Source organism: Papaver somniferum, chromosome 5 (genome assembly GCF_003573695.1).
Source record: "Papaver somniferum cultivar HN1 chromosome 5, ASM357369v1, whole genome shotgun sequence".
In the NCBI taxonomy this organism is placed as follows: domain Eukaryota; kingdom Viridiplantae; phylum Streptophyta; class Magnoliopsida; order Ranunculales; family Papaveraceae; genus Papaver; species Papaver somniferum.
Window position 1 is genome coordinate 188,359,888 of NC_039362.1, and position 72,089 is coordinate 188,431,976.

The 72,089-nt window shown below is 37.0% G+C and overlaps 2 protein-coding genes and 1 pseudogene across 2 annotated transcripts; 1 reads left to right on the forward strand and 2 right to left on the reverse strand.

Moving 5' to 3' along the window:
* The first annotated feature begins 18,127 nt into the window (after positions 1–18,127).
* On the forward strand, positions 18,128–19,026 carry LOC113280347. Its single transcript, XM_026528987.1, has 2 exons — positions 18,128–18,669; positions 18,717–19,026. The coding sequence occupies exons 1-2, from the start codon at positions 18,128–18,130 to the stop codon at positions 19,024–19,026; spliced, it is 852 nt and encodes a 283-aa protein (XP_026384772.1).
* A 21,310-nt stretch (positions 19,027–40,336) lies between these two features.
* LOC113284007 (transcription factor bHLH128-like) lies at positions 40,337–44,486 on the reverse strand. The gene is made up of 6 exons (XM_026533394.1): positions 43,864–44,486; positions 41,981–42,255; positions 41,773–41,865; positions 41,613–41,678; positions 41,045–41,113; positions 40,337–40,765 (listed from the first exon to the last, which is right to left on the reverse strand). Exons 1-6 carry the CDS (start codon positions 44,342–44,344, stop codon positions 40,712–40,714), a joined length of 1,038 nt encoding a protein of 345 aa, XP_026389179.1. The 5' UTR covers positions 44,345–44,486; the 3' UTR covers positions 40,337–40,711.
* A 14,631-nt stretch (positions 44,487–59,117) lies between these two features.
* On the reverse strand, positions 59,118–63,937 carry LOC113280348 (annotated as a pseudogene).
* Between the last annotated feature and the right edge of the window lie 8,152 nt (positions 63,938–72,089).

Genomic DNA, 72,089 nt, shown 5'->3' on the forward strand with positions numbered 1-72,089 from the left:
CGGTCGAACTCGCATGCTTTGCTATCTCAAGCATGTTTGTCAATATTAGTGATCAAAACTATATGTCTTGATTTCTAGTTTACTTATGACTAAGTCTCGGTCTAGGATAGTCAAGTGTAGTTGAAGCTCCAGACTCCATGGCGATCATCTTACGAAGACGAAGAACTACTCTAGTAACCGGTGGAACTTCATCCGACTAAAAGGTATGTGGAGACTTGAAATTATCTATCACTCAAAAGTCTATTCTATCTCCTACTCTTGAGACAAATTAGTTTAAGTATGATAGTTTTCATACATACACATTTGCTATTTCGATCCGAGTTTACTCACCTATCTTCTTCTCTAAATATGTATTGGTAAGCTTTCGCTTTAACCATTTTCATCTTTACCCATGACGAAAGTCATGATGACGTTTCAATCTTGAAAATAGCTTTGATGACGATAGTCGTGAATAACGATTGCTATAAAATTATAGAAGAATGTTTCAATGATTGAAATGTAGAGTTGAGATTACTATCATATATAGTGTATTCACACATTAGTGTATAAATCCATGTACCGGAAGCCAAGTGCGTGCATATGTGTGCATGCGGTATTGGTGAAGGAGACAGGTTGAGTACGCGTACCCACGAAAGTTTTCATACCGAAAATTTCTGCTGGAGTTTGTAAGTTTGCAAACTAGTAAACCAGTCACCTTAGGTACGTGTACCCATACGCGTACCCACGGAAGTTTTCGAACCGAAAATTTCTGCTGAGTTTATAAACTCAAATCCGGCAGCTAAGGTACGCATACCCGTACGCGCACTCAAGCTGGTGACTTCTCAAATCGGTAATTCATGAACTTAAAACAATAAATTATAAGGAATGCAATCTTTGCAAAACGTGGCTTTATTATTCATGAATTGATTCAAGTGGATTAAACCGATTTTGTTTCATTTGTGTCTATGAATAAAGACCTAAGCAGTTGAACAACCCTTCACCTAGTTCTTATGAGTCATTTGAACTAGTTATGAGAAAGATGAATATGGTTAACATGAAAGTGCTCATATGGATAACCATTGGTTAACTATTTGTGAACCAACTAAGTGTACACGTTTAGGCACGGTTACTCAAACCTAAATGAATGCATTTCATTTGTGTGTGTGACAAGCGAAGTTTCGATCTAACAGTTGAAAGATATTAGCTTGGTTGAACCAGGTTTTTCATCTAACGGTGAATATTGAATGCTTTGTTACCAAGGTAACTTAGATTGCAAACCCTAATTTGAAAACTATATAAAGGAGACATCTAGCATCTGGAAAAACTAATCCCCACACCTCCTGTGTGATACTAGTTGGTTTGCTAGAGTCGATTCTCCTTTAACCTTAGGTTTCTTCTCGAGACCCTATACGTTAACGACTGAAAAACTTCATTGGGATTGTGAAGCTAGACGAAACTACTTTTCTTGTAGTTATGCTATCTGATCTTCCATTATCTATCATACGAGTTCAATTGAATAATTTCCTTGAGATTATATTTCCGATAGGGCAAGATAAAAAGAAATCAGAAACATCTTCGTCTCATCGTTTGTGATTCCACAATATCTAGTTTCGCTACCATACAATTTAGATTATTGTGAGGTGATTGATAATACTAGGATGTTCTTCGGGAATATAAGACCGGTTTATCAATTAGTTCCTGTTCACCTTGATTTATCAAAAGACGAAACAAAAACTCTTGGGTATTTTTGTGGGAGACAGATTATTCAATTCTATATACTTTTCTGTGTGAGACAGATTTGTCTATCAAGTCTTCGACTTTGGGTCGTAGAAACTCTTAGTTGTGGGTGAGATCAGCTAAGGGAATCAAGTGCGTAGTATCCTGCTGGGATCAGAGATATAAGGAGCGCAACTGTACCTTGAATCAGTGTGAGATTGATTAGGGTTCAACTACAGTCCATACCGAAGTTAGTTTGTAGTAGGTTAGTGTCTGTAGCGGCTTAATACAATATGGTGTTCAATCTGTACTAGGTCTCAGGGTTTTTCTGCATTTGCGGTTTCCTCGTTAACAAAATTTCTGGTGTCTTTGTTATTTCTATCCGCTTTATATTTTTTATATAATTGAAATATCACAGGTTGTGCGTTGTATCGATCAATTGTGAAATCCAACATTTGGTTGTTGATTGGAAATTGATTGATCCTTGGATATTGGTCTTTGGTACTATCCAAGTTTATATCTCTTGTATTTAATCAATACTCGCAGATTTGCTCGAGTAAGAACTAAATCAAGAGATAGAGATATAAAATTCTTTGATATATTTTTCTATTGATTGAGTCTAACTGTCTAGTTGATTCTCATAAAAGTATACTAGAGTTTGTCCATACAGATTTCTAATCGAAATATTGGGTGAGGTTGTTAGACCCCCGCTTTTTCAACACCATTTGCCTGAGGTGTAATCGGAGCAGAGAATTGATGGTTAATTCCAAGCTCATTGCAGAATTCATATACTTTTGTATCCTTAAATTTTGTATCACGATCGCTCCTTATCCTCTTAAGTTTGTGACCCTGATCATTTTGAATACTATTCACAATAATTTTTAACTCCTCAAGAGTGTCATTCTTGTGATTCAGAAAAGCAACCCATGTGAAGCGTGTGTAGTCATCTCCAATACGAAAACATATTTATTTCCTCCAACAATTGCTTGTTGGATAGGACCAAATAGATCCATATGAATTAGATCGAGAGGAGCACGAGTTTATATGTCTCGAGAAAGCTTGTGTGGAATTTTTCCTTGCTTACCCTTTTGGAAGGTACCACAAACACCTTCAACTTTAGTATTTATCTTTGGAACGCCTCTGACAAGTTCACGATTGATGAGATTTCCTAGCATTCGGTAGTTGATATAACCAAAACGTTCATGCCACAAATGGGTTGACTCAACCTTAGTCAAGTTACAATACAAATTGGACTGTATATCAAGAAGATAACAATTATTCATACTTCTACGTCCTCGAAAAATTATTTTTCCGGACTTGTCTTCAATATCATAACCTTTCATATTGAAGATGACTTTGTTACCTTTATCACAAATTTGACTAACAGACAGAAGATTTGCTTTCGTTCCTTTAACATAAACAACATCATGAATTTCAGGAATACCTGGAAGTTTGATAGTACCTTTCTTGCTAATAAGACAGCTGCTTCCATCTCTGAATGTTACAGATCCTCCCTAGTAATCTTATGTCCTTGTGAACCAAGAGAGATCACCTGTCATATGTCTACTACATCCACTATCTAGAAACCACTGGAATGGTGAAGTTGTTTCAAGTGCAAATGCTCTCTGACATTGTTCACCAGGTTTAGGATGAATCGTTAAGCTCTTATAAAGATTCTTAACACGATTGATCAGATGTTTTGCAAGACAAATTTTCTGATTTAAATAACTCCATCCTTCTTGAAAAAAATTTCCTTGGATGTCTCTTCTTAGTGTGTTCACGACGTCTAGATGTTGGTATTGAACAACTTTGAGAATCCTTTAATTTAGAATCTTCCATAATTTTTACCAGCTTTTTATCACTTATGATATTACTGATTTCATCAATATATGATTGGTTTTGTTCAATCCATTTTTCTAACATCTTGACTAGAGTTGAGAAATATTCATCAGAATCTTGTTGAATATCTTTTAAGGATCTTCAAACGTTAATCTAATCGAACATGGATTCAATTTCTTATAGGTTGGATCGCACCAAACACAGATTATTAGATATTTTCGTGTTTGCCTGCTCTGATACCAATTGAAAAGATGAGGGTACCCAAATATACCTCAATCTAAAACTTTTTCCTACCTATAAGTCCTTTCTCCGAAAGTGATTGTCTATGGACTGAGTCGAGACAATACAACTACTCGGTTCACACTTCGTGTGATCATCTATGGATACGAGATCTAGACAATACAATAACGAAGTATGTTTACTTGATAAAAGGTTCGGACTTAACCAAACACAATAGGATTACTTATCAAGTAAATAAGAATTAATGTTTGTGTAATTTACTTTAAATTATAATAACAACAATTATAATTGCGAAAAATAAAAGTAAATGACACAACAAGATTTTTTTAACGAGGAAATTACAAATGCAGAAAAACCCCGGGACCTTGTCCAGAATTGAGTACTCTCAGGATTAAGCCGCTATACAAAATAATACCAACTTCGTATAGTTGATACCAAGTAACTAAACCTATAGTTCACCTAGTTCCGTCTGTATTCCCACGCCTCCGACCTGTAATGAGTCACGTACTTGGAAAAATTCATTTGGTTCGTACTCGAAACAGTAAAGGAACAACAAATCTGTTTGGTAGCAACTATCTTCAACCAAGTGATATGAGTTCGACAAAGGCTCTTCTGTTTATCTCAATAAACTCCTTCGTCAGGTCCTTAGATCTATCTTATTATCAATTACCAAAGTAATTGTTAAGATTTTGCAATCAATATTTTTAATCACACAGAATTATATTGTTGTCGATCTACACAACTAATCAATCTAATCTATCACAAGGATAAACCGATTATAGCTGGATCTTCTTTTACCGAAACAAGTAGTGTGCACACCAAAGATTATGAATCCCAAATCAGAAATCTTCAAAGTCTTCTCTGTCTTCAAATCTTCTTAGATCTTCAATAAACACCTGCACACAATCAACATGAATCTCTTGTGATCAATCATGCACAGAACGGAGTCTATTAACATGGATTATCATAAGACATCTTTAGATCTATAAACAGTCTAAAGATCCCCGTCAAAACTTCGATCTAGTTTGAGTGAATCTTATATCAGAAGAGAAGATTCTCAAGCATAAACAAACTAGGTGCAATCAAAATTCAACTACAGTTAGTAAATCAAATCAATAGAAAGCAAAAGATAAACCGCAATTATCTAGTTTCCCACCAACGGTACTAATAGAGCTTCTCAATTCCAAAGAAGACTTTAAACTGAGCGGACGTAAGAGATTTCGGCTAACTAGGTTACTCTCCTCTCCGAATAGGCGGTTTCACCAGTAACAACACAACTGAGATAATTCTTGCTGTACGAAGGATTAGTTTGCTCGAAATGCAAACTTTCATATTTATAGACCAAGGAAGTTTGGACACCAAGGAATTTCCAAAATCGAAAATATTCTCAAGATATGCATTAAAGCCCAGATTCGGTTTCCATAATTCCTGGAAATGCTATGTCCAAAATAATGATCGAAAATCTCTTGCAAAATCTCCAACTAGTAAATGCACATTACTAATTTTCATTTTCCTAAAATAAAATTAAGAACCTTAAATAAAAGATTCTCAATATTTTATTCGATCCGGGATTTTCTTCCTTTAGCTATTAAGGAATAAATTTGAATAATTAAAGATTAACATTTACTGCACGTGTTCAAAGTATGTCGACATCCTTACTTTGTAAGTCCTCTTTCATACTTACAACCTTGAAACCGATTTGCTACACTTCCAAACAAGTTTAGAATTGGTCCATCTAACTTTCAAGAACTATGTGATTGATCAAGAACATTCAATCCCAAATCATGGGTTTAACGGTTCTACCAAAACAAGTTTCGGTTCTACCTCCATGTGAGTATTGTGCATAGTCACACTAGTTTTGCAAAATTCGGTTGACTAGGTACTAGGATCGGTTCCCCCCATATATAAGGTATCTAACTTGTACTTGCTGCACATGTCCATAGGATCGGTCCCCCTTTGCTTAATAACATGTTGCACATGTCCATAGGATCGGTTCCCCTTTCTGCTATAAACTTGATGCACCTCATACAAGGATCGATTCCCCTTTTTGATGTGTTGCACCTCTTACTAGGATCGGTTCCCCTATATCCAGAGTCGGTCATACACAAAATCACAAACTCGATCATACCATCTCAGGTGATTACTTAAGATCGGTTTCACTAATAAAAGTCATACCAATACAAAAGTCAGGCCTTTGTGAATAGTTTTACCAAGAACATAAACAAGTCATGAACGTTTATACTAATCACACATATTGATTGTTCAAAAGATATGCAATGAATAACAATACCAATAACGCCTGACGATTTCCTTTTCGATTCGCAAAACAAGTTAATGAATTTACTTCCTTAAAATACATGTAAAACATTGTTTCCTAGGATGAAATCTTCACCTCATACCCATACATAATCACAATAGCATTCAAACTATTATGTCTATGTCTTATCTACAAAGTTTAATGGTAAAGAAATAAACCTCGTATTGTATTCCTTAATATTATGTCTAACTAGAGTGTCATTCATGCTTCGCAGTTTTGTTTTCAATATGCACGACTTGAAAGATATGTTAGCGAATGAAATAGTTCAAGTCAAATATCACTAACCTCAAGCGGAAGGATGATGTTGTCGTTGTATCCCCTTACTTCTTCACTTCTTCAAGTCTTCGCAATACTTGTAATATCTCATATCCTAGTACTTTCAAGCTAACCTATACGAAGTTGACTATAGTACATAATCAAACGACTCTTTAAATGAGTTTTGATTCACTAAAATATGACAACCAAACTTGACATACCAACGCTTGGTGGGTTCAACCGAGCTATGGTCTAACAATGTACACTATGTTGGCTCAACAATAGTTAACCGAAGTTAGCCATATGAACACTCTCATGTCAACCTTGTTTCTTAACCATAACTAGATCAAATGACTCAAATGAAGCTAGTTAAAGAGTTGTTCAATTGCTATATTCTCATAGAAGTATACAAGAACACAACTGAAGCAAAATCGGTTTGATTCACTCGAATCAATTCAGGAACATTATAGAAAGATTGCATTCCTTATTATATAAATGTATTAGTTCATGTACACAACCGATTTTATAACTTTAACCTTCAGGTATGAAAATGGGTACGCATACTTGAAATACCCGAATTGAGTTTACGTTTCGCCTGTACGGGAACGGGTACGCATACCTCCAATCCCAACAGAAAATCTCGGACATGAACCTCACGCCAGTACGCATACGGGTACGCATACTTAGGTTCCCGGACTTCTCAAACCAACAGGTACGAATACGGATATGCATACTATGGTTCCCGGACATGGATTACATATGTGCAAGATTGCACAACATGTCATAATCCAATAATGGTTAAGTTCTCTAAACTCTTATTTCAATCATTGAAACTTTCTTAGAGGATGACAATATCCGTTTTCACACGCTATTAGCATCAAAGAAATTTTCAAGTTATTTAAATAATCATAACGAAACATTCCAAGTCTACACCAAATGATTGTATCACACAAACCATGTAAGATGTTACTCGAAAATTTTCACATGATCATCTTTTGACTTTCGTCAAGAATATAAGATGAACTTGGTCGAAGCGAAAGGTCACCAACACATATTTCGAGAAATATGTAAGCGAGTTCAACCCAGCTCGAAATATCAAATGTTCATAGTAGAAAACTATATAACACTACGACTTATGTCTCAATATAGGAGATTGAGTAGAAATATACTTTCCAAGTGATAGATGAGTTACAGTTTCCACATACCTTTTGTTGATGAAGTTCCACAAGCTCTCCTTAGTAGTTTTTCGTCTTCAAATGATGAACGCCATGAAGTCTAATGCTCAACTACACAATCGATATCCTAGTCTGAGACATCTATAAGTAGACTAGAAATCAAGACTTATAGTTTTGATCACTAACATTGACAAACAAGCTTGAGATAGCAACACTTGCGAGTTCGACCGAGCAGTGCTCTAACGATCTCCCCCTTTGTCAATTTTAGTGACAAAACTATCAATACATATGGATTAAAAAATCAATAAAACTTTGTAGCTTCTCATACAAATGCTTGATGATCTCCTTGGTTCTTTAACATTATTCGAAATCTTCATCACTTCCAAGTACTCCGTGATTCTAAACGTGTTCAACTCAGCATCATAGTTGTTGAAGATCCGTATACAGTGTCATAGTATTATTACAGAACATCAAAGTTCAATTGTATCACAACTTTGACAACAATAGTATGTTGATATGTATCACTCCCCCTTATACAATACTTCATATCACAATGAAAACCACTTCCCCTTACCTAATGATCCGTAAACCATATGTATTCGTAGTATGAAACTACACATTAACTCTCCACCTTTTTGTCAATATAAATTGGCAAAGGTACGAAAACTAGTGGGATCCTAATGAAATTTTCATAGAGATACTTCATGACCAAAAGTGAACAACATATCAGCTTTTTAGATGAAATCATATAGCCGAAGCTAAATGCATTCATCAAGGAGTTTAAAAAGATATAAGAAAACTCCTACAATATTCCACAGCCGCACTCCCCACAAAGATTTTGCAATTAAGCACAAGATCAAATAGAACTTTCCCCCATAAAATGTCATTCCCGAAAGAACAACAAGAGCGACCTTACTTTTACAAGAAAAGAAGGATTTCTTTGGACATAATCAAATCACATGAAAACATCAATTTGTATCCAAAAATCTCAATTGAATTAACCACAAGGAAAATGATCAATTCAATTGGCCATGCTCGACATAAGAAAACTTACAGAGCAACACAATATATACAAAAAGATATGGATCAGGGAAAGACCAATACTGCGGAATAAACAAAGATTCATTATATTCTTCATCACTATTTGCACAATGACATACAATATACTTTATGTTTGTAAACAAAAGTTCATCCTATCTTCCATCAATATTTGCATAAATGCATAATAGGCTTAACTTTTGTTGTCAAAAGTTCATTTTATCTTTTATCAATACTTTCATACCGACATATAATAGAGATAACTTTTGAGCACATACGGGACAATCAAGGTTCACGGACGTAAACAACATATCTCATAAAAAATTTCAATATATGAAACCATAAAGATTAATACTACAAAAATCATCTTCCAAATAACTTAGAGTTTAAATAAATCTAAAAAAATTGCAAGATGAAAACGTTGGCAATAGCTATGTGTACTCACAATAATGGCTATTCCAACCTCTAGTTATCCTTATTAAAAGCACAAGAATAAAATTCTCATAAGAAGTTTCTATACATTGAGACCTATGAAAAATTATTTATCGTCCCCGAACTCCTTGTCGTCAATAGCCATGGAACATACAGTTCATGAAGAAAGGAGTCAATTCCAACAAACCTTCTAGACTGATGATGTCGAACCAGGGCCTTCTGAATTTCAAGAGTTCTCATAACAATAGCCTTTATTTGCTGAATCTCCTTCCTTGTTTCCTTCAAATCTTTAAGAACACCAAAAAACTTCTGAGGATCTAAAGGAACAGCTGTTGGCTTCCTCATATTCCTTCTTTTTCTTTTCAAAGTTGGAGGTAACGGAGATCTATCTTTTTCCTTCATGATTGATGGCTTAACAATCATATTAACATCATTTCCATCAGAAGACATAATGCTTTGAGCATCCCTAGGCGTACGGAATTGTGAGAGGAAATCACAAGAAAATCTCAACAAGCAGTCTTATGATAAAAAAGAGTTTCAAGAGAAAGAAAAAGGAATATAGGGTTACAGAACTTTTAAAGACACGGGTTCACGTACGTACAACTCACAACCCTAAAAATAGTAGAATTGTCGAGAATAACCCTCTTTTATTGATTAAACAGGGAAGTCCCTTACAATATCAATTAGATATGAAAGGCTGGAAGAATTCCAAACTTGAAAAACACAGCAAAACTAAGAAGAGAGAAACAAAAACTACTTGAAACAATTCTCTTTTCCTAAAGCCTAAGGTATGCACAACCTTGTCTCTTTTGATCAGGTACATGAGACAAGATGCACCAATCAACACAATCAAGTTCTGTTAGGGTGAACAATAATCCGTCCACCATAATCTTTTTGAAAGGAATTCATAGAACCATGTTTCACAGAATGTTTAGGCCATAATTTTTCTCTTGTGGTATTGTCTTTTCTTTGAAAACTAACTTCTTCGAAGAAGAGATGAGTTTACATACCTCTGATGATTTTTGAACAAGTTTGAGCTTGTTTACTATTGATTCGCTCTTTATTGAAGTTTGTTGACATATCTCATTTTTTGTTTGTACTTGAAACACTTTGAAAGTTCATGACATTTGACAGAACAATAAGAGCATGTCAAAATGGAGGATGATTCAGATACTAAGGACATGTAAGCTGCTAGACATATAGTGGAACCTGAAAAATCAGACGGAGAGTTTCCAACAGAAGGGTCAACATTTTCTTCCAGATTGATTGAGGTTTCTTCTTAAAGAATATCAAGATTGATGTATGTATTGCTACAATTATCAAAATTAATACTTTCACAAAGAAGTGCAACACTTGACTTTTCGTCCTCAGTGGACTCATAGTGATCAGACATTTCATCAAAAGTTGCAGCAAGACCTTTGTTCCCAGTGTATTATCTGCGATTCGGACACTCATTTGCAAAATGACCAAAACCTTTACACTTAAAGCACTGTGGCATATCCTCGTCATCAGTCTCATCAACATCCCTGTTTTTAGGAGGAACACGGTTGTGAGGTTTAACTGATGACCTAGGTTTATCTCTGGTGAACCATTTACTTATCTTCAATAGAAGATCTCTAAACTTTCTTGTGATCAAAGAGACTGACTTGTTAAGATCTTCATCTGATGAATCAGCCTCAGAAAGATCATCTTAAGAGATGCAAACACTTTTATTTTTTTCAAGTAATTTAGTGTTCTTTTGTGCTTTGAAAGAAACATCCTTTCCGGATTTGGATGTATGCTCATGATCATATATCTTTAACTTCTCAACCAGAGTATTTCTGGAAAGAGTTGCAAGGTTATTTCCCTCAACGATGGCATGCTTCTTAGAATCGTATCTAGATGGCAGCGATCTGAGAATTTTCATCACAATGTCCTTTTCAGGAATAGTCTTACCCGACGCAAAAGATGCATTAACAATTTCAGACACTTTGTGATTAAACTCATCAAAACGAATCTTCATCTGCCATACGAAGGTTTTCCCAATCAGAATTTAGGTTTTGAAGCCTAGCTTCCTTTTCACAGGTATTCCCTTCAAATACGGTTTCTAAGATATCCCAAGCATCTTTAGACTTTGTTCAAGTAGTCACATGATGCTGGAGCTCTGGGGTAATTGGATGGATGATAGCATTTAATCCATCAGAATTTTGCTTCGTAGCAAAAATCTCGGCAGCATCATATTTACCAATATCCTTTGGAACTGTTACCTCGCCTTCTGTAACTTCCGGAGGATCATAGCCATTAACCACATAAACCCATGATATAAAATCACGCGCTTGAAAAAAGGCACGCATAACAATTTTCCAACACAAGTAATTTGAGATATCGAAGACTGGTGGTATGTTTATGGAGATAACACTTCTATTCATATTCAGATCGCTACAAACACAGACCTTTAAGGTCTTTGCGTGTTTGCCTGCTCTGATACCAAATGAAAAAGCGGGGGTACAACAACCACACCCAACAATTCATTTGGAAATCTGAGAGGACTTGCTCCAATACACTTTCAAGAGAATCAACTAGACAGTCATATTCAATCTATAAGAAAGTATATCAAAGAGCGATATCTCTATTTCTCAATTCAATCCGCAATCAAACAAATTATAATTTGCGAGCCCTATTGAATAAAGAGAAATAAATTTAACGGTACCAAAGACCAATGTTCAAGTGTCAATCAATTTATATCAACAACCAAAGGTTGGATTATTTAATTTGAAAAGACGAGGGTACCCAAATATGCCTCAATCTAAAACTTTTCCACCTATAAGTCCTTTCTCCGAAAGTGATTGTCTATGGACTGAGTCGAGACAATACAATAAATCGGTTCAAACTTCGTGTGATCGTCTATGGATACGATATCGGGACAATACGACAACAAGCTAACTTGTGTGATTGACTACGGATACAAGATCGAGACAATGCAACAACGAATATGTTTACTTGATAAATGGTTCGAACTTAACCAGACACAAATAGGATTACTATAGAGTAAATAGGAATTAAAGTTTGTGTAATTTACTTAAAATTATAATAACAACAATTATAATTGCGGGAAAAAAAAAGTAAATTACACAGCAAGATTTTTTTAACGAGGAAATCGCAAATGCAGAAAAAAAAACCTGGGACCTTGTCCAGAATTGAATACTCTCAAGATTAAGCAGCTGTACAAAATCAAACCATATTCGTATAGTTGAGACCAAGCAACTAAACCTATAGTTCACCTAGTTCCGTCTGTATTCCCACGCCTTCGACTTGTAATAAGTCATGTACTTGGAACAATTCCTTTGGTTCGTATTCCAAACAGTAAAGGAACAACAAATCTGTTTGGTATCAACTCTTTTCAACCAAGTGATGTGAGTTCGACAAAAAGCTCTTCTGTTTATCTCAATAAACTCCTTTGTCAGGTTCTTAGATCTATTTTATTATCAACTACCAAAGTAATTGTTAAGATTTTGCAATCTATACTTTTAATCACAAAGAATTGTATTGATTCCGATCTATACAACTAATCAATCTAATCTACCACAAGGATAAAACGATTATAGTTGGATCCTCTTTTACCGAAACAAGTATTATGCACACCAAAGATTATGAACCCAAATCAGAAATCTTCAAAGTCTTCTTTGTCTCCAAATCTTCTTAGATCTTCAATAAAAACCTGCACATAATCAATTTGAATCTCTTGTGATCAATCACGCACAGAACGGAGTCTGTGATCTTCAATACAAACAGTCTAAAGATCCCCGTTGAAACTTCGATCTAGTTTGAGTAAATCTTATATCATAAGAGAAGATTCTAAAGCATAAACAAATTAGGTGCAATCAAAGTTCAACCGCCGTTAGTCAATCAAATCAATCGAAAACAAAAGATAAACCGCAATATCTAGTTTCCCACCAACGATACTAATAGAGATTCTCAATCCCAAAGAAGTCCTTAAACTGAGGAGCCGTTAGAGATTTCGCCTAATTAGGTTACTCTCCTCTCCGAATAGGCGGCTTCACCAGTAGCAGCACAACTGAGATAGTTTTGCTGTCTCTGAGGATTAATTTGCTCGAAATTCAAACTTTGATATTTATAGACCAAGGAAGTTTGGACACCAAGAATTTCCAAAACCGAAAATATTCTCAAGATATGCAATATATTCCAGATTCGGTTTCCATAATTCCTAGAAATGCTTAGTCCAAATAATGACCGAAAATCTCTTAGAAAATCTCCAACTAGCAAATGCACATTACTAATTTTCATTTTCCAAAAATAAAATTAAAAACCTTAAATAAAAGATTCTCAATTTATTTTATTCGATCCAGGATTTTCTTTCTTTAGCTATTAAGTAATAACTTTGAACAATTAAAGATAAGCGTTACTGCACATGTTCAAAGTATGTCGACATCTTTACTTTGTAAGTCCTCTTTCATACTTACAATCTTGAAACCGTTTTGCCACACTTCCAAACAAGTTTAGAATTGGTTCATATGACTTTCAAGAACTACGTGATTGATCAAGAACACTCAATCACCAAACATGGATTTCACAGTTCTACCAAAACAAGTTTCGGTTCTACCTCCATGTGAGTACTTTGCATAGTCATGCTAGTTACCAAAATTCGGTTGACTAGGTACTAGGATCCGTTCCCCACATATATATGGTATCTAACTTGTACTTGTTGCACATGTCCATAGGATCAGTTCCCCTTTGCCTAAAAACGTGTTGCACATGTCCATGGGATCGGTTCCCATTTCTGCTAAAAACTTGCTGCACCTCATACAAGGATCGATTCCCCTTTGTGATAGGTTGCACCTCTTACTAGGATCAGTTCCCCTTTACCCAGAGTTGGTCATACCAGTAACACTAAATCGATCATACCATCTCAGGTGATTACTTAAGATCAGTTTCACTAATAAAAGTCATACCAATACAAAAGTCAGGCATTTGTGAATAGTTTTACCAGGAACATAAACAAGTCATGAGTGGTTATGCCAATCACACATATTGGTAGTTCAAAAGATATGCAATGAATAACAATACAAATAATGCCTGGCGATTTCTCTTTCGATTCACAAAACAAGTTCATGAATTTACTTCCTTAAAAAAAATGTAAAACATTGTTTCCTAGGATTAAATATTCACCTTATACTCATACATAATCACAATAGCATTCAAACTATTATGTCGATGTCTTATCTACAAAGTTTAATGGTTAAGCAATAAACCTCGTATTGTATTCCTTAATACTATGTCTAACTAGAGTATAATCATTCATGCTTCGCAGTTTTGTTTTCAATATGCACGACATGAAAGATACGTTAGGGAATGAAACAGTTCAAGTCAAATATCACTAACCTCAAGTAGAAGGAAGATGTTGTCGTTGTAGCTCCTTACTTCTTCACTTATTCAAGTCTTCGCAATACTTGTAATGTCTCATATCCTAATACTTTCAAGCTAACCTATACGAAGTTGACTCTAGTACATAATCAAGCGACTCTTAAAATGAGTTTTGGCTCACTAAAATATGACAACCAAACTTGACATACCAACGCTTGGTGAGTTCAACTGAGCTATGCTCTAACATAATTGATTGATCTTTTCGCACAATCTGTGATATTTCTATTATATAACAAAATATAATGCGGAAAAGAAATAACACAGACACCAGAAGTTTTGTTAACGAGGAAACCGCAAATGCAGAAAAACCTCGGGACCTAGTCCAGCTTTGAACACCACACTTTATTAAACCGCTACAGACACTAGCCTACTATCAATGAACTTCAGACTGGACTGTAGTTGAACCCTAATCAATCTCACACTGATTCAAGGTACAGTTGTGCTCCTTACATCTCTGATCCCAGCAGGATACTACGCACTTGATTCCCTTAGCTGATCTCACCCACAACCAAGAGTTGCTACGACCCAGAGTCGAAGACTTGATAAACAAATTTGTCTCCCACAGAAAAATATATTGGAATAGATAACTCTGTCTCCCACAGAAATGCCTATGAATTTTGATACGTCTTTTGATAAATCAAGGTGTACAGGAACCAATTGATAAACTGGACTTATATTCCCTAAGAACAGCCAAGTATTATCAATCACTTCACAATAATCTTAATCATATGGAAGCGAACAATATATTGTGGAATCACAGACGATGAGACGAAGATATTTGTGACTACTTTTTATCTTGCCAATCGGAGAATAAATCTCGGGCAAATCTTAGAGAAGATAGTACTCAAACGATGGAATCAACCAAGATCAGAACACGCAACTACAGAGAAAATAGTTGAGTCTAGCTTCACAATCCCAATGAAGTCTTCAAGTCGTTAACCTACAGGGTTTCATGAAAAACCTAAGGTTAAAGGAGAATCGACTCTAGCTTATGCAACTAGTATCACACAGGAGGTGTGCGGATTAGGTTTCCCAGTTGCTAGAGTTCTCCTTTATATAGTTTTCAAATCAGGGTTTGCAATCTAACTTACTTTGGTAACAAAGCATTCAATATTCAACCGTTAGATCGAACTTAGCTTGTTACACACAAATGAAATGTACCTTCATTTAAGTTTGAGTAACCGTACCTAAACGTATACTAGCTCAAATGACTCAAATGAAACTAGTTAAAGAGTTGTTCAATTGCTATATTCTAATAGAAGTATACAAAAACACAATTGAAGCAAAATCGGTTTGATTCACTCGAATCAATTCATCAACATTATAGACACGGTTTGCAAATTAAGATTGAATTCCTTATTATATAAATGTATTAGTTCATGTACACAACCGATTTTATAACTATAACCTTCAAGTATGCAAACAGGTACGCATACTTGAAATACCCGGACTGAGTTTGGGTTTCACCAGTACGCGAATGGGTACGCATACCACCAATCCCAGCAAAAAATCTCGGACATGAACCTCACGCCAGTATGCATACGGGTACGCATACTTAATTAGGTTCCCGTACTTCTCAAACCAACAAGTACGCATACGGGTATGCATACTATGGTTCCCGGACATGGGTTACATATGTGCAAGAGTGCACAACATGTCATAATCCAATAATGTTAAAGTGTTCTAAACTCTTATTTCAATCGTTGAAACTTTCTTAGAGGATGACAATAGCCGTTTTAACATACTATTAGCATCAAAGCAATTTTAAAGTTATTGAAATAATCATAACGAAACATTCCAAGTCTACACCAAATGATTGTCTGACACAAACCATGTAAGATGTTACTCGGTAATTTTCACATGATCATCTTTTGACTTTCGTCAAGAATATAAGATGAACTTGGTCGAAGCAAAATCTTACCAACACATATTTTGAGAAATATGTAAGCGAGTTAAACTCAACTCGAAATATCAAATGTGCATAGTAGAAAACTATATAGCACTACGAATTATGTCTCAATATAGAAGATAGAGTAGAAATAGACTTTCCAAGTGATAGATGAGTTTCAGTCTCCACATACCTTTTGTTGATGAAGTTCCACAAGCTCTCGTTAGTAGTTCTTCGTCTTCAAATGATGAACGTCGTGAATTCTAATGCTCAACTACATAATCTATATCCTAGTCCGAGACATCTATAAGTAGACTAGAAATCAACACTTATAGTTTTGATCACTAACATTGACAAACAAGCTTGAGATAGAAACGCTTCCGAGTTCGACCGAGCAGTGCTCTAACAGTTATAACTGGTTTTATCATATCTTTTAGAAGATCTTGATGTATCTGAGATTGTGGTTCTAAGATTGTTTTGAAGATTTGGGTTTTCCTCTGTGTAAGGTGTTTTAAAATTTGTGGTGAAGATTTAGTTTTTCATAGAGTGTTTTATTTTTTAAGAGCGGTTCTTGTTGCTCCAATTTTTCACTTTCTTTCTTTGAGAACGCAATATCTTGGAACATATAGAATTTTGGGTTCCTTTAGAATCTTGAGGGCTCTGCAGCAGTAGCAGGGTTTTATTCCATTTAGTGTCTTGGACTGAAGTTGCAGTGGGTTTTGAAATTTGTGGTGGAATACAAAAGTTGTGAACTGAAATAGCAGTGGGTTTTTCTTCTGTGATGTGCCCGGGGTGAATTTAAGGTCCAGTTAATCCACTATTTTTCTTTTTTATTTTTATTCCAATTATTGTTCAATGAATAGTATCTCAATTTTTCAATTAAGATTTAACGCCTAATTTGAACTCCTTTTTTTCCCGTTCCTTGATTTCTAATTGTATTGTGTTGTAGTTACTTCTTTGCTGCAACATGGCGACAACCAGATCATCCACTTCATCATATTTAAGGAAATGTTGTAGATATTCTCCTTCTTCGTCTCATTACAGATTATCATCATCCCAGCCTTCGTCTTCTGGATCTCAGTGTCCTGCGTCACCCATAGTAGCATCTCAGGGTGATAAGATTGAATGCGCCTTCAAAGGATTTGATGGATGTGTTGGTGGTGTTAGGGGAGAGGGTTATGTCAAAAGCGCAATTTACCGGCACCTTAAAGATAAACACTTCCCCACTGCTGAGGCTAAGGATATATGCAGAGAACGAATACAAAACAATGTTGTTTTCTTTGAGGCATGAGAGACTGCTTTGGATGGTTTGCAAATGTGGTTATGTATTAAATGTCTGTAGGTTCATGCATGGGAAAATCCTCGTCTGTCTAAAACGCATCCGGCCGACATCATTGCAGGTCCTCTTCATGGAAGCAATGGGGCTGATTTTCTTATTCATGGTACATCGAAACCATAAACCAATGCAGAGTTTTCTGCTGTCTGCAATCTCGCATCTAATATTTCTCCGGTCGATGTTGAGGCAGTTAATTTTATAGTCGAGATGCTTAATCTACTTTTTCGGAAGAAAGTTTCCACAATTGTAAGTATACCCCAACAATGTCGATTACATTTCTCTCGTGCTTTACAGGCCTCTCTATAAAAGGTACTTGCTAAACCTACAAATTTGTATGCTCGGCTGCATCTCCTTGTACTGCCTAGCTGTACCTTGAAACTATTTATCCCAAAATGTTCCATTGCAGAACGTTCTGGCAATAGGAAAAACTTCAAGTAGATTCTATAAACCAAGCAACACAGAGATGGAATGAACCAAATGGGTGTACTCTCATGACTCAACAATTGCTCTCTGAGCAACAGCGTCCTATCAGGCAGTCCAACAAGAAGAAAAAGAATCCCCACGACACTATCCTTGAAGCTTGTGGGAAGCAACTTAGCTATGGCCATTATTCAGCAACCATACACATTCTCTCTTCCAATGGAATTCAACAGGGAGAATCTCTTGGTCCCCTATTATTTTCCCTGGCCGTACATCCTATTGCTGAAAAAATTGCTACTCAATGCAATTTAGACTTAAATGCTTGGTACCTAGATGAGGGAACTATTGCAGATGATACAATGGAGGTGGCAAAGGCCCTGAAAATTATCCAAACTAATGGTCCATTAAGGGGTCTACATCTGAATGTAGCCAAAACCGAAATATTTTGGCCTTCCTTTGATCCTAGAAGAGACGTAAAAGGCACTTTCCCTACTGAGATTGGAAAGCCATCTATTGGTGTGAAGATTTTGGACGGACTGTCAGCATCGATTTGCAATATTGCAGTGATATGGTTCAGTGCAAAGTTGACAAAACTGTGCAGCTTATGGGCAAGGTAAAGAAGTTATTTGACCCACAAAGTGAGTTATTTCTCTTGCGTAGTTGCAGTGGAGTCTCCAGGCTCTACTTCACTCTTCGCACCAACAACCCTCTTGCAATACAGAACGCTGCTACACAGTACGATAAACACCTCATGCAGTATCTGCGCAACATTATTGTGGGTGATGATGCTGGTTTTGGCTTGCTCCAACAACGTCTAGCTACACTTCCAATCAAAGATGGAGGCTTGGGCGTGCATACCATGGAAGATACAGGGAATTATCGTTTTCTAGCTTCATGTGCCCAGACTCAGCATCTCCAACGCACTATCTTAAAACAGTCATCAGTATTAGACTCTAGCCCCAGCTTTTAGAATGCCTTGCAATCATTCACCCAGGTATGTGGGCTTTCCGACTCCACTTTCAACATCAACGACGCTTCCTCCCAGTACGTGAAGTCTTTGGCAGTCATTTACTTAAGTGTTGTAATGGAGAAAGTACCCGACAACTTTTCTTTTTCTGGCTGTGACTTGATTTTGTGGCATAGTAACAGAACTTCTCACACAATGGACTTTCTTAAGGCCATTCCTATCCATGGGCTCAATCAATCTATAGGGGCTAGACAGTTTCGATCAGTGCTTATGTATCGATTTGGTATTACATTGTTCAACAACAATAGTATGTGTTCCAGCTGCAACAGGCTCATGGATGTCTTTGGAGACCATGCAATCCACTGTACAGGAGAAGTTGGGCAAAAGTTTCGGCATGATTTGGTGAAAGATGTGTTAGCGGATATGTGCTATAAATCCGGAGTGGTTCCTAGGAAGAAACTCTCATTGAGATTTCTGTCCAATAACGCTAATGCTCTCCGACCTGCAGATATTCTGGTTTACAATTGGGAGGACGGAAAGGATGTCTGCATGGATGTTACGGGTGTTTCGCCCTTCACAAGTGCTAGAACTAGCAACTTCACTCCGGGTCATGCTAATTCTGTTGCAGTCACTCGTAAACGCAACAAATACACGGAGACATGCACAGCTCATGGATACGACTTTGGTGTTTTGGCATGCACTACTTGTTGCTTCTGTAACAATAAAACACTCAAGAAAGATGTTAGAGAGATGTTAGAATAAAAGGATTAATTTCTGGAAAGTAAATAGACACTCAATTGGACTGCAAATAGAGGACAGAGTCACATGTTCAACACGCTGTCCTTAACACGATATTTGACCGGTACGCCTCAAGAATGAGTGATGCCTATACCCTGTGGTCAAGTTCGTATCCAGGATAAAATGCCCGTTGCAAGCACTGTTAGCACTACAGTACTTGCCCACTCTTACGACCTCAACAACAATTGCGCACATAATGAAAATAAAGGACCACACAGGGGGAGAAGACGAAAAGAAGAGGATAGTAGCTCTTCTGGACAAAAATTGAAAATGAAAAATGTGGTCGGTTTATATAGAGGATAAATGAGAGAAGTCTCATTGATGCGCATTAAATCGAATGAAATTAATTTCAATTAATTCAAATTTTTCGAAACAGTATAAAACGTTCATGTATTGATTTAAAACGTTTCATGCATCATAATGTGGTTATAAAACGTTCATGCATCATAATTTGTTTGTAAAATGTTCATGCACGTTTCATGCATCATAATGTGTTTGTAAAACGTAAGGAAACATCCGCCGGGTCAGACGCTCCCAACGATTAAGAAATGATTTGTGTAAAATCTTTTAGATAATAATTCAAAGGAAATTTTGCCAAAAAGTTAAGTCTTGACACACCCACACCCACACCCGAACCCGAGCCCGGCCCGGCCCGCCCGCCTGCCAGGACGGACGGCGGCGTGCGTGCTTCGGTGCGAAGCACCGCGCGTGTGTGAAAATATGTGGTTGCACCAACTAGCCCATTGCTTAAGTCCCCCCCTCGCACAAAAGTGCTAATGACCCAAGGGCCACTCTTAATATCAAAAAATTCAATACTTATGGAGAGGTATCATCTTTAGTTTTCCCTATGTGGGACTAAAGGTTCATTCACAATAAGTGAAAATGAGCTAGTGTTCTTAGTGACCAATAGGTACTAAGTTCCAATCCTTTCAAGACCAAAAAACCAAATTATTTTATAAACTCAATTTTTATAAACTCATTTTCTCTAACAATCCCCCACATGAATGAAATACCGATAAAAAAATCAGAAAACGGAAAACGAGAAATACCACTTAGGCAAGAGGTGTCCATAAGGTCTTGAACCTTTGCTTAGTAAGAAATTTCCGGAACTACTTGATGGACAGTGAACGCGATGTCTTGAACTACCATCGTTTAGTGTAATTCGCGATAATAACTACGCGTGATATCTCTCTAGGTGCTGTCGAGTTCGTGCCGTTGTGTCCTTTTTTGCCCTGGACAAATCCTGTTTCTCCGAATGCTCTAGAGAATCAGCTCTTTTCTCATAGGAAGCGACCTACTTCCACATTCAGATAGGTGAGTTCCATCAAGAGTGTTTACTGCTACACCCCAATTCAATCTAAAATTGAAACTATAGAACTCATTAAGACTTAATACAAAGTCATCCTCACATGCAGTCACACTATCACGTCTACACCATACGGAAGGGGCAGAGAATGAATTCTCTGATAGTGTTTACCTTGACCCGCCACAAATTAGTTTCTCATTCGAAACCTTGATCTTGGGATCTCCAGTCAGCAAGGTTGAGTATCCTTCATGGAAAGTTTATTTAATGAGCCTAAGCCCCATCCCCTTAGATGCATTACTAACTATCTCCTTGGACAAACCTTTCGTCAAAGGGTCCGCGATATTCTCCTTGGACTTAACCCAATCAATGGAAATAACGCCTTTTGAGATTAGTTTTTTTAGGGTATCGTGTCTTCTTTTTATATGTATAGACTTCCCATTATAGTAGTTGTTTTTAGCTTTAGCTATGGCAGCTTGATTATCACAATGTATAGATATAGCCGGCACAGGCCTATGCCAGAGAGGAATGTCTTCTAAAAAGCATCTTAGCCAAGCGGCTTCCTCTCCTGCTTTATCTAGCGCAATAAACTCAGATTCCATAGTGGATCGAGCTATGCAGGTCTGTTTGGAACTCTTCCAAGAAACAACCCCACATGCTAGAGTGAAAACATATCCACTCGTAGACTTAGACTCCTCTGAGTCTGATATCCAGTTTGCATCACAAAATCCCTCAAGGACAGCAGGATACAGAGATACCTTTCATAATTCAAACAAAAGGTCAACGTGTATTTCAGATACCTCACACTCTAATGCATCCCAGTGTTCCTGCCCTGGATTACAAGTATACCTACTTAACCTACTCACAGCATAAGCAATGTCTGGCCTAGTACAGTTCATCAAATACATCAGACTTCCTATAACTCGTGAGTATTCAAGTTGTGATACTCCATTACCTCTGTTCTTTTTGAGTTTACAACAAGGATCATACGGAGTATAAGCAGGTTTACAATCAAAATGATTGAATTTTCTAAGCACAGATTCAACATAATGAGATTGACTAAGACTATAACCGTTAGAATTTCTCCTAATTTTCATCCCTAAGATTACATCTGCAGGGCCTAAGTCTTTCATGTCAAAGTTCTCATTCAGCATGTTCTTAGTGGAATTAATTACATCCATGTTTGTACCAAGTATAAGCATATCATCAACATACAAGCATACAATCACACGGCATCATTTACAAGCTTAGTATATACACACTTGTCAGATTCATTGATTCTAAAACCACTAGAAAACATTACATGATCAAATTTTTCATGCCATTGTTTAGGTGCTTGTTTCAATCCATACAAAGATTTTTTCAGTTTACAAACTTTGTTTTCACAACCTTTCACTACAAAGCCCTCAGGTTGTTCCATGTAAATTTCTTCGTCTAATTCACCATGTAGGAAAGCTGTCTTTACATCCATTTGATGTATTTCTAGGTTATGAACCGCGGCTATAGCAATTAACATCCTAATGGAAGTAATTCTCGTAACGGGTGAGTAAGTATCAAAGAAATCTACACCTTCCTTTTGTTTGTAGCCTTTGACTACTAACCTAGCCTTGTATTTTTGAATAGTTCCATCTATGTTACGTTTCCTCCTGAAGATCCATTTACATCCTATGGCCTTACACCCTGGAGGTAAATCTACTATCTCCCATGTATCATTTTCTTTGATGGATTCCATTTCACTAATAGAAGACTCTTTCCACCACGGAGCTTCAGAAGAAGTCATGGCTTCTCTATAAGTCTGAGGATCAGACTCTGCTAGTGTTATGAAGTCAGGTCCAAAGAGGTATTGGTTCTAGCTTTTTACTCCTCCTAAGATCAAATTCTACTTCATCTTCCTCTAAAGGTAAAGTCTGACTGGTTGAAGGAACATCTAGGGGATCAACACCTCTCTTACGAGAGTCAGATTTAAAGGAAAAATATTTCAAAGAACACAGCATCCCTAGACTCCATAATAGTATTCACACCAATTTCAGAAATCAGAATTCACAACCATAAATCTATATAGGTGTATGCTCAGGATACCCTATGAAGACACAGTCAACAGTTTTGGGTCCTATCTTGGTTGCTTTAGGTTTAGGGATCTGAACCTTAGCCAAACACCCCCACACTTTAAGTATGCTAAAGAAGGTTGTCTACCTTTCCACAATTCGTATGGAGTTTTGTCTGATCCTTTAAAAGGTACTCTGTTCAGGATATAGCAGGCTGAGAGGACAGCTTCCCCCCACAAGTTCGAAGGTAATCCTGAACTAATTAACATGGCATTCATCATCTCCTTAAGGGTGCGGTTCTTACGTTCAGCTACTCCATTCGACTGAGGTGAATAAGGAGGGGTAACCTCGTGTATTATGCCATGTTCTACACAGAAATCTCCTATAGGAGTTATGTACTCACCACCACGGTCAGACCTAATGGTTTTAATGGTAGTATTCAATTGGTTTTCAACTTCTAGTTTATACCTCTTAAATGCTTCTAAGGCATCATCCTTACCTCTAAGCAAATAAATATGACAGTACCTAGTACAGTCGTCTATAAAGGTAACAAACCATTTCTTACCGCCTCTAGTTTGAACTGATTTCATGTCAACTAGGTCTGAGTGAATTAATTCTAAGGGTTTAGAATTTCTATGAACATTTTTGCTAAAAGGTTTTCTAGCATACTTTGATTCTACGCATATTTCACATTTGTGTTCCTTTTCCAAACTAAATTTGGGTATGCAACCCACATTGGCTAGTTTAAGCATTGATTTATAATTTACATGTCCAAGTCTACCATGCCAAACGTTCAAAGACTCACAAACATAAGCAGAAGAACCATTATTATTCATTACACAGAGTTACAGTCCCTCAGTCTTATAACCCTGCCCCACATAATCCTTACCCTTAGTTACAACACATTTCCCAGATTCTATTACAATTTTAAAACCCTTATCATCTAAAACAGCACAAGAAACAAGATTTTTGCAGATGTCCGGAACATGAAGAACTTCATTCAAAGTGAGAGTCTTGCCAGAAGTGAGCTTGAGCCCAACTTTGCCTTTTCCTACAACCGCAGCTGCAGATGAGTTACCCATATAGAGTTTCTCTCCTTCCCCTACCTTACTGTAGGAGGTGAACATTTCTTTGTTCCCACAGACATGTTTGGTAGCCCCAGAGTCTACCCACCAGTCCCTCACATTTGTTACCAAATTTACTTCAGACACCGTGCCAGAAAATTCATCTTTGTTGTTTTCAACCAAATTAGCATTATTTTTCTTTTTAAGGTCCTTACGGTTTCTACAGTGAACCGCCATATGGCCAGGATTTCCGCAAGCATAGCAATCACCCTTAATTTTTAATGCTAGATTTAGGTTTCTGAAACATACCTTTCTTGCCTGGAGGTTTCTTGGAGTTGTTTCGGTTCTTATCAGCATTGGAACCTTTGTGTTCAGTCACATGAGCTTTGTAAGACATGTCCCTTGAAGAAGATACATTTTTGTCCTTGGAGCACAACAATTCTTCAACTTGAATTTTCTTACCCAGTTCAACCATAGTAACTTCAGCAGTTTCATGTCTCAGTTTCTTCTTGTACTCGGACCAGGAAGTAGGCAATTTCTCGATAGCAGTAGACACTTGAAAAGTTTCATCAATCACCATACCTTCGGCAAGAATTTCATTCATAATTTGCTGGAGTTCAAGGAATTGATCAACCACAGATTTGTCATTCACCATTTTATACTCATAAAGTCTGGCTACCAAGAATTTCTTACTTCCGGCAGTTTCAGCTTGGTATTTTGCCTCCAAAGCAGCCCATAAATCAAAAGCAGAAAAGTTGTCCTTAGCATTGTAAAAATCATACAAAGCATCCTCTAAACAATTCAGAATATGATTTTTAGCCATGTAATTGTTCCTCTTCCATTCATCAAAAGAGACTCACTACCAGCATTCTTCAATGACTCATCAAACGGTTTCAGAACATAGGAGTCCAACTCATGATAACTCAGAAAAAATAACATTTTTGACTGCCATCTTAAAGTCTTTTCCAGAAAACTTTGCTGGTCTTTCAACATCGTTCTTACCCATTGTTACAGACAGAAAACAGAAATATCGTGTTAAGATTGTTGCTTCTGTAACAATAAAACACTCAAGAAAGATGTTAGAGAGATGTTAGAATAAAAGGATTAATTTCTGGAAAGTAAATAGACACTCAATTGGACTGCAAACAGAGGACAGAGTCACGTGTTCAACACGCTGTCCTTAACACGATATTTGACCGGTACGCCTCAAGAATGAGTGATGCCTATACCCTGTGGTCAAGTTCGTATCCAGGATAAAACTGCCCGTTGCAAGCACTGTTAGCACTACAGTACTTGCCCACTCTTACGACCTCAACAGCAATTGCGCACGGAATGAAAATAAAGGACCACACAGGGGGAGAAGACGAAAAGAAGAGGATAGTAGCTCTTCTGGACACAAATTGAAAATGAAAAATGTGGTCGGTTTATATAGAGGAGAAATGAGAGAAGCATTAAATCGAATGGAATTAATTTCAATTAATTCAAATTTTTCGAAACAGTATAAAACGTTCATGTATTGATTTAAAACGTTTCATGCATCATAATGTTTATAAAACGTTCATGCATCATAATGTGTTTGTAAAACGTTCATGCACGTTTCATGCATCATAATGTGTTTGTAAAACGTAAGGAAACATCCGCCGGGTCAGACGCCCCCAACGATTAAGAAATGATTTGTTTAAAATCTTTTAGATAATAATTCAAAGGAAGTTTCGCCAAAAAGATAAGTCTTGACACCCACACCACACCCACACCCGAACCCGAGCCCGAGCCCGCCCGCCCGCCGGACGGACGGGGCGTGCGTGCTTCGGTGCGAAGCACCGCGCGTGTGTGAAAATATGTGGTTGCACCAACTAGCCCATTGCCTAAGTCCCCCCCTCGCACAAAAGTGCTAATGACCCAAGGGCCACTCTTAATATCAAAAAATTCAATACTTATGGAGAGGTATCATCTTTAGTTTTCCCTATGTGGGACTAAAGGTTCATTCACAATAAGTGAAAATGAGCTAGTGTCCTTAGTGACCAATAGGTCCTAAGTTCCAATCCTTTCAAGACCAAAAACCAAATTATTTTATAAACTCATTTTCTCTAACAATCCCCCACATGAATGAAATACCGATAAAAAATCAGAAAACGGAAACGAGAAATACCACTTAGGCAAGAGGTGTCCATAAGGTCTTGAACCTTTGCTTAGTAAGAAATTGCCGGAACTACTTGATGGACAGTGAACGCGATGTCTTGAACTACCATCGTTTAGTGTAATTCGCGATAATAACACGCGTGATATCTCTCTAGGTGCTGTCGAGTTCGTGCCGTTGTGTCCTTTTTGGCCCTGGACAAATCCTGTTTCTCCGAATGCTCTAGAGAATCAGCTCTTTTCTCATAGGAAGCGACCCACTTCCACATTCAGATAGGTGAGTTCCATCAAGAGTGTTTACTGCTACACCCCACTTCAATCTAAAATTGAAACTATAGAACTCATTAAGACTTAATACAAAGTCATCCTCACATGCAGTCACACTATCACGTCTACACCATAGGGAAGGGGCAGAGAATGAATTCTCTGATAGTGTTTACCTTGACCCCCACAAATTAGTTTCTCATTCGAAACCTTGATCTTGGGATCTCCAGTCAGCAAGGTTGAGTATCCTTCATGGCAAGTTTATTTAATGAGCCTAAGCCCCATCCCCTTAGATGCATTACTAACTATCTCCTTGGACAAACCTTTCGTCAAAGGGTCCGCGATATTCTCCTTGGACTTAACCCAATCAATGGAAATAACGCCTTTTGAGATTAGTTGTTTTAGGGTATCGTGTCTTCTTTTTATATGTATAGACTTCCCATTATAGTAGCTGTTTTTAGCTTTAGCTATGGCAGCTTGATTATCACAATGTATAGATATAGCCGGCACAGGCCTATGCCAGAGAGGAATGTCTTCTAAAAAGCATCTTAGCCAAGCGGCTTCCTCTCCTGCTTTATCTAGCGCAATAAACTCAGATTCCATAGTGGATCGAGCTATGCAGGTCTGTTTGGAACTCTTCCAAGAAACAGCCCCACATGCTAGAGTGAAAACATATCCACTCGTAGACTTAGACTCCTCTGAGTCTGATATCCAGTTTGCATCACAAAATCCCTCAAGGACAGCAGGATACCTTTCATAATTCAAACAAAAGGTCAACGTGTATTTCAGATACCTCAACACTCTAAAAAGTGCATCCCAGTGTTCCTGCCCTGGATTACAAGTATACCTACTTAACCTACTCACAGCATAAGCAATGTCTGGCCTAGTACAGTTCATCAAATACATCAGACTTCCTATAACTCGTGAGTATTCAAGTTGTGATACTCCATTACCTCTGTTCTTTTTGAGTTTACAACAAGGATCATACGGAGTATAAGCAGGTTTACAATCAAAATGATTGAATTTTCTAAGCACAGATTCAACATAATGAGATTGACTAAGACTATAACCGTTAGAATTTCTCCTAATTTTCATCCCTAAGATTACATCTGCAGGGCCTAAGTCTTTCATGTCAAAGTTCTCATTCAGCATGTTCTTAGTGGAATTAATTACATCCATGTTTGTACCAAGTATAAGCATATCATCAACATACAAGCATACAATCACACAGGCATCATTTACAAGCTTAGTATATACACACTTGTCAGATTCATTGATTCTAAAACCACTAGAAACATTACATGATCAAATTTTTCATGCCATTGTTTAGGTGCTTGTTTCAATACAAAGTTTTTTCAGTTTACAAACTTTGTTTTCACAACCTTTCACTACAAATCCCTCAGGTTGTTCCATGTAAATTTTCGTCTAATTCACCATGTAGGAAAGCTGTCTTTACATCCATTTGATGTATTTCTAGGTTATGAACCGCGGCTATAGCAATTAACATCCTAATGGAAGTAATTCTCGTAACGGGTGAGTAAGTATCAAAGAAATCTACACCTTCCTTTTGTTTGTAGCCTTTGACTACTAACCTAGCCTTGTATTTTTGAATAGTTCCATCTATGTTACGTTTCCTCCTGAAGATCCATTTACATCCTATGGCCTTACACCCTGGAGGTAAATCTACTATCTCCCATGTATCATTTTCTTTGATGGATTCCATTTCACTAATAGAAGACTCTTTCCACCACGGAGCTTCAGAAGAAGTCATGGCTTCTCTATAAGTCTGAGGATCAGACTCTGCTAGTGTTATGAAGTCAGGTCCAAAAGAGGTATTGGTTCTAGCCTTTTACTCCTCCTAAGATCAAATTCTACTTCATCTTCCTCTAAAGGTAAAGTCTGACTGGTTGAAGGAACATCTAGGGGATCAACACCTCTCTTACGAGAGTCAGAGTCAGATTTAAAGGAAAAATATTTTCAAAGAACACAGCATCCCTAGACTCCATAATAGTATTCACACCAATTTCAGAAACATCAGAATTCACAACCATAAATCTATATGCAGGTGTATGCTCAGGATACCCTATGAAGACACAGTCAACAGTTTTGGGTCCTATCTTGGTTGCTTTAGGTTTAGGGATCTGAACCTTAGCCAAACACCCCCCACACTTTAAAGTATGCTAAAGAAGGTTGTCTACCTTTCCACAATTCGTATGGAGTTTTGTCTGATCCTTTAAAAGGTACTCTGTTCAGGATATAGCAGGCTGAGAGGACAGCTTCCCCCCACAAGTTCGAAGGTAATCCTGAACTAATTAACATGGCATTCATCATCTCCTTAAGGGTGCGGTTCTTACGTTCAGCTACTCCATTCGACTGAGGTGAATAAGGAGGGGTAACCTCGTGTATTATGCCATGTTCTACAAGAAATCTCCTATAGGAGTTATGTACTCACCACCACGGTCAGACCTAATGGTTTTAATGGTAGTATTCAATTGGTTTTCAACTTCTAGTTTATACCTCTTAAATGCTTCTAAGGCATCATCCTTACCTCTAAGCAAATAAATATGACAGTACCTAGTACAGTCGTCTATAAAGGTAACAAACCATTTCTTACCGCCTCTAGTTTGAACTGATTTCATGTCAACTAGGTCTGAGTGAATTAATTCTAAGGGTTTAGAATTTCTATGAACATTTTTGCTAAAAGGTTTTCTAGCATACTTTGATTCTACGCATATTTCACATTTGTGTTCCTTTTCCAAACTAAATTTGGGTATGCAACCCACATTGGCTAGTTTAAGCATTGATTTATAATTTACATGTCCAAGTCTACCATGCCAAACGTTCAAAGACTCACAAACATAAGCAGAAGAACCATTATTATTCATTACAACAGAGTACAGTCCCTCAGTCTTATAACCCTGCCCCACATAATCCTTACCCTTAGTTACAACACATTTCCCAGATTCTATTACAATTTTAAAACCCTTATCATCTAAAACAGCACAAGAAACAAGATTTTTGCAGATGTCTTGAACATGAAGAACTTCATTCAAAGTGAGAGTCTTTCCAGAAGTGAGCTTGAGCCCAACTTTGCCTTTTCCTACAACCGCAGCTGCAGATGAGTTACCCATATAGAGTTTCTCTCCTTCCCCTACCTTACTGTAGGAGGTGAACATTTCTTTGTTCCCACGGACATGTTTGGTATCCCCAGAGTCTACCCACCAGTCCCTCACATTTGTTACCAAATTTACTTCAGACACCGTGCCAGAAAATTCATCTTTGTTGTTTTCAACCAAATTAGCATTATTTTTCTTTTTAAGGTCCTTACGGTTTCTACAGTGAACCGCCATATGGCCAGGATTTCCGCAAGCATAGCAATCACCCTTAATTTTATTAATGCTAGATTTAGGTTTCTGAAACATACCTTTCTTGCCTGGAGGTTTCTTGGAGTTGTTTCGGTTCTTATCAGCATTGGAACCTTTGTGTTCAGTCACATGAGCTTTGTAAGACATGTCCCTTGAAGAAGATACATTTTTGTCCTTGGAGCACAACAATTCTTCAACTTGAATTTTCTTACCCAGTTCAACCATAGTAACTTCAGCAGTTTCATGTCTCAGTTTCTTCTTGTACTCGGACCAGGAAGTAGGCAATTTCTCGATAGCAGTAGACACTTGAAAAGTTTCATCAATCACCATACCTTCGGCAAGAATTTCATTCATAATTTGCTGGAGTTCAAGGAATTGATCAACCACAGATTTGTCATTCACCATTTTATACTCATAAAGTCTGGCTACCAAGAATTTCTTACTTCCGGCAGTTTCAGCTTGGTATTTTGCCTCCAAAGCAGCCCATAAATCAAAAGCAGAAAAGTTGTCCTTAGCATTGTAAAAATCATACAAAGCATCCTCTAAACAATTCAGAATATGATTTTTAGCCATGTAATTGTTCCTCTTCCATTCATCAAAAGGAGACTCACTGCCAGCATTCTTCAATGACTCATCAAACAGTTTCAGAACATAGGAGTCCAACTCATGATAACTCAGAAAAAATAACATTTTTGACCGCCACCTCTTAAAGTCTTTTCCAGAAAAATTTGATGGTCTTTCAACATCGTTCTTACCCATTGTTACAGACAGAAAACAGAAATATCGTGTTAAGATTGTTGCTTCTGTAACAATAAAACACTCAAGAAAGATGTTAGAGAGATGTTAGAATAAAAGGATTAATTTCTGGAAAGTAAATAGACACTCAATTGGACTGCAAATAGAGGACAGAGTCACGTGTTCAACACGCTGTCCTTAACACGATATTTGACCGGTACGCCTCAAGAATGAGTGATGCCTATACCATGTGGTCAAGTTCGTATCCAGGATAAAACTGCCCGTTGCAAGCACTGTTAGCACTACAGTACTTGCCCACTCTTACTACCAAAAACAATTGCGCACAGAATGAAAATAAAGGACCACACAGGGGGAGAAGACGAAAAGAAGAGGATAGTAGCTTTTCTGGACACAAATTGAAAATGAAAAATGTGGTCGGTTTATATAGAGGAGAAATGAGAGAAGTATAAATCGAATTAATTTCAATTAATTCAAATTTTTCGAAACAGTATAAAACGTTCTTGTATTGATTTAAAACGTTTCATGCATGATAATGTGTTTATAAAACGTTCATGCATCATAATGTGTTTGTAAAATGTTCATGCACGTTTCATGCATCATAATGTGTTTGTAAAACGTAAGGAAACATCCGCCGGGTCAGACGCCCCCAACGATTAAGAAATGATTTGTGTAAAATCTTTTAGATAATAATTCAAAGGAAGTTTCGCCAAAAAGATAAGTCTTGACACACCCACACCCACACCCACACCCGAACCCGAACCCAAGCCCGAGCCCGCCCGCCCCGCCCGCCTGCCTAGACGGACGGTGGTGTGCGTGCTTCGGTGCGAAGCACCGCGCGTGTGTGAAAATATGTGGTTGCACCAACTATCCCATTGCCTAAGTCCCCCCCCCCCTCGCACAAAAGTGCTAATGACCCAAGGGTCACTCTTAATATCAAAAAATTCAATACTTTTGGAGAGGTATCATCTTTAGTTTTCCCTATGTGGGACTAAAGGTTCATTCACAATAAGTGAAAATGAGATAGTGTCCTTAGTGACCAATAGGTCCTAAGTTCCAATCCTTTCAAGACCAAAAAACCAAATTATTTTATAAACTCATTTTCTCTAACAATCCCCCACATGAATGAAATACCGATAAAAAACCAGAAAACAGAGAACGAGAAATACCACTTAGGAAAGAGGTGTCCATAAGGTCTTGAACCTTTGCTTAGTAAGAAATTGCCGGAACTACTTGATGGATAGTGAACGCGATGTCTTGAACTACCATCGTTTAGTGTAATTCGCGATAATAACTACGCGTGATATCTCTCTAGGTGCTGTCGAGTTCATGCCGTTGTGTCCTTTTTGGCCCTGGACAAATCCTGTTTCTCCGAATGCTCTAGAGAATCAGCTCTTTTCTCATAGGAAGCGACCTACTTCCACATTCAGATAGGTGAGTTCCATCAAGATTGTTTACTGCTACACCCCACTTCAATCTAAAATTGAAACTATAGAACTCATTAAGACTTAATACAAAGTCATCCTCACATGCAGTCACACTATCACGTCTACACCATAGGGAAGGGGCAGAGAATGAATTCTCTGATAGTGTTTACCTTGACCAGCCACAAATTAGTTTCTCATTCGAAACCTTGATCTTGGGATCTCCAGTCAGCAAGGTTGAGTATCCTTCATGGCAAGTTTATTTAATGATCCTAAGCCCCATCCCCTTAGATGCATTACTAACTATCTCCTTGGACAAACCTTTCGTCAAAGGGTCCGCGATATTCTCCTTGGACTTAACCCAATCAATGGAAATAACGCCTTTTGAGATTAGTTGTTTTAGGGTATCGTGTATTCTTTTTATATGTATAGACTTCCCATTATAGTAGCTGTTTTTAGCTTTAGCTATGGCAGCTTGATTATCACAATGTATAGATATAGACGGCATAGGCCTATGCCAAAGAGGAATGTCTTCTAAAAATCATCTTAGCCAAGCGGATTCCTCTCCTGCTTTATCTAGCGCAATAAACTCAGATTCCATAGTGGATCGAGCTATGCAGGTCTGTTTGGAACTCTTCCAAGAAACAGCCCCACATGCTAGAGTGAAAACATATCCACTCGTAGACTTAGACTCCTCTGAGTCTGATATCCAGTTTGCATCACAAAATCCCTCAAGGACAGCAGGATACCTTTCATAATTCAAACAAAAGGTCCACGTGTATTTCAGATACCTCAACACTCTAAAAAGTGCATCCCAGTGTTCCTGCCCTGGATTACAAGTATACCTACTTAACCTACTCACAGCATAAGCAATGTCTGGCCTAGTACAGTTCATCAAATACATCAGACTTCCTATAACTCGTGAGTATTCAAGTTGTGATACTCCATTACCTCTGTTCTTTTTGAGTTTACAACAAGGATCATACGGAGTATAAGCAGGTTTACAATCAAAATGATTGAATTTTCTAAGCACAGATTCAACATAATGAGATTGACTAAGACTATAACCGTTAGAATTTCTCCTAATTTTCATCCCTAAGATTACATCTGCAGGTACTAAGTCGTTCATGTCAAAGTTCTCATTCAGCATGATCTTAGTGCAATTAATTACATCCATGTTTTTACCAAGTATAAGCATATCATCAACATATAAGCATACAATCACACATGCATCATTTACAATCTTAGTATCTACACACTTGTCAGGTTCATTGATTCTAAAACCACTAGAAAACATTACATGATCAAATTTTTCATGCCATTGTTTAGGTGCTTGTTTCAATACATACAAAGATTTTTTCAGTTTACAAACTTTGTTTTCACAACCTTTCACTACAAAGCCCTCAGGTTGTTCCATGTAAATTTCTTCGTCTAATTCACCATGTAGGAAAGCTGTCTTTACATCCATTTGATGTATTTCTAGGTTATGAACCGCGGCTATAGCAATTAACATCCTAATGGAATTAATTCTCGTAACGGGTGAGTAAGTATCAAAGAAATATACACCTTCCTTTTGTTTGTATCCTTTGAATACTAACCTAGCCTTGTATTTTTGAATAGTTCCATCTATGTTACGTTTCCTCCTGAAAATCCATTTACATCCTATGGCCTTACACCCTGGAGGTAAATCTACTATCTCCCATGTATCATTTTCTTTGATGGATTCCATTTCACTAATAGAAGACTCTTTCCACCACGGATCTTCAGAAGAAGTCATGGCTTCTCTATAAGTCTGAGGATCAGACTCTGCTAGTGTTATGAAGTCAGGTCCAAAAGAGGTATTGGTTCTAGCACTTTTACTCCTCCTAAGATCAAATTCTACTTAATCTTCCTCTAAAGGTAAAGTCTGACTGGTTGAAGGAACATCTAGGGGATCAACACCTCTCTTACGAGAGTCAGATTTTAAAGGAAAAATATTTTCAAAGAACACAGCATCCCTAGACTCCATAATAGTATTCACACCAATTTCAGAAATATCAGAATTCACAACCATAAATCTATATGCAGGTGTATGCTCAGGATACCCTATGAAGACACAGTCAACAGTTTTGGGTCCTATCTTGGTTGCTTTAGGTTTAGGGATATGAACCTTATCCAAACACCCCCACACTTTAAAGTATGCTAAAGAAGGTTGTCTACCTTTCCACAATTCGTATGGAGTTTTGTCTGATCCTTTAAAAGGTACTCTGTTCAGGATATAGCATGCTGAGAGGACAGCTTCCCCCCACAAGTTCGAAGGTAATCCTGAACTAATTAACTTGGCATTCATCATCTCCTTAAGGGTGCGGTTATTACGTTCAGCTACTCCATTCGACTGAGGTGAATAAGGAGGGGTAACCTCGTGTATTATGCCATGTTCTACACTGAAATCTCCTATAGGAGTTATGTACTCACCACCACGGTCAGACCTAATGGTTTTAATGGTAGTATTCAATTGGTTTTCAACTTCTAGTTTATACCTCTTAAATGCTTCTAAGGCATCATCCTTACCTCTAAGAAAGTAAATATGACAGTACCTAGTACAGTCGTCTATAAAGGTAACAAACCATTTCTTACCGCCTCTAGTTTGAACTGATTTCATGTCAACTAGGTCTGAGTGAATTAATTCTAAGGGTTTAGAATTTCTATGAACATTTTTGCTAAAAGGTTTTCTAGCATACTTTGATTCTACGCATATTTCACATTTGTGTTCCTTTTCAAAATTAAATTTCGGTATGCAACCCACATTGGCTAGTTTAAGCATTGATTTATAATTTACATGTCCAAGTCTACCATGCAAAACGTTCAAAGACTCACAAACATAAGCAGAAGAACCATTATTATTCATTACAGCAGAGTTTACATTAAGCTTATACAGTCCCTCAGTCTTATAACCGTGCCCCACATAATCCTTATCCTTAGTTACAACACATTTCCCAGATTCTATTACAATTTTAAAACCCTTATCATCTAAAACAGCACAAGAAACAAGATTTTTGCAGATGTCCAGAACATGAAGAACTTCATTCAAAGTGAAAGTCTTTCCAGAAGTGAGCTTGAGCCCAACTTTGCCTTTTCCTACAACCGCAGCTGCAGATGAGTTACCCATATAGAGTTTCTCTCCTTCCCCTACCTTACTGTAGGAGGTGAAAATTTCTTTATTCCCACATACATGTTTGGTATCCCCAGAGTCTACCCACTAGTCCCTCACATTTGTTACCAATTTTACTTCAGACATCGTTCCAGGATTTCCGCAAGCATAGCAATCACCCTTAATTTTATTAATGCTAGATTTAGGTTTCTGAAACATACCTTTCTTGCCTGGAGGTTTCTTGGAGTTGTTTCGGTTCTTATCAGCATTGGAACCTTTGTGTTCAGTCACATGAGCTTTGTAAGACATGTCCCTTGAAGAAGATACATTTTTGTCCTTGGAGCACACAAATTCTTCAACTTGAATTTTCTTACCCAGTTCAACCATAGTAACTTCAGCAGTTTCATGTCTCAGTTTCTTCTTGTACTCGGACCAGGAAGTAGGCAATTTCTCGATAGTAGTAGACACTTGAAAAGTTTCATCAATCACCATACCTTCGGCAAGAATTTCATTCATAATTTGCTGGAGTTCAAGGAATTGATCAACCACAGATTTGTCATTTACCATTTTATACTCATAAAGTCTGGCTACCAAGAATTTCTTACTTCCGGCAGTTGCAGCTTGGTATTTTGCCTCCAAAGCAGCCCATAAATCAAAAGCAGAAAAGTTGTCCTTAGCATTGTAAAAATCAGACAAAGCATCCTCTAAACAATTCAGAATATGATTTTTAGCCATGTAATTGTTCCTCTTCCATCCATCAAAAGGAGACTCACTGCCAACATTCTTCAATGACTCATCAAACGGTTTCAGAACATAGGAGTCCAACTCATGATAACTCAGAAAAAATAACATTTTTGACTGCCACCTCTTAAAGTCTTTTCCAGAAAACTTTGCTGGTCTTTCAACATCGTTCTTACCCATTGTTACAGACAGAAAACAGAAATATCGTGTTAAGATTGTTGCTTCTGTAACAATAAAACATTCAAGAAAGATGTTAGAGAGATGTTAGAATAAAAGGATTAATTTCAGGAAAGTAAATAGACACTCAATTGGACTGCAAATAGAGGACAGAGTCACGTGTTCAACACGCTGTCCTTAACACGATATTTGACCGGTACGCCTCAAGAATGAGTGATGCCTATACCCTGTGGTCAAGTTCGTATCCAGGATAAAACTGCCCGTTGAAAACACTGTTAGCACTACGGTACTTGCCCACTCTTACGACCTCAACACCAACTACGCACAGAATGAAAATAAAGGACCACACAGCGGGAGAAGACGAAAAGAAGAGGATAGTAGCTCTTCTGGACACAAATTGAAAATGAAAAATGTGGTCGGTTTATATAGAGGAGAAATAAGAGAAGTATAAAACGAATTAATTTCAATTAATTCAAAATTTTCAAAACAGTATAAAACGTTCATGTATTGATTTAAAACGTTTCATGCATCATAATGTAGTTATAAAACGTTCATGCATCATAATGTGTTTGTAAAATGTTCATGCATCATAATGTGTTTGTAAAACGTAAGGAAACATCTCGTTTCGCCAAAAAGATAAGTCTTGACACACCCACACCCGAGCCCGGCCCGCCCGGACGGCGGCGTGCGTGCTTCGGTGCAAAGCACCGCGCGTGTGTGCAAATATGTGGTTGCACCAACTAGCCCATCGCCTAAGTCCCCCCCTCTCACAAAAATGCTAATGACCCAAGGGCCACTCTTAATATCAAAAAATTCAATACTTATGGAGAGGTATCATCTTTAGTTTTCCCTATGTGGGACTAAAGGTTCATTCACAATAAGTGAAAATGAGTTAGTGTCCTTAGTGACCAATAGGTCCTAAGTTCCAATCCTTTCAAGACCAAAAAACCAAATTATTTTATAAACTCATTTTCTCTAACACTACTTTGGGTGAGCTCGGTGAAGAAATGATTTCTTTCTTGAAAAGTTTACGAAACTGCCTTGTTAGTCGAGATGCTAACTACAAGTTTGGTGATTCTCTTTTTCATATACTCGGTATCGTGATTCAAAAGGACATAGGAGTCCAGATTGTTGCTAGGATGCCTGTTGCCGGTCTGTAAAACAATTTTTTTTTAATTATAAAAATTGTATTTTTTATAAAATAAAGGTTAAGGAGCATATTTTAACATATTCATCTTTAACATCGAGAAAATACTCATTAAGGAGTATTTCATAGACGATTAAACCAGCCGCTGGAGACCATGGTCCATCAGCACTTAGCAAGTTTTAAAGTATCGAAGTGGTAGTTTCCGAGCCATGGTGCAGGTTTTAAAGTATGATGGGCTAAGAAGCCATTTTGTACATACTTATGGTTAAAGCATCGAAATGAACATCCAAGAAATGTTATTAGATTTGAATGTCTATACAACAGAATTAGAGTCTGAGTAGTGAATAGACAACCAAAGTGAAGTGGTTGTTGTTGTGTGCGTATTCCGAACTAAGAACCGTGATCATTACTTCTGCAACAAAATTAGAAGCCATATGGCCTCCTGCATTACCAGGATTACTTCTACTCATGCTATCACAGTGCAAATTTGATTTATTTCAGGTAGTAGCCTCTGTGCACTGCAAAGATTAAACCAAATATGAGAAAACTAAAAACACAACCGGAAATAGCATGAGCTAAGTTAAGATCAATAAATTTAAAAAACAACTGTGAATAGAGTAGCGTGAGTTCATTAGGATTTTGATAATCGAGGTCATAAGCTCGAATTCCCGCTCCATAATAATTTGCATCCCCCTTGTGTTATTGCTAGTCACAAAGTGGAGAGAAAATTTATAAAGAGCAGAGATTCGAACCTCTGACCTCACTGGTAGAGGTGAGACCCTAGACCAACTGAGCTATTCTAACAGGGTGTTAGTCCTCAAGGGAATTGGGGGAGTTGGATGTAGTTGTGTTTTTTCCCGTTAGTCGTGGGGGAGTCTGAGAAAGTCTCTCAAAATCCCCGTTAGTCGTGGGAGAGTTCAGAAGAGTTCTCCAAACTCCCTGGAAAACACCCGTTAGTCGTAGGGGAGTTTGAGAAAAGCTCTTGAAATCCCTGTTAGCGGTAAAACCCTAAAATGCTAGGGAGTTGGTTGTTTTAGGGGGTTCTGGAGAGTTGATAGTGTATTTTTTCCTGTACACAAATCTCTCAAAAGAGTAGAGATTTGGAAGGGAGCTTGGTTGGAGAAAGAAGATGAAACGCTTCAGCTTTTAGGTATACTTTTTTTCTCATCTTTTTTTCTCATCTTTTTTTCTTCTTTGATCTCCATGATTGTTTGTTTTGATTGTTTATAATCTATTTTGTGTACTATTTTGATTGTTTTCCATATCAGTTTTTGGGGTTTATTCCATAAAAGTAAAGGATTTATATAAACAATCAAAACCCTCGTTTCTTGGAGATGGTATTATTATGCATCCTCCTCAGGCCAATTAACTCCATGACTTCAACTAAGCTGCAATCAACTTCCTCCGCAGAACCCAACTCACAATAGCACATTTCCAATTTCTATAATCATCAGCAATCCCATCGAAACAGCACAGTACTTTGTCCAATTCAATACTAGTTTGTGCGACTTTCAATACAATTGCAAGTTCATGTATAAACAAGCGGCTATTTGATTAAATTTGCATCTTTGTCTATTCTATACTGTTAGCTAATCCTTTCTTCTCCCGTTGACTGTACCATGAATGTATCTGCTGGGACACAAATCAACAGTGGATATTATTTGATATGTGAATTAATGTCTAAAGTTCCTACTTTTTTCGCATATTCTTTTATGAATTTCTTTTCATGGGTGTTGGCAACATCTGTATGATTAGAATGGGGGTGTTAAGTGCTTGAAATGTGTTAAAACTGTTGGATCAGTTGTGTTGATTTATGGAGCAAGGGAGTGCATATTTTCCCCACTGTCTGACATAGTGGTCTAAACCAAAATCCTATTCCACTTGTTAATGTGTTGTTCACCATTTGACACTCTGAATTCTTTTTCTTTTTATCTTACAAATCTAGTTGCTTCATTTACCTATAGGTGTAATATGTTCACTAGTTTGTAATGTGAACTTTAATTTAATGAAATGCATTTTTCCATGATTTTATGTACTGCTAGCTCCGTGCCAATAAGGGGCACCGGTTATATCTTGTATACCGAATGGGTGTCACCTGGCAGAGAGAAGAGGAGAATGGAAGTTTTGGTCTAAGTTTGGAAGTAAGTAGTTGTGGTGAAGTTCAGGTGAAGTGTGGGTTGTATTTAGGTGTGTGGTGAATGACTAAATGGGAGCTTAGGAAGATCAGGTCTTGCGCTACGAGTGCAGTTTTTCCTTGGTTATGTGTTGTTGTTAGCCATGGCTCGAGTGCAGTTTTGCAGGTCATGTATTACTTGCAAATGAGGATTTGTTGTTTCTTAAAAGAGAATGAGTTAAGAATGAACTCTCTCAAACTCCCCCAAACTCCCTCTAGTAAACTCTCTCAAACTCCCTACACTCCCCCAAACCCTGGAACTCAAAAACACCAAACTCTCTCAAACTCCCTACACTCTCTCAAACTCCCTCAAAATCCTCAAGATTTAAAATACACTCAACTCCCCCCAACTAACTCGAGGACTAACCCCTGTAAGTCTTTTTTCATCATCTCCAGGGCAGTTTCATTCTTTCTCTTTTGTAGGTTCTGCGTCAATGTCTCATCTGTTCCAGCCAGGAATATTTGGAGTCCAAATATCCATCGGAGATGGCAACCCAATAAAAAAGATGAAAAATGCTAGAAAATGGGTGAGTTCCAGAATGTGTCTATCTGCTAACAGCTTTCGTTTCGAGCAAGGCAGGGAAATGAAAAATACTGGAAACAAAAGGATTCAAAGGCCAAGTGAGTTCTGACATGGAGGATTCCAGGGGCTATTACTGCAATGAAGCGTGCAAAGCTGCTAAAGTTAAGGTTTTGTGAACTCGAGCTGCAGGTTGATTAGATTACCTTACAGATACAAGGCAAAGAATGAAGTAATTTGGTACCTCACAATGACATTCTAAATCTGCAAAAGAGAGAAATGATGCACTTAACAAAAATTATTACACTGAGAAAACTAACAATGGAAAACAGAATTTTTTTACAAATTAACTTCCTCTTGATACAACAAAAAACCAAACAAAAATGAGAAAAATGATCTAGTTTATAAACCAAGATACACCAATCACCCTGCCCACCATTTGATCTAGAACAATACTAGATGACAGTAAAAAGAAGAAGATGCGAGACATCTTCAATATATACAAGAGAGAATTGACAAATCAGATGTGTTTTCGAAGTAGTAATAGGGTATATCTTCTGAAGATTCATTTCTTTGAAATACTCCATCTAAGAACTTCTGTCTTTCACTCTCACATCTTCATTGGGACTGATCAGATGTTTTAGCACGTTAGGTTGATTTTCTACATTCACAGGTGCATCCTTCAAGATCTTTGTTTAATTTCTACAAAAGAAAAATTAACAAAACAGCTATGTTAGGCAAATAGTAACCCACTTAAATCGAAAATCTGGTTTTTCCATGACAGAAGTTTGCAACATAAACCATTTAAGTATACCACTGCCTCATGTCACCATAAAAAGTAGCGAGGGGCGTTGGGGCATAAAAAGAGGGTTCTTTTCATGTGTGGTGGAATATATTGTAGTTGAGGCAAGCAGTGTAAACAATCAGGGTCCCTTTTATCGATTTTTATGCATTCAAATAGGGTGTACTTTTGTAGCATACCTGAACATCTCCTTGGAGGCCTTTGATGTGTTGCACCGCCAAATCCAACATATCTGCAGTGCTTGTTTGCTGCAACGTAATTTAGAGGTAAATTAAGCAGAGAATATAAAACAAGTCAACCAATCTTGATGTAGAGATAAAAACTACAATTCATATTGTAAGAGTTCCAATGGAGGCCATGTTGGACTAGATTTATCCTGGATCATTTGACATGAGTTTGGTTTAAACAGATCTTAGAGAAGGTTAACAGTTGGAGTCTACAGGCAAAATTCTTGCTGCGTCTTGATCAGCTATCGTAAAAGAACTTCTATAAAGGTGACCACAACGTTTGAACAAGCTTCTGTTTTCATAAAATTATTTTGGAACTATGCTTGTGGGTTCTTATTTACATAGCCATCCCTATACTCTAAGGCCACTGGCCTCACAGATATCACCTGGTACTCGGAAACGAAGAGTTGTTCATGACGCACCAACCAAAAACAATTCAATTGAGCATTAACACGAACTGTGGTAGTATAATATACACGAACAACATTGGAAAACAAAAATAAGGTTTTATAGGAGTTACCTTATCCATGTTTGGAACAAGCTCTTGTAGTTTCCTCAAATTTTCGCTAATTCTACCTCTTCTCTCCTACATACAGAGTATCAATAATTTAGGTTCACATTAACATATATGGATCAGTGAAACAAATCGTCCATAATTAGAGTTTAACTTATTTACGTACCCTTTCAGCAATACTTCGTGGATGAGTAGCAAAACCCCTTCTAGCCCGAGTTTTGCACTGAACGGAATCACTTTGATACCGTGGAAGATTAAACTGAAACCCAAAACAAAACTAAAATTATCAATCCATGTATATCGTGAAGGGAAATGCAGAACTCTGAAGTAATTTCTAGAGCAAGAAATAACACGTTAAAGTTTAAGTTATGTACCAAAGACTGTGACTCCAAATCGCTCATGTTCATGATATCTCCATTGTTGTTCTTAGCTCTTTTGTTTGCTGCATTAGAAAAGTTGATTGCATCGTCCCATGTGCCCACTGTGAAACCCTCATCGGAACTACCACCTGCGACGCTCTCCCCCACTTCGGAGATTTGTGAAAGTGAATCTTGTGTGAAGCTCAATTGAGTTTTTAGTCTTCCATGGCCTATAGTGTTAGTACCAGCTTTTGTATATCCTCCTCCAGCTCCATTTGAAATCGAAAAGCCTGACATGAAAGGGATTAAAGCTTCATCAGGAAAACATATTCAAACTTATAGTACTAAGTATCAGCATTCTTTTGTAGCTTGCACATGTACTTTTGCATAATCAGGTGATAACGGGTTTTGTTCACCCTCTGGCGAGTCAAAGTTTGGTGAACCATAATGTTAACTTGTTTATCTGATGGGCCAATTTTCTTGACCTTAACCCGGGCAGATTGGCTCTAGTGGATCACTGAACAAAGACTATCAATAATCAAGTAGGAATGTGGGATTTTTATTATGACATCTCCAGTTTAAATGGATTAAAACAACACTCCCCAATACTCATTTCATAAAATTCAATGAAGAAAATGCAACTTTAGAAATCGAATACCAGTAAGTCATCCCATCACATTATCAGAACATGAAGATCATTCCCAAGGAATATAGCTGCTAGCAAATGACAAGCCATGATGGTCTGCTTAAAAGTTGGTCATACTAAATATAGACATGACAAAGGTTGAAGGTAAGAGGGGGCAAAAAACAATTCTATGGTGATATGCAGGAACAAAACACGAATAAGATGACAAATGTAAAAGGATTTAGGTAAAAATATGCATAAATATCCTTTCCGAGCCAATTCACCAGGGAAGGCAATTGCTGTCATCCATTCACAGTATAGCCTCAACCTATCAGCCGGCTCTCAAAGCCTATTTACATATATTTTCACGAAATCCTTTTAACCTTTACTTTTATTCGTTGTCCGTTTTTAAGTGGATTGTTTTTGGTCCTTCCATGCCTTCGATCTTGGTTTCGATTTTTAGTTAGAAATGACTTTTAAAAGAAAAGAAAAAAAGAAAGGTTTTTCCATGAAGCAAAAGAACATTGAGTATGACTTAAAATTCACAAGAAATTTTGCTTCTGGTTACCAAAACATGCTATAAAAATAGGTGAGGAAAAGTCTTCCTAAACACATGGAGAGAAAGGGTATGTGGGTCCCATGACTAAAAAAAAGTGGATTCACACGTAGATGTCATAATGGACTCAAATCAATTCATGGACTTTCAGTGTCGTCCCTGTATACGTGGACTCGTGAGTTCCTATCCACAGATATCCATATAAAAATCCAGCAAATTATTACTATAAATAAATAGAACAGATTCTTCTTGGACCCACACAGGCAAAGAATCTAGATTTAGTTCTATCAGACTCCCTGTACCGACACCTATAAAAGTCACTCAGACTGGATATTCTCATCCGTTGGATGATCTAGTTTTCTTTCTACAATTGTTCTCAACCGTCAAAACAGCTTATTTCTAGATCTTTACTAATAATTAGCACACCAAAAAGGAGAATGCACAGACTACTCCAACAACCACCTACCATCATCGCTTTTTCTAAGTGGTTACTAATTTCAACTGTTTTTCACGATTCAGAATGTAACGTTTGGAGCTAAAACCGTTATTTCGTGATCAAAAAAGAGACAATAGTATCGTAACAGTTTCGAGCTGAAGTAAAATTGAAGACCAGAGAAGAAAATCATAATTCCCACATGATTAAGGAAAACAGAGACTCAGATAATCAAATTGATAAAAATTTATGGATTGAAATGGGAAAAGCATTGAATTACTAACCGTTATCAACCATGAGATTGTTAAAAAATCCAGCGGGAGAACTACTATGACGAAGCAAAGACGAAGAATTTCCAGCGGCGGCTGCTACTTGATTCATGCCGTAAGATCTCTGAAGACCGCCATTACTAGTAGTAGTTGTAGTTGTAGTAGCAGTAGTGGTGGCGTTTCCATTGTTATTGTAAACTCTTGAATCGGTCTGAAACATCGGTTTCAAATCGGCTAGAGACGACTCATTTGATGACATCGTAGAAGAATTACCATTAGAAAAGTACTGATGCAGTTGATTTTGATTTTGCTGTTGTTGTTGATGTTGGTGAGTGATATGATGATTTTGTGATGCGTGTGTGAAATCATCTTCATTACCAGATCCCATGACTGAATCAACGATGTTAGATAAGAATGATCCAGGAGCTGAAACGTAACGGGCTAATCCAACACCTGGTTGGCGATGTTGTTGATGATGATTTGGTGGTGAATACATGGTGGTGGAGAATATATTATGAAACGAATTTGAGGTATGAGGATTAGAGAAATGAGAGTGGGAGTAAAGAAGAAAGAAAAAGAAGAAATGAATGAGAGGGAGAAAAGTCTTCAGAGGAGATGATTAAAAGTGGTAAAGAATGGGATTCATATTTGTAGTGGCCAGTGGGTGAGGAAAAGTCTTCAGATTCGCACCAACAGATCTAGATAGAGAATTTAATTCTATTTTATCTCATTTTATTACCTTGTTGCCCTTTTGTTATTTTTTCCAATTTAGTAGTAGAAACTCTTTTTTGTTTCAACGTTGACTTTGAATAATTGCTTAGGTGGATTACCCTATTAAATGATGTTTTTGACATGCTAATTGATGCTAATCTATCTGTTACAACTGGTACCAAATTTTACGAGAATTACTAAATCTATGTAAAACCATAAACTTCTACTTCATTCATAAATAGTTTTGTGCTCCTACCCGAGTATTTATTTTTTCAGAAAATGGACTATATAGACAAAATTGTGTGTTTTCTGGGCTAAATGGACAGTTAGGATTCAGCCTGGGTCAAATGGACAGAGAAATCTTTTTAATTGAAACTGACTCAATTACTCCTCTCCAGGTCTCCACCATTTCCATTCTTTCTTCTTATGCTCTCGATCTTCTGTTTCTCCACCACCACCGTTTCAGTCATGGTTGTTGTTACTTCTGTGAGATCGAGAATTGAGAGATTTGATGGGCAGAGAAGATGGTGGTCGACGTGATGGGTATGATGGCTAAGATCGAGAATCAGTAATGGGTTGACTCGAATTTGGATTATGAAATTGAGAGTTGCAGTGAATGAATGAAGTTAGGGTTTGCTTCTTCGGGTAAATCAGATGAAGAAATTGTGAATTGATAAGGGTTTCCGAAGATAGAGAGGATGAAATTAAGATGGGTTTGAATATGTGATCTGAGAGATTCCACAATTAAATTGATTCGAGACTGTGTAGTTGATGGGTTTAATGGCCGATTGAGTTCAAGAAGATGAAGTTGCATAAATTGATATGGGACTGAACTTAGTTACATCAATGGAAGATTGAGAAGCAGATGGGATAGAAGGAGGAGCAGCAGATGCTGCTGTTGAATCTGAAACGAAATTGTAATGGTTTTGAGGTTGGATCTGTGATGGCTTGCAGTGAGGTTATGAACTTGAAATTCAGGGTTTGACTCAACAGAGGAAACGGGGGTTTGAAGTTGCTTCCGATTGAATGCAATGGTGGTGCTGAGCATTAAAAAAAATTTTCCATCAATTTCACTGGTAAGTTTCTTGATCCTATTGGTTTAACTTTTGTAAAATCCATTTTAAAATTCATTGAATTTTGTTTGTATGTAATTAGTTTCATCTGGGTTAAGCTTGTGTAAAATCTGGATTGACCTGAAATTGCTTTTATCCATTTTATACTAGGATGAAACCAGTATCATCTTGTTTTGGATTGACCTGAAATTATTTTCATCCATGTTATACTAGGATGAAACCAGTATCATCCTGTTTTGGATTGACCTGAAATTATTTTCATCCATGTTATACTAGGATGAAACCAGTATCATCCTGTTGTGGATTGACCTAAAATTATTTTCATCCGTGTTATACTAGAATGAAACTGGTTTCATCTAGTTATAGTCTGTGATATAATTACGTTTTCGTCAAAATACTCAGGATGAAAACTAGTTTCATATAATTTATTCATTGATATACCATTTTCGTCAGAATACTCAACTAGAAACCAATTTCATCTAGTTGTAAACTTTCATATAGCTGTATTTTCGCCAAATGTGCAGGATGAAACCAGTTTCATATAACTTACATATTGATATACCTTAATTTCGTAAGAATACTCAGGATGAAACCAATTTAATCTAGTTGTAAACTATAATATAATTGTTTTTTTGTCAAAATATGCAGGATGAAAACTAATTTCATCTAGTTATAGACTATGATATAATTGTATTTTCATCGGAATATGCTGGATGAAATCAGTTTCATCTCGTTTTGAAGGTGCGGCTGCAGGATTGGACCGAGCTTGGTTGCAGTTGAAACTGAGACTAAGAAGATGTTGTTCTTACTGATAAACAGATGAATTCGAGGTTGAGTTGTTGCTGCTGGAAGATTATGATGATGAATTAAGAACAGGTTTGGTTCAGATTCAATGAAGATGGGTTTCTGAAATTTGTTGTCTTGATGTTTCTATTGAACTACAGGTCTGGATTGTTAAGAATCTGTATTGATGTGGCTGGCTCTTGAACACAGTGAAGATGGTGATGGAGTTGATGCAGGTTGGCTTGGGATGTAAACTGGTGGTATTGAGGTTCAGGTGGGATTTAAACTGAGTTTGTTGGTAGTGATGTCAAGAACAAGGAGTAGTAGTGGCTGCAGTTTTGTGAAGTTTCAGTGGTGGTTAAAATGGGTTTTGAGTCTGCAATGGAAATGTGATGTTGCAGGTGAACAAGAAATGTTCTGCATCTAATGGTCTGAACGGAGTTGTAATGGCTGATTATGAAGGTGAGGATGTAAATGAATGTGTTATCGAATGCAATGTCTAGAGCTGTGTGAGATTTGGACAGAAATGGAGTAAATGGGATTCTCTGTGTTGATGGATGAAGATTGCGTATGAATTGCAGGCCAAGCATTGGAGCTGGAGCATGAAAGATGAATGTTAGGAGATATTGCAGAGATTTGAGCAGAGATTGACAAGAAGATGCAGGTACATGCAATGGCAGGTTGTTATGATAATGCATGGACTGAGATTGCAGTTGTTGGCCAGAGAAGATGATGGTATTTACTGTGAAGCTGAACTGAGGCAATTGAAGGAAATGTGTAAATGAAATGAAGCTGGTAGCTATAATAAAGAAGCTGGTGATACTGAGATAGCATGCAATAAGCTACATATGGGTCTCCGGAATTGGCAGTTGTGATAATGTTGTCACAGAATGAGAAGGTTTCAGTACAGCTGCAGATGGATAATGGTTCGAGTCTGAGAACCGGTGATATAAGGTGGTGCAGAACAAGGCTTTTCTTCTTATTCTTGGTGTCTAGTGGAGTTGTGGCAGCTGGAGTTACATGGGATTGAAGATTAAATGGTTATGATGTTGTTGATTACAAGGAATGCAGTCGTGTGTGAAGATGTTGTTTACAAGATACCAAGTTCATTTTGAAAGACAATCTAGAAGACTAGATTTTGGTCAAGTTTTTATGTAATCAGTCAGGCAAAGGAACTGGCGCTTTTCCATGGTTCAATGGTCGCGTTTGGCAGTTAAGGGGTATTTTAGGTGATTGATATTTTTTGGTTTTTATTTTCCTGGGTCAAATATCCTTTTTGGCTAAATGAACAATATTTTTCTGTTTAATGTCCATATAAACAGTATCTAAACCTAGCAGTCCGCTTCACCCAAAAAATGTTTGTTTTGGTCTTTTTGACCAATTTTGTGTTATTTTTTTTCTTCTTTTATAGGCCAGCAGAGTATACAGATCTCTTAAAATACCTGACTAATCTCGGGGACAAGTTAAGATTACGGATCTCCTCAATCAAATTTGGCCGGTGCCGGGTTATCATAGAAGAAAATGATAAGTCAGCTATTGATTGCTGATCGGAATATCTTTTTTGAGTGTTAGGAAACTCTTAAAAAGTTTGGAGTTTTGTATGTGAAATGTTAATTTCCAAAAATGATTACATAATCTATATATTGATAAGCTAGCTAAATTTGCTAGGACAAGTATTAATTAGCTATCAGGTCCTGTGACATGATCCCCCTAATATTATTAGTCGTATTCTGGATCAGGAAAATGCCAAACTCTAACTTTCCTACAGAGTTATTGGGTTTGTTGTTTTCTCTGTTGGTCCTTTTGATTTGTGTTGTGTTTGTCTTGTAACCTTGGTTTTTTATCTTCAATACCGCTCCTTCTTTGCTCAAAAAATTGAAATATGTGAGAATAATCATGTGGATGATTAAACTCTCAGCCTCCGATTTGTGAGATGAATGTCAAACATCTTCATGGTAAGTTGGTTATATCTAATGGTCATCTGCTTTCAACAAGGAGCAATACTACCTCCTCTGGTGCTTGTGGATGCAGTATAATAGGACCTTGTCAGTGCATTAGCCTCTCTTATAAGTATACTACGTGCTACCTCTGCATCTAGTTATAAGGATGATATCTTCTATTACCTTTTTAGTTTCGCTAAAAGTTAGTTTGTTTTTTTTCGGAAGAGAAGGTTATATTAAAGAGAAAAATGAGAGTCAGGGTTTAAAACCAAGGTCAGTACAAAGAGAATTACATATACATTAGAGTTTCTCTATCACTTCAAATTAAACTAGAATCTACAAATTTGAAAATATCCTTATCACGAGACCATAAGACTATCAATTGCTTAATCAAGTCGATAAATTCTTGCACACACTTATGCCTGCCTCCAAAGACCCTTCCATTCATTTCCTTCCACAAGGCCCAACAAATCGCGTGGTATAAGATTTGCCAAACTTCTCTTCATTTACCACGCAACACATTGGAAGACCAAGCTTCAAATAAATGAAGTAACGTACTTGGAAAAGGCGAAGTAATTCTGAAGGCCTTAGGAAAATATTTCCAAATATCAAAAGAATACGAACAGTGGATAAACAAATGGTTTGCAGATTCCCTAACTTCGTTGCATAAAACACACTACTCACTATCTATGTTAACACCACGATGATGCAACATATCCCTAGTTGGGAGAGAATCATGAAAAGTATCCCATAAAATAAAACTAACATTGTTGGGAATATGAGCTTGCCAAAGAAATTTATTGAAACCGCACTCATCCAAATCACCTGTGAGTTTCTCATAACATTTTGAGGTGTTAAAGTTTTCCATAATCTCCACTTTGTCATCCTCTTCCACCAAAACAGACACAAGATGTAAATCGCGTCCTAGTAAATCCCATTCTAGTTGCTCATACATATCTAAAGACCTCTTGAATTCCCAAACTCATTCTCCATTCACTATCATGTCTGAGATTGTTGCATTCTTCAGCCTCACTGCCTTGAAAACAACCGGAAAAAGATCATTCAAAATGCCTTTATCAAGCCAATGATCCTTCCAAAATCGAATACCTTTCCCATTCCTTACCGTGAAACTCGCCATGGTTTGAATTGTTGAAACCATATTAGTGACATTCTTCCAAAGGATCCTACATTGAGAAGTATTATCTACATCAGGAATAAAAGAGATAAATTATGAGAAAAATTTGCATTCACCGTTTTCCTCCAATGGCTATTTTTGGTCCTTAAAAACCTTCAAATCTACTTGATTAATAAGGATTGATTTTTTTTCCTATTCTTCACACCTAAACCGTCGTATTCTTTTGGAACACAAGACTTCTTCCAAGAAACCCACACTATTTTCCTCCTTCCTTCAACCAAACCCCATAGAAAGTTACACATAATTTTAATCATTCTCTTTCCACACTCACCGGAAGATTAAAAAGCGAAAGATAATAAATTGATAAACTCGGAAGACAACTTTTGATAAGAATTAACCTACCAGCTTTATTAAGTTGCCTTCTTTTCCACGACGTCAACTTTTGTTCCATTCTAATCAATACATGGTCCCAAATAAAAGTGCTACGCCAGTGGGCTCCAATTGGCATATCAAGGTAAGTGAAAGGAAGCTTCTCTGTGTTAAGCCTAATTCTCGAACAAGATCATCAATAACCCCATCAACACCCACACTGATCATGGTATTCTTATCTATGTTCAATTTCAGCCCCGTAATGGTTTCAAAAACAGCCAAAATAATGAATAATCGTCTAACTTCCTCCATCGTCATATCAATAAATATCAAAGTATCATCCGCAAATTGAAGGTGAGAAATAATAGAGCCATGTTCCGCCACTTGAAAACCAGATAACTGGCCTCTCTCCACCGCATCATTTATTAGTTTTGAGAGGATTTTTACCATCAAAAGAAAAAAATACGGGGATAAAGAGTCACCCTGTTTGGTTTAAATTTTTCGGTTGATCCACCATTCACGAGGACAGATAAATAAGTAGTAGTTACACACCATTTAATCCATCTATCGCCAAATCATGCTTTTGCAAGATTGTAAACAAATCCTGCCAAAATTCGCTAAAAGTTAATTATGTTGCAAGTATCATAGCTCATCAGTGCAACAATAACCGTTGATAGACCTACGAGTTAATTTGTCATTAGCTCTTTCTTTTACTAAATAGGACATGTATACATTACAAGGCAAGGTCTTAGGTTTATGTGTTAGGTACCGAAATAATACTGCCTCGGTTTCAGAATAAAAACAAGCCTATTAATTTGGATGGAAACAGTAAAAATTATACCAGATTAATGATGTGGTAGCACATTCTAATGTTGGAAGTGCCGACCATTTCGTCACCAAAACCTGAGTAAGTGAACATACGTACAGAAAATGAGACACCAATGAAATCAAACGTGTTTGAAAGTGTAAAATCTAGCTAGGTATGAATACCATTCTTCCCTTCACTACTTCCTCAAGGACAACTCTGCCATTTTGAGCATAAGTTCAACAACTCCATCCAACAAATAGAAATCATCTCGAGATCGAGGGTAGGCCAAACCCAAAACCTTCTTTCCATCCTTTCCTCGAGTCTTCAAGTGTCGTCGTGTACTGTCTGTTGTATTCAAGGTAAACTACAAAAGTTCAAGAAAAGAAAAAAGGGCGAGATTTTAACTTTTCCTTACCAATAAATACTTTTATTAGAATAAATAATTTTAATCTAATTTCCATTCACATCTTTTAATATCCCTTCACTAGCTAAGCTAGTAGCAATTGCAAAGGTGTCCGTGATGCATTACATTTGGCTGACATATCTAGATTTTTTTTCCACAAAAGTATCTAAATACTCCTACCCTTTCTAAAAAACTAACTTGTTTGATTTTCACAAAAACTAAAAAAAGCAATCATTACAACTATTTTTTCATAATCTATCCCAGGTCCTCGCTCATTTTGATATGAGAGAAATGGAAGAGAGAAGTGGTCTCCTTTAATATTAAAAGAAATAATGTAAAGAAAGAAGTGGTCCTTTATGGATATATTAATAAAATCATAACATTTGACTTTCCATATATGGAAACAAGCTTATTTTTTTTTACATACCCAAATAAAAAAACAAATTAATTTTTAAAAACGCAGGGAGTATATTCATTGTCCGACTTAGTAAAATTCAAGACCACTTAGATTAATCAAATTCCTAATTTTGTAAATCTGAAAAGTTTAGGTCCTGTTTGGTATAGTTTTCAAAAACAGTTTTCTGTTTTTAAAAACAGAGAAAACAGAAAACAGGAGAAAACGCGTTTGGTAAGGACATTTTCAGAAAATGTTTTCTACATGTTTTCTGTTTTTAAAAACAAAAAAAATGAAAACAACAAATTATTGTTTTCTGTGTTTTCTCTTTTTTTCTTTTCTTTATTCTTTTCTTCTTTTCAGAACAAAGTAAGAGATGGGGAATGACTGCAAGTGAGTCATGGCTAATATCACTATCTCTTAGACGAATCTTTACATTTGATCCGATTTAGTTGGTTTTCCTTGTTTTCAAAAACAGTTTACCAAACAATTTTTAGAAAATGAAAATAAGGAAAAAATGGTATGTTTTTAAAACAATGGAAAACTATTTTTGAAAACTGTTTTTCAAAACTGTACCAAACATGCCCTTAACTTTTGAATATAACCAAAGACTTTCTACGAGTGGTCATTGTTATCCAAATCAATGGTTCTGGGCGTACCATCGTTTTGAACAAATTTAAAACGGTCACCCACAACAAAAAAAAAAAAAAAAAAAAAAAAAGAAAAAAAGGTAGGGCCCCTAGGATTCTGCAGGGGGTATCCAGAACTTGTTTGGGAGGGCGGTACGCCCAGAACTTTTGTATCCAGATCAACGAGACACATGTGTAGGGACATCGATGGAGTTACTAACCAATGAGGAAAGACTGTACAAAGTTAGTATCCTCCGTGGTCCCCCACACAAGGCAAGAAGAAGAAAAAGGACCTTCCGATCGGAACCTTTACGACTTAACTCCTCCTCCAGTCAATGAGTCATGACTCTCCATCCCATAAATCTATTCCTTTTTAGCAGGATAATTCAAGGTTATTAATGGGAGTGCCAAGATTAGTGAGGGTATATCAAGTTAAAATAAAATTTGTTTTGTCTTAAATAGAAATCTGTTTTGTCTTACATAGATTTTGGTACACTCCCACTTAATCTGATACCCATATTACTAATTTTGGAATAATTGATTAATCGGGATGGAATTAAATATTTGGATGGATGAATGACGGGATATACCAGTGACCTGAACTCGAAACTTGATCATATTGATAAGATATAATAATTGAATGAGCTGTAAGTCAAGTGTTGTGTGGGGGTTGAAAACATGCATGTATCCATAAATGTCCAAAGACAGAGAAAACTTGTAGCAAAAAATATATCTGTGAAATCAATCAATGAAAAACCCCGCTGTTGTACTTTTACCGGGTTACATATGTGCAGAATAGGACGTATAACTGGCCCCGGAGCCTTAGACACCCATGATTGACTTTGAGCTGCCTCAAAGAACACCTTACACATTAGAGATGCCGACATAGTCCAATTAATGTGGCTTATGAACATCCAATCCTAAATTTAGGTTATTTTCTTTTAGTAGTATGATGTTTTCGTGGCAACCATGAATTTCAACTTTTAAGAACGTCGAAAAGACACTTGGTTAGTTAAATAACTTAACTTAAACAATGGCTTAATAAAGTCATTTCGCGCGTGGGGACCAGGATTTGATTTCAACAATAATTAGTTGCCAAGACTCTCCATGTTTAGCTAGCAGTAGTCTATGCATAACAAAATTAAGGGTCTTATCTAATTTCTAATCCTACTAGGATCGTCTTTCTCCTCCAGTCTGTTTCTTGAAGCGTAGTGTAATTTAAGGGTCTCTTTCTCTCCCTGAAGTCAGAATAGATGCTCCCAAAACAACGTGGGGGTTCTTCTTATCCTCGTTTCAAGTTTGGGAGAGTCGAAGTGGAGTGAAATTCAATGTTGACCCATCATAAACACAACCTTGCTTAAAACAAAGTTAACTACTGCATGTTATATGACATTATCTGGCTAATCATGAGCACCTGGATGTAAAAGGATTTGATGGCACAGCCATTTGGGGATATTTAAACTATGAAATGAAAATACCCAAAAGAATTCTAATCAAAAAAAGAAAACGAAAACGAAAAACATAACGTCTTCCAACTGTCATTAATTGTCGTCAACTGAACTGGTTGGCTGTTAGGTCGTCGACCTAAAACCATGAGCTGACAAATTTATGATCATATCACAGACATGCTTTCTTATGTTTCCTCTCATGCAAACAAGAAAAGGCATCGTTTCGTTGGTTAGCGAATGATCCAACAAAACTGGGTTAGAACTTGGGTACAGTAATTAGGTTCCATATTGCTCTTAAGGTTGCACAATGCACACAGTACTACCACTAGGGGTGCACATATCCTAACCATACCCGCCAACCCTACCCTATCCGTCAGTTTTTTAACCGTATCCTACCCTATCCACTATTTGGCGGGTAGGGTGGCGGGTAAAGATTTTCTTAACCGCGAGTAAACGGGTAGGATGGCGTGTGTAGGCCATATCCTACCCACCCTACCTAGGGGTGCACATACCCTACTCATACCTGCCAATCCTACCCTACCCGCCAATTTTTTAACCTTATCCTACCCTATCCATTATTTGGCGGGTAGGGTGGCGAGTAAAGATTTTCTTAACTGCCAGTAAACGGGTAGGGTGACGGTATAGGCCATATCCTACCCACCCTACCCGTTGTGCAGCCCTAACTGCCACCCAGCATATTTATCATCTTGCTTTCGTAGATGATAAATCAGCTCCTGAGGTTGCACGCATTGACCTGACTCGTCTTCCTTCTTAAGCAATCTCTTTTGTAATTAAGCAATTTGTTTTAAGAAGCTGTGTATAAATTAATCCTGTTATTTTTAGGGAAATGTTAGTTGGCTCCCTATTCTCCACCTCCCTATTTTCCTCCCTACAATCTAAGCCCCATATCCGTATCGAGATTCAGATTCAAATTCAGATGGGATTCACTATTCCCTTAATTTGAGATTTAGATTGTAGAGAGGAGAATAGGAAGATGGAGATTAGGGAGCCAAATAGGATTGCCGATATTTTGATGGGTATACACACAATATTTATATATAGTACGCAAGTACAGTATGAGAGACACGGTAGTACTATAAGTATGTTCCAGCTTCCTTGGTTCTGTGCCGGCGAACATATCATCTGACCTATATAAGACATTAATTAATCGCTATATTAAAATTGAGATTCACTGAACTTAGAGATTCGTACCTAGCTAGAAATATAATACTATCTCGAGAAATTAAGGCTTAGGAAGTTAATTAATTAATTAATGTGGTGATTAAGAGGATTGAATGAACTTAGTCAAGACCTAAGAATCTTGCTAATCACGCACGTAACTATGCTTCTGAAAACGTGCAATGCCATATTGGGCGCCTTACTATTGTAGTGTAGTATACGTGCACACTGCCAAGTGCTCGGGGAATCTGGAATATCTTTTGGCATCCGGCGACTGGCATGGATGGTATACCTAAACTCTCACTAATGTTATAGTAATCATAATCCTTCTCGACATGATTAGCCAAGGTTTTCTTTGGCTCAACTAATCAAAAATGGGGGCAGGGTGTCATATGCCTCCAATTAAAGCCTTTAAGGTCATCAGGCTATTAATGAAATCAAATCATCATTTGACCTTATCCAAAGACCAAACAACTACTAATGACCTATGTCTTATGTGGTTAACGATTAGCCACATATATGTCAACATTTCTATAATTATATATACATATGCAAAATAGTGATTGAATTTTAGTTTAGCAACAACAAAAAGGTCACAATAGGTGAATAATGAATGTGAATATGCTCTAATCTATAGTTTAATAAACGGGTAATTCATGAAAGGCTAAAGAAGTGTATCATCTGTGCGAACATTGAGAAATCAAGAATAGTTGGAGCATTTTCTGTTAAATCAGTTTCATGTGGTTCTTTTGGATAAAGATTTCAAGATGCTCGATCGATTGTCAAAGTAAATTAGAACAGAATATATGTTGGTCAATTAAAACGTTTAGAGGAATAAATTCAGCTGTATAGTCGGATGTTTGACATTCGAGCCTTAAAATAACAAGGTGTGGTTCTGTGCGATTATGGGTGCACAATATTTTTGGGCCTTCGCTTGCTCGTGATTTTCTGTTTCAAGACTCCTAGTAGAGGGTATCAGTTAACCGAATCCGGTTTGGAGAAATTAGGCTATCCTTCGGCTACCGCGACACCCATAATTGTTTGAAATCATAAAAAAAAGAGTAATAAGACACAAGTACTCTAAATACTCACATGTATAAAAAAGGAATCTCGTATTTTCTATCTTTTCATTAAATTGTTTGCATAATGAGTTATGCGTCCTATTTTTCCAGGGGTGTAATTGATACGCAAACTTGACATATCTAAAAAATCGCACCTTGAATTTTACAAATTTATCTTGTTGGATAGATTTTAAAGAGCTCTACAAAACGAGTACAAATAATAATATCAAATATGAATTTTTTACGAAAAAATCGGAGGTGATTGTAGTTTTAAGGAGAAATTTCGAAAACTAAATACATTACCATTATGCAGCCACCATAAAGAGTGCATAACACATTATGCAGACACCACAAAAGATGCATAACAAATTTGAAACCATATTTTGGTTTATGCATCCACTATTTAGGTTATGTAACCACTAAAATGATTCATATGCCTAAAAATAACATTCTAACAAAGAAAAAGGATGCATGACACATTATGCAACCACCACAAAGGATGTATAACAAGTTTTGCAGCCATATTTTGGTGCATGCATCCAGTTATTTAATTATGCACCCACTAAAATGAAGCATAAACCTAAAAATTAACATTTTCATAAAAAAAATTAAATAATAAATTACATGGTCATTTTCTGGACTGCATAACAAGTTATGCAACAAAATTTGAAGTTTCATAACATGTTATGCATCCATTTTCTGGTCAATTTTAATGCTAACAAAAACGTTGTTGCATAAATGGGTTATGCTTCCATTTTCTCGAATGCATAACAAGTTATGCATCTATTTTCTCGAATGCATGACAGGCTATGCAACGATATTTGTAGTTGTAGTTCTATAACAGATTTGCAGCCATTTTATTATTTTAGCGCTAATAAAAAAGTAGCTTCATAATGCATGATGCAACCATTTTTTACTGCATAACAGGTTATCAATCAAAGTAGAGACATCCATCCTTATTTGTCGGATACGACTTGATTGATACTTGGAAATTGATCTTTGGAATCACCAAGTACTCTCACCTAGAAATCAGGTTCATGAACTTGTCCCTGTAAACTTTCTGATTGTGAGAGAAAAAGATATAACTCTGAATATTATTCCTTGATTGAGATTCATTAAGTTGAAATATTAGGATTATATTTCAGTTTGTCCATACAGGTTGCCTAAGAAAAAGTTGGTGGTGTATTTTGGTACCCCCACGTTTCATCAATGATATCGTCCGTGAAGTACAAACCAGGACTACTTTTCTTGTTTGAAAGGCGTATGGCTAAGATCCAGAAGAAGTTTCTCAGCTGTTAGCCCACTTTCTTTATTTAATAAATATGTATTTTTCATTTTGTTTCATCTGTGAAAGTAGTGGTGTGATGCGTGTCGTAACCACAACAAATTAATTAATATTTTACTACCTAATTAACAAGTCCCACGAAAAGAAAGAGGTTTTAGTTGTCTTATAATGTCACAAAAAGGGGGGTTTTGGTTTTAGATTTTATAAAGAAAAAAAAAATAAACAAAGCAATTTAAAAGATAAAGGAAATCAATAAGAGTAATACGATTAAGGAATCCTTCTTCGTTGCAAAAAAAATGGTTCAAGTTATGTTTTTCATCCACTTGTTATTAGTCATAGATTACCACCAACAATATAATAACAGCTAGATCAGTGTTATCCCCAAAATTCCTTGTATCACCGGATGCAGAAGTTCTCGACTACCGAATTCTATTTATCAAACCATCAAGTAGTAGATCACTCAAGATGTAATTTAATTAAACGCATTAAGATTTATGAATTTATTAGGTTGATATTAGTAGTTAGATTCTTAGATCAAGATCTACTTGCTAACGTTGTTTTCATACACAATTGCTCCACGGAATCCCTCCGCAAGGTCTCATGTTTTCTACTTATGTAAAGAGTCAAGAAACGATTACTTATCCCCCAACTTTTACTAGCTTTATATCAATTTAGTTGTGCACCTAAACGACCTATCAATCAAGCATAAACATTCTTATTAGCAACAACAAACGATAATCATGAGAAAACTTCAAAGTAGATTTAAAACAAAACTCAAAACATGTAAAGAACTAGGAATTCATCCTCAATCAATAAGAAAATTAGCCACGCATAATTTGGAGTTCACAAAGAATAAAGAAAAGAAATAGAGCAAAAACTAAAGTGTTGTGTGTGTAGAAGTGTGTAGAGAACTTCTCTATTTATAGGCTTCAATATGCTTGCAATCTTCTTAGGATTATGATCCTTTCCCATTCAATCTCCAAGTCCTTGTCTTTCTCAAATCCTTCCATCTTTTCTTTCCAAATCCAAGCTCAATTCTTCATCCAATTCCAAGTCTAAATCTTCACACCCATGAGAAAAATTCACACACAAATTTGTAATTTTGAGTCGCCAGGAAATTACTGGTACCACCGGAATCCGGCCGAAAACTCACCTGAAAGCTCTTAAGGTCACTGGAATCTTCTTCTCTGTAGACGGAATATTCTGTCACGACATTGTTAAGCTTAACGGTCAAACTAACGGTCGCTTTCAGTCAATGGGGTCAAAGAAAGGGAAGTCAGACACCGAGTCAGCATCTTACGCGGCTAACTGGTCTTACTCAGCTGAGTTGGATCAGTCATCGGCCGTTACCGAGTTGACCTGTCGGAGCAGAAAATCCGACAGAGTTCCGTCTATTTTCTGGGCATTTCTCAGACCGAGTTCAGGCCATTCTTCGTTCCCTGCAACAATTCCCTAACATACATCTAGTTCATTTCAAGCACACATCTAGTCTCTCCATTCATTCAACCCAATTGTTGTAGTTTAGATGCAATTCATGTCCAATACAACCTCAGCACCAACATCTTCTTTTCTCAAATCAACAACATTACCTTCTCCGATTCACCATCTCAATCACTGCCACCAAACCCACCTGGATCATCTTATTATAGCACCACCTTTCATCCACTACAAAAATATCAAGTTTTAGTCACGCCTCTATACCCACGGATTTGCGTATCCGGGGCTATTGGTCACATATTGCCGCGCTTTATTCATGGTCGTAGAAATAGATAACTTAATAGCTACGACAGGGTGAGAATTTTCTACGACATCCTACATACTAGGGCTGTCAATGGATAAATATTCGCCGGATATTTGCCATACTGATAGGGTTAAGGTTAAGAGTTATCGGATATCCGATATCCGATGACATCCGGCGGATATCAAAAAATCCGATTCGATAACGTTAAAGTTAAGCTATCGGATATCGGATTTTTATCCGTTAAAACCGGTTTTGTTAGTTCCAACTGAACCCTATCCAACCCCATCTTAGTTTTATTTAGCGATCAAACCTAATCCACAATGGAAGGCGGTGAATGCCGAACATCAATTGCTTTCCTACCACTAATGATTTCCAATAAAATAATTCCAAAACTAAATACATCTGTTTTAGTACTTAAATTATCAAGAGTTAAATAACCAGGATCAAGATAACCAATTGTACCTGCAGGTGGAGTAGATCTAAGCCGAAAGTCATCGACATGACACCGCAAAGCTAAACCAAAATCACCAAGACGAGCACCAAAATGTCCATCCATCAAAATGTTTGCTGATTAAATATCCCTATGAATTACTGGAGGATGTAATGTATGGAGTGTATCAATGACTTTAGCTGTTTGAAGAGCAAGTCTAATTCTTCGAGACCAATTCGGTACTGGGCGAGCATTAGAATGAAGTACTTCATAAAGGGTTCCATTACTCATGAACTCAACGACTAACAAACGGTCTATAGAATCATCAGTAGTAAAACCAAGTAAATTAACAAGACGTGGACTTTGGATATTCGAAAGAATATCAATTTCGTTATCAACTTCATTTTTACTATCGGAATTATTATTAGAAGTCAAGTTAAGAGATGAAGAAGAACGAGATGGTTTTTTAACAGCAACTTAACGGCCATTGCGAAGAACAGCGTATTCTCCGACACAGACTAAAGAATAGAGAGAGTATTCTCCGAAACAGTTGATAGATAATACCTATGGTAGGAAATTATAAGTACATCCCTAGGCTATCGGATGTCGGATATTAACCTAACGGAAGAAGCCTATTCCAATTCCGATAAGAGGTAAAATCCGATAGAATATCCGATTCCGATATATGATATCCGATATGTCGGATTAATCTTATATGATGTCGGATTTTCGAAAACGGATTTCGGATTTCGGCTATCTGTTGTCAGCCCTACTACATACTGATGTTTTACAAGTTATAAATGCCGTTATCAACTTCCAGTCACGACATGGTGGGCCGTGGGTGTTGTGGGATTTAGTTACGGCATAGAGATGTTGTCCCGTTGCTAGTCTAGAGACTCCGGACTCTTCTGTTCCACTAATATTTGATTGTGGCACACAGCAGAACAACCCACGTTTTATGAAAAACTAACCTCCCCCTCCATTCTCTTCTTCGGGTTCTTTCTTCCACTATCTGTTATCTCAAATCTGTATCAAGTAAACTACTTTCGAATGTCTCTACATAGAGAACAAGAACCTGCAAGTAAGTTTGGGTTTTGATTTTATATATCTCTGATCTGAGATTTGTTTAGAATCGGTTCTCCTAAATTTGGTTATTGAAGTTAGGGTTTCAAAGTATCTTCGTTTTTGATTCTCCATTATTCTACAATTTAAATAAGATTATATTCTGTGAATTAAATTCTTTTCCATACCGAGAAATATTTGAAATTAAGGAATCAAATAATTTCTTTTCCTTTCCAATAGGTGTTATTGATTTTCGGTTTTGGATTGTACTTTCCTCAAACTGATAAGAATTTTCTTTTGGTTTTCTGTTTGATTTCGTGATACTGAAATCGTATAATTAAAATTATTTCAATTGGTTTCAAAATTGTAATCGGTGATCTTGCAGATTCGATAAACCCAAATGGTGAAGGTGTTGCGTCTCATCTCTTCCTCTCAGTATAGGGTTTCGAGTAGATTTCTTCATTTGGGACCGTAGTTGTAACCCCTAACTCATCTACCAACTTAAACCCATAATTTTATATTCATTTTCAAATTGTTAATCTCTTAGATTTAGTAATGTATTTAGTAATGTATTTAGTTTTTTGTTTTTTATAAGAAAGGAGGAAAAACCTCAAGACCTACAATACCTGAGAAATGGTGCTGCTGAGCAGACTGCCAGTCCTCTCATGGTTCAATATTACATTTCCATAATTTAAATAAAGCATATTGTTGTTCAAAAGGCTAATACTGCTAAGGTTTATAGATCCTGAGATAATCGGGATCAGGTATTGAACAGAGGATTGATCCCATTGTCTGTGAAAATTGTAGTTAGAGCTGAGCCTAGCTAGATTTACTGCTATGTGATTATCTCTGTCATTGATCGTGCTCCAGGTGCCGATCTCAAAAAAGTTATTTCCCATCATGATGTAAGGTGAATCTCTCTCCTATCTTCGCTTCATACCTACTTCTGATCAGCTTTATTAGTTGGCAAGAGTTAGATTCAAAGTCCATTCTGCTTCCTAGTTCCACTTCTCAGTTGTAGGCTTCAGTTGCGGCTTCCCTTTTTATGGATTCGGTGGAGCTTTGGCCAAAACTTGATCCCCTTGCTCCTCTACATCTCCCTGTGTGATCAAAAAGGAGCATTCCCAAACCAGTGATTTTAGTTGCCTGGTTAGTAAAAATTGCTACATTGATTTTCATAGTAAACAGCTCTGGGGATGTCCAAGCATTTCTATATTCAATGATTTGTTGTTCTACATCATCCCTGGAGTAGTCCACAGACAACAAAGATTATTTTTTTTTATCTCTAGTCGCCCTCTGATTGTTCATGAATTTCATAATCTCAATTGCAATGTATTCTGGGTTAGGAGCTATATTTTGAAAAGTTAGGTCACATCTGGCTTTCCAACATGCCATATGACAGTAGCACACAATTCAGCCCAACTGTAATGATTTTCTCCCTGATTATTGTAGAGAAGAAAGTGTGTGAGTCATTCATGAAAATACAGATGGTGATTGAAAACATCATAAGGTTCAAAGTGGAGTTCTCTCCAAACATTTTGAATCAGTGGACAGTTGATAAACAAATGAGTTAGAGACTCATTTTGACAGTTACATATTTTGCAGCTAGCATTTATGTAGCTCAGATGCCTTCCCATTCTTTCCCCGGTAGGGAGAATGGAATGAGCAACTTTCCATAAGAAGATTCTGATGGAAGGGGAAACTCCAAGGTTCCATATAGTAATCCAGTTTTTTTTTTGATCATTTGACTGACCTCTATGAGTTAATTTATTGTATAGAGACTTGACAGTAAAAGTACCATCCTTAGTTAGAGACCATTTTACCCTATCCTCCTAGCTGGCTCTTATTGTTGTGTGTATGACTTTATCAACTATATTATGTGGGAAAAGATTATAGATGAGGGATCTATTCTACTAATTATTTTCAGTTAATAGATCAGCTACCATTTCCACTCCTTCTGGGAAGTTGTCTGGCCTAATTGGAGGAGCATTCAATCCGTTTACCCAATTATCCTTCCAAATGTGGATTTTGGTTCCAGAACCAACTTCCCGTTCACCATATTTTTGGATTTTAGCTACACCTGAGAGGATCTCTTTCCAAACCTAAGAGTCAGTTGGTTTTGTAAGGGTAGACATATGCATAATATCTTCCTTCTCAGAGTATTTAGCTTTCATGACTTGAGCTCCTACACTATTTGGTTGCTCCATCATGCGCCAGCCCATTTTTGAGATAATAGCACTGTTGAATTTCTCTAAGTTGACAAAGCCTAGGCCTCCCTCTTCCAAAGGTTTACATATGCCTACCCAAGCTTTCAGGTAAATTCCTTTAGATTTTTCCTTATCTTTTCCCCAGAAAAAATCCCTTTGGATTTTATTTATTTCATTAGTGATGGTTTTTGGTATTTTGAATGTGCTCATCTGGTAATTATCCAAAGAGGAGGTAACATGTTTTATAAGGACCCTTTTGCCAGCCGGGTTTACTGTTTTGTTGTTCCAGCCCTGAATCTTATGTTTGATGCTATCAATCACAGGGTTGAAAGCTTTAACCTTTGATTTATTAGTAAAAGTGGGGATCCTAGGTACTTCTCCTTTAGGGAGATAGGACTGACCTGCATTACTTCAGTAATGTCCAATTTTAGCTCAGAGAAGTATTATTACTGAAAAAAATGCCTGATTTAACCAGGTTTATCATCTGCCCTGAGCATTCACTAAACTGAGCTATTAGCTGCAGTAGCTTGTTAGCTTCATTAATATGTGCTTTGCAGAAGATGATGCAATCATCTGCGAAAAGCAGTTGGCTTATCGGTGGAGCCTTTTTTACTATTTTTATACCATGCATATTACCTTCATTTTCCGCTTTTATTATGATTCTAGAGAAGACTTCCATACATAGTATGAATAGGTAAGGGGAGAGGGGGTCCCATTGCTTGAGTCCCCTAGAAGGTTTGAAAAAGTCGCAAGGAACACCATTTAGAAGAATAGCAAGGCTGGTGGTGGAGATACATTGATTGACTCTATTTCGCCATTCACTGGAGAAGCCCATTTTTTCTAATACAGCTAGGAGGAAAAGCCATTCCACCCTATCGAAGGCCTTAGACGTATCTATTTTACCCCCATACAGCCTTGATTATCTCTTCTAGTTCGTATATTGTGTATTACTTCGTGAGCTACCATGGTATTGTCATTTATTTGTCTGCCTGGTATAAACGCAGAATGATAGGGGGAGATGATTTTGCTTAGAAGAGGTTTCATCCTCTGAGCCACGAGTTTAGGTATCAGTTTGTAAGTAGTATTACATAATGATATTGGTCTAAAATCACCCGGAGAAGATGGGAAATGCACTTTAGGAATGAGGGAGATAAATGTGGAATTCATTTCCTTAAGCATATAACCAAATTTAAAGAAATTTTGCACTAGTCCAATTAGGTCCTTTCCAATGGTCTCCCAAGAATCTTGGAAGAAATTTGGTGGGAATCCATTTGGACCAGGTGCCTTATTTCCTTCCATAGCGAAGAGCGTACTCTTGATTTCTCTCTCAAGGGGTATTTCCATAAGACTAGCATTCTCATTGGCAGTAATAACTGTGGGAATCAGTTCTAACATGTCCCTGTTTAGAGTTGGATTACTGGTTGTAGCCATACTATGACAGTGGGAAGTAAGACAGTTAGCAATGGATTTTTTATCCTTTAGCCAGTTACCCTGAGTGTCTTTCATAGCATCAATTTTGTTTCTACGATATCTGGTTCTAGCAGCATTATAGAAAAAAGTAGTGTTTCTATCACCCAGATTTATCACATTATTTCTGCTCTTTGTTTTCTAAAAGTTTTCCTCTATGTTCTGCCATTTGTTCAAAGAAATTTCAAGCCTCTTTATGTTTGTGTTGCATCTGTTGTTGTTACTAGCCATTTGATCTATTTCTTTCTTTATATTAGCAATATTATTTTGTATGACCCCAAAAGTGTTTTGATTCCATTTATACAGGGAATGTTTCACATTTTTGAGGTTCTTCGCAAAAGAGAAACTGGTAGAACCATGTTGGTGGTTTTTCCAAGCCTCTTTTATAACTCTAGAAAAATCTGGATGTTCCATCCAAAGGCCAAAATACTTGAAAGGGTATGCTCCATCTTTCCAATCAGGGTTAGTTTTTAGGATTATCGGACCATGATCTGAAACCCTAGCTATGAGATGTTGGATGGAAGATTTTGGAAATAATTCCATCCAAAGTTCATTTCTTAGGGCCCTGTCGAGCCTTTCCTCCACTCTTGAGTTATCAGTTCTTTGGTTACACCATGTGAATGGATAACCACTGAAACCCAAGTCCTGGAGGTTCATATCAGTTATAAGGTCATTGAACACATCGACTTCACCTCTATCAAAAGGTCCGCAACCTTTTTTCTCTTCTTGCTTTAGAACAACATTTAATCACCCATTACAAGCCAGGGTATATTAATAATGTTAGCTATTCTTTGCAACATGTTCTAAGAATCTATTTTCCCGACAGTATAAGGACTTCCGTAAAAAGCAGAAATCATGTATAACTTGTTCGTGCAATTATCAGTTATGATGGCATTTATTTGATTGTGAGTAGAGATTTCTATGGTGAGTTTCAAGTGATGTTTCCAAATAAAGGCCATACCTCCAGCTTGGCCTCTAGGTGGTTCTAGCTAGTAGTGTTGTACATTAACATCTTTTAGAATCTTATGCATATTATGATTTTGTTGCTTAGTTTATAGTAAGCATAAAATGTCAGGGTTTTCCTTGTTTAATACCTCTAGAAGATAATTTTGGGTATTTGGTTGGCCAAGACCCTGACAGTTCCAAGTAATGACAATAATAATCTCCCAAAAGTAGGAAATTATAGGGTATTCCTTACCATTTTTACCTAGGAAGTGGGTTATATGGTGTGTGCTGGAATTAAGTGTAATGGTTATATGCAAATGGTTTTCTGTTCTGTTATAGTAAATACAATAGTTTAGGGTTACCTTATACGCATTTGGAGTCCATTCAACTTTGATTTCTGGAGTCTCCTTTTGCATTGTTTCCCTCTTCTTTAGTGCTTCCTTACCATGCTCCTCCATTGAGCTGATGTGGTTGGTATCTTGTTTTGGTTCTTCATATCCTCTCTTTTTCTTTGAGAGACCGGGATTCTGAGCACGTTCCTCTTGGACTTCTTCTTCAAATTTTTTTACGAGGTTTGTTGGACGATGTTGTCTAGTCCAAGACTTAGTAGGATCTCCCAAACTAGTATCTTGGGGACTAACATTTTCGAATCCAGAAGGGATGACATTCTCTAAACCAGGAGGAATGGATGAAGGAGAGATCTTTACATTGTTCATTTTGGTTCTAGCAGCATTTTTGATGGAGGCCAATTTTGGACTTCTTCTAGCTTGAAACGCCTTATTGTTAGCCGAGTTTCCTCCTACACCTGTTGAGAACATTATTTCATTTCCCCATTCCACCAACTTTTTACTACTAATGGGTATGAATGGGTCGGAGAGATAAGATGGCAGTAAGTTGTGAAGAAATTATTCCTCAGACATCATATTATTGTTGATTTCATTTTCCTCTTCTACTTCTTTCTGCTTTTGTTGCTCTTTGCCTGTGAATCCCATTATACGGAGGGCATTTTGGATTTCACTCTTAGTCACTTGCACTGTGATGTTGTGTGATGAGTCAGATTCAGCATCTTCATTTTGAGGGGCATCTGTCGCTTTGATGTTTGAGGGACCGCCTAACTCCATGGCTCTCTTCTTAGTTAACTCTTTTTGTTGGATGTATTCATCCTCAAGCACTACACAAATTTTTGAACTGTGATCTGGGATTCTGTATATTTGGCACAGTTTTGGGGATATGGCATAAGAATACTCAATTCTTGTTTTCTTACCTTCAACTTTAACCAACATTCCTGTTTGCATTTTATCCTTCAGATTGATCATGACTATCACATACACATTATTTTCATCGTCACCTCTCTCATATGGTCTTTTTGAATCCTTGAGGATTCCAGCTGGTCTGCAGATTTCATATAGAGCTTCCCATCCAGTCATTCTAACTGGAACTCTCTTTAGATGTATCTTCATTAAAACAAAATCAAACCAGGTTGGGTTGAAATTTGTAAAACCATACTTTGGAACTTCTATTAGGACCATGAATTTTCCCAGAGCAATCCAATGACCTCTAGTAGCTAGATGAATTCTATCTTCTTCACTGTTAACTTTTATTACATAGAAATTGAAGCCTTTGTTGAATTTTGACATGTTGAAGCCCTTTGAAATATCCCAGGTTCTTTTGATGCAATCAGTTAGATCCATGAGAAGAGGTTTATGAGGGATAACAAATCTTCCTACAAAGCTCAGTTTCCATTCTTTCTTTTCAGGGGTTTTGAGGTAAGATGGATCTATTTCTATACAAGGTGCACCAGAATCAATGATAGTAGCGGATTTTTTCATTTTTTTCAGCAAGGAGATTTATGGTGTTTTCTGATTCAACCATGAGAAAGAAGATTTTGAAAGTGTTGCTACTAGGTAGAGGGTGAGCGGTTGTGGGTTTTTCTGTATGGTACTGATTTGTATCAAATTTATGGAGGAAGAGAAAAAACTTTTGAATTTTGAAATTTCCATGAACTCTGTGAGGATAGGTTCTGCAACTGAAAGTGATAGGAGATGCAGAGATTCCCCTGAGAGAGATAGTGTTTTGAAATTTTGACTTTGTCTGAGAAAATTAAGTCAATTGGTCAAAACACTTATCCCCGATAGCTAGAACTACTTTATTTGTGTAAAAATCCCATTGGGTATAAGTTAATTTTAGCAGCATTGAACCACGTGGGTTCCTTAGGATGGGCAGTTTTTTGTTTATCTTCTGGTATTTGAGGGAAACTAGTAGAAACCCCTCAAATAGATTGTAGTAGGAATAGGTATGACTCCATTTTTTGATAGAGATAACACTTAGAGAGTGTATACTCTCATTGCAATAGTGATTTATAATGTATAACTCTCTGGTATAGTGCACCTGGATTTTTTTGAATTGGCCTGACATATTTGTACTTTGCCAACTGTAGTATATCATACCACATATTTAGAGACTAAAAAGTATCTCCATAACTTCTTTGGTGAAATGAACTTAATTAGCATTGTATCAATTATGCTCTGCTGGATGTGGACAAATATTGACCTAGAGTTATTACATTTTTTGTTCCCAACTTTTTCAATCAACTTGAGCCCCTTGTAACTTTTATTGCAGTAATTAGTAACTTGTTTGGAACCCAGCAACCACTTTTTACTTTGCTTTAATTCATTCTCGAGAATAGGCAAGCCAACTCTTTAGTGTTAGAACATCCGACAGTAACTTTGTTGTTGCTCTCAATCCATTGGTTGGCATGCCCCAATTTTTTCTTGATAATCGAGAGCATGCATACCAGCTTTGCAGGCTATGTTAGCCCGTGATGTGGTACGTCTCTCAGATTATTAATGCTAGTGTTCCGAAGAGTGCGACTTTTGCTCATTGGGTGGGAAAATGACTTTCCTTCTTTAATGTGTTCAGATGTTAAGTTTGACTCAACTGACATCATAGAAGTGTTCCAGGAATTGTTGTTATTAAAAGAATTTTTATTACCGTTTGGAGTATGGTAACTCAATGCCAACTCTTTAAAGTGGTATTCAATGTTTCTGAAATTGGTTGATGGGACCATATACATCTTTTTCTTGTGCATAATAGTCCCATATGTCCCAATTTTGTCTTGGATTGTTGTATCCATATGGTACCCATTTTTAATAACTTGTATCAGGGTGATGGAGATTTTTGGGAGGATATTGCGCCTATAGTACCGTTGAGATATGGCCGTTGAGGAGAGATCAGGCTTTTTGTATTCCATTAGATCCGATCCGACCCGCCTTGTTTCTGATGTGATTCGCAACCATTTTAACGATCTCATCATATATTTTTCACTCACCGCTTTGTTATATGATCTATGTGTTTTTCTAATTGATAGCCTTTCAGGTTCTTATTTTGTGACAGATGTGTATACATCATGAATTCATTATTGCCAAAACTTATGTAATTGTTGCACCAGCAAATCTCTATGCTTGGATTGAGACTAGTAAAACTCTCATTCAATTTATTACCACGGTGATTAGTAGCCGGTAGACCCAAAATGGATCCTGTAATCTCAACAGTATGAGGACCAAGCCTTTGAGAGATAGTCGAAAGGAACCATGATCGAACCTTTGAGTCAGGTGGATCAGGTTTGTTGGACTTATCTTGCCGATTCAGATACACAATCAATGTGAATTCTGAGTAACCGAAGCTAGATAACGAAGAGAACATCAAGTGTTGCGTGAGACCGTACACTTTCCTGAATTCATAAATTAAAGAATTGGGGTGGTATTGAGTATTGAATTCTCCTCTGAATCGATTAGTTTGCCTCACATTAATGTTGATAATATAACCAATGTAAATCAAAGCTTCCTTCATCCTATAAATTGGCTTGGTTTCCTCTGCAAAGAATACCTCCAGAAAGAATAGAATTTGATTAAGATGTCTAATCCAGGGCTTTCCAACCATGGTGCTTTGAGAGATGAGAGTGAAAGCAGTGTTCTTATGGTCTCCCCTCCCCCACCTGAGCCACCAATCGAAGTCAGTGAGACTGAGATGAGTACTGATTCCAGTGAAAAACAGTATGGGTTCGTTGGTGTATTTGCTATTGCATAGAAATCAAAGATGGGAGAGAAAGGGTGATACTTCAATATGTCTCTTGGGAGATAGATTGTACCCAATGGGTCTGAGATCAAACAGGGCGACAAGCTGGCACCAGGAAGCAATAACATTGGGAAAATACTTGTGAATATGCATTTGAAAGTAACTTGGTAAGATAGTCTCTGAACATATGTAATGCATTTTTGTGTGAAGGTATGTGAACTCCACAATTGTGCAAAGCTACCCTGACAATTTTGTCAGGGTAGATGTAGCCTAATGACTTGTACGGGTGTTAGTTCTAGTCCTACATTTGATATATGTGATAGTTAATGTTCTTAGTTTGTTTGTTTCATATCCATGTCACGTCTGCCATATAAAGAAAATACTTCATAAGGTTTTCCAACTGCTTTAAACCTTCTGGCATTTGAACAATAAGTAGCATGTTTGTTCAGTAATAAAAAATCATGTTGTGTGGCATTTACTACTATCTATCTTTTTTTTCTTTTCTTTTTCTGTTTTCCATCGCAGGGCGACACCATTGGAGATTTCCGCTATTAATTGAGTTATAAAATTGTCAAAGTTCCTGTGATGTCTCGGATTCCAACTTATCCTGATTGGAGCATCAGCAGATAGATGAGGCATGTAAATTTTGATGCAATAAAAATGCAGGTTTGGAGCTTTTCTTAGGTGCCCTAACTTTCCTTTGTCTCCTCACTTTCACTTTAAGTCAGCAAATGGTTTTTCACTCTCTAGATTAATAAAAATCGTCGACAATTTTTTAGGAGCATAACCAGATACTTAGTTTTTCTGTGCCTCAACTGTTCAATTACCTGTGGAGCATGTTGTCGAGTTTGAGGCTCATTCACTCCATTATGGAGCCTCATCATAATTTTCTTTTTAATTCACTATGCTCTAAACTGTTAGCTGTCCTCATAATCTAAGCATATTGGATTTTCAGGTATCATTTCCGCGGTTCAAGAAACAAAGAAAAGATGTCAAACAACTGTATAAGAGATTCGCACAGTGCTGGACTGTCAAGTCTAGTTAGCAAAAATGTACCTGAAGCACTCAACTGTGAAGACTTCCACAAATACCTCGCCTGGAAATTTGCAGACGTAACAGAGCTTCATGATATTCCATCAATTGTCGCATCAGATTCAGACTAGTCACATCAGCAGATTTTATCAAGCAAATTAAGCAATTTTAGTTCTCAAATTGAGGAGGGTAATTACAGTTTCCAGTCAAAGATATTATGATCCTTCTCAATATAAAATTCAACTACACGGACATCATCCCAGATCTAAATACCTTATGGCGGAGGAAGAACTGCGTTGTTGGTTTACGTAGAACATTAACTTTTCTTACGGGCTTTCTTTGCATCTTTTTTTCTTTTCTTTTTTGTAAACTTGGAAACTTTAATAGATGCTTACTGTAATGAATAAGAGGATAATTTAAAACATATGATATGAATAAAATGTTTTTTAATGGATGATGTTCGGTCAACTTCTCTATCTATTCAATGATACAAAAGATTGGTTGAACCTTTGGCATACAGCAAATAGTGTTGGCTAGTAGCAGAAGATTATGTCATACCCTTGCCATTTATTACCCACGGAAAAAATATGTGACAAATGAATTTGGATAAATAGCCACAATAATAGAACCGTGGCTAGCAACGTGGCAAATAGTTCTAGCCACGGGACTATTTGTCACGTCAGGCCAGCCTTGGCAAGTTATCTTTTGCCACGTATTTTTGATCAATTGCCGCGTCACTAAAACTCAATAATTTTATCTCATCAGCTTTGATTCAAGAAAACCAAACAAATCCCCTTCTTCTAATTTATCAACAACATCAATATCTGTTTCTCAAACTCACAGCAGAACTCAAACCTCTATATCCATTCTTCATGGCAGCAACCAATCTCAGACTCTCAAACCCATATATCGATCTTTCCCAGAAAACCAATATAAATTCTACCACTGATTTCCGCTTCTTGTTCTTCGGTTGCAAATTCAAATCGAAAGCCTAACTTCATTCTCTCTGTGTATCAATCAACACCACCAATAGTCGAATCAATTTCTTCATTAACTGGTCTACTCAAATCTATTCTTCTCTCAGTACTTCACGGCCATCTCTCGATTTCAGATTCCAATTTCATCTCTCGAATGCAGCAACTGTTGCTTTTGTTTGTGGTAATTGAATAAATATTCCTTGTTTTGATGGGATTCATAAATATCTTATCACACAATAAATATATTCCTCTTTCTCTATAAGTCCAATTGGGTCCATTAAACATTTTATTTTCTTTCCATATTTATCCTTCTTCTTTTTAGTTGAACTTTCTTTAAATCGTCTTTTTACTATTAATTTTTCAGATCTGAACTTTTTTTTCTCCAACTCTCACGAGAATAGCCACAACCATCACCGTTGCTACTCCAGCTTTTTTTTCGTCACCGTTAATGGTGATGATTCTGGTGGCGGAGGATATCAAATCTATGTTAGTCAATGAAACTGAGTGATTTTTCTTACTGTATTCCACAAATCTCTATTTTCACTAGTTGATAATGATGGTGGTAGTGGTGGCGGTCGTGGACGAGATATCAACTCTCTGTTTTGTCAGTTTTTGTTGTTGATGATGATGATAGAGGTGATAGTCATGGCGGTGGTGGAAGAGGAAATCAATTCTCTATTATATTTAGATGATGGTGGTGGTGGTGGCGGCGGCGGCGGTGGTGACGTTGGATGAGATTTCAGATCTACGTTTCTCAATCAAAATCTCAATGAAATAAAAGAATTTCTACGTACTAATTATACCGATATCAATTTCAACAAGATTGTCTCTAATCCCCAAATCGTATCCAACGAGTTTCATTATTTTGATTTTCAGTATGTTTGTTTTTTTCATTTTGTGTGGTTGTAGTGGGTAGCTGGTGTTATATGTGTGTTAGTGGTGATTGGATTTTTGCTTTGTTTTGGTTTAATTGCTAACGTTAAAGGTGGAATTAGTGGGGTCTGAAGTTGGTGGGATTGGTAATGTTAGTGGAATAAGGTGTGGAGGTGGAGTTTGGAGGTGGTGCTGGTTCTGGAATTAGAGTTGGA

Bases quoted from the DNA above. Each gene is read 5' to 3' on its own strand.
- LOC113280347 (XM_026528987.1), top strand. From the start codon at position 18,128: ATGACTCAACAATTGCTCTCTGAGCAACAGCGTCCTATCAGGCAGTCC. The intron at 18,670-18,716 runs GTAAAGAAGTTA...TCTCTTGCGTAG, and splicing joins CTGTGCAGCTTATGGGCAAG to TTGCAGTGGAGTCTCCAGGC.
- LOC113284007 (XM_026533394.1), bottom strand. From the start codon at position 44,344: ATGTATTCACCACCAAATCATCATCAACAACATCGCCAACCAGGTGTT. The intron at 41,866-41,980 runs GTACATAACTTA...TTTGGGTTTCAG, and splicing joins ATTTGGAGTCACAGTCTTTG to TTTAATCTTCCACGGTATCA. The intron at 40,766-41,044 runs GTATGCTACAAA...TTTCTTTTGTAG, and splicing joins GCCTCCAAGGAGATGTTCAG to AAATTAAACAAAGATCTTGA.